This window comes from Carex rostrata, chromosome 9 (assembly GCF_964058835.1).
Source record: "Carex rostrata chromosome 9, lpCarRost1.2, whole genome shotgun sequence".
Lineage (NCBI taxonomy): Eukaryota > Viridiplantae > Streptophyta > Magnoliopsida > Poales > Cyperaceae > Carex > Carex rostrata.
In genome coordinates this window covers 10,869,814-10,941,902 of record NC_135926.1, presented here as the reverse complement: position 1 = coordinate 10,941,902, position 72,089 = coordinate 10,869,814, and the positions used below count along the sequence as shown (strand labels likewise).

Sequence of the window (72,089 nt, the reverse complement as noted above, 5' to 3'; positions counted from 1 at the left end):
TTATTTTATGTAAGATTTAAACGGAGTTGTTTCCAGTGTTTTAAAATGCGGCCGCATATGCGTATGCAGTTGGCAGCCGTGCTCAGAATGCCCATGCGGTTTTTCCATGCGGCCGCATATGCGGTCCGAATATGCAGTCATGCGGATTAAAAATGCGGCCATGTGGTCCGAATATGCGGTCATGCGATCTGAATATGCGGCCATGCAGTTTTTTCATGCGGTTGTTTTGATAATTTGATTGTATTTTAATTAAAATTTATATTAAAAAAATCAAAAAATTATTGTTAGTTATGTTAATATGTGAAAATAAATTCAAATATATGAATATGAATATATATATATATATATATATATATACGAGTTAGGCTGGGGTGCTATGGATAGCATAGTGGCCTCTATGCTACGGCTCAATATTCGAGTTTTCAAAATCCAAACGGTCGATCCGAACCGTTCATCTTATTCTCCATATTAATATCTGCTTGGAGACCAAATTTTACATTTTTCTGAATTTTTTTACTATTTATTAAGTATTTTACAAAATTGTTGATCCAACGGTGGCTGCACAAAACAGTAAAACCGTTGGATTAGCGATTTTCAAAGTGGCTTAATAAATAGTAAAAAAATTCATAAAATTATAAAATTTTGTCTCCAAGCAAATATTAATATGGAGAATAAGATAAACGGTTCGGATCGACCGTTTGGATTTTGAAAACTCGAATATTGAGCCGTAGCATAGAGGCCACTATGCTATCCATAGCACCCCAGTCTAACTCTATATATACATAAATTTTTATTTTAAAATCCGCATGAAAATTTACATATGCATCCGCATATCGCATATGCAGTATGTAGTGACCTTCTGCATGTATGAACAAAACCGCATTTTAAAACACTGGTTGTTTCAGGAGTATTAACCTAGATCTGAATTTCAATTTCAGGTTGATTTGACATGGTGGAAGAGGTCAAGCTCGGACTTATTATTTCGAATCAGACTTGTCAGGCTGCATTTAATATGATAGCCGATATGACATGCTATTTTTGTCGGTTCAGATCGATTTTGGTGGAATTTAAAAAGCGTCAACGACTTGTCAATAAAACCAACCCGGTCCGGTCTACTTCAAAAAGAAGAAGATCACTATTGTGAAGAAAATTGGTCATATCAAATCACGTTATATGTTTGATTCGTGTGTCATGTACATATTGTGTGACGTAATTATCTATATAACGTGATTGTCAATTTTCATATTAATTATATTACATTAGGTAAATAATTTGATCACGTGATCAGGTGATAAATTTTGTGATAAATTTTTTTAATATTATTTTTAATTATAATATATTTTTAGTAGTTATTTATTTTTTAGTTATATTTTGTTATGAGTGAGTCTATGGTACTATGCATATCACGAGTTGTTACCGTGCTATGGCTATATATTCGAGTTTTCAAATCCTAACAGTCGATCCGAACCGTTCATCTTATTCTCCATATTAATATGTGTTTGGATACCAAATTTTACATTTTTTGAAAAAAATTTACTATTTTTTTAGATATTTAGAAAATCACTTGATCTGAAAATTCTGGACCATCCAAAAACAGTGATTTTCAATAAATCTAAAAAAATAGTAAAAAAATTTCAAAAAAATGTAAAATTTGGTCTCCAAACACATATTAATATGGAGAACAAGATGAACGGTTTGGATCGACCGTTAAAATTTGAAAACTCGAATATAGAGCCGTAGCACGGTAACAAATCATAATATGCATACGTGTGATCAAATTACGACGTATTGGTCACGTCATATCACATTTTTCCTTCACTAACCACTAGCCAATGCTATTAATTAAACTTTAATGAAAATGATGTAAGATCTTTTAATGACACTTAATGTTATTTATTTCCTAGGCATAATAATTCTTACGTTAAATATTTGCTAATTCATTTTTACAAAGGTACATCAAAACTTTATTTATTTTTCTTTCATTTATTAAGTTATCATAGTACTTGAAAATTAAACTGATGTATACAAGTATAGTGTGTATTACTTTTTTTTTTTTTTTTGCAATAAAATGGAGGCCACGCCTCCTAAAAGTATATTAATTTTTTTTATTTTAACATGCAGTAAATATAACAGTTTTAAATTAGTTATTTGAGTTATGATTTATTACATGTTTTAAGTGGAATCTAGCTAACGTAAACTTTCACGTATATTGTAATTAATTTATTAAAAAAACATGTTTCATTAGATCTGTTGTAATTTTTTCCCCTGATAAAAAAGAGAAAATAAAATAATTTGTATGTATCTACGTATATTCCATTGCTTAATTAATTACTTTTCAACTTGTGTTATTTTTCCATGGTAATTTAATTAATCTCCTGTAAATCAGTAAATCACACCTTTCAGCTAACATCTCCCTCAGCAAATCCTATCTGCAGTAAATTACTCCTTTCCATTTTAGGTACTGTTCCACTGCCAGGCGGGAACGGGAACGGGAACGGGTCCAATTTGAATGGTCGAAGCACTATTCCCGTGGAAAAAAAATTCACTCAGGGCCTGTTAAGTTTCCAATTGAGAATGGACATGGGCACAGGAATTGAACTGAAAAGTACTGAACTGAATTTTTTTTTTTCCATGGAAACAGTAACGCGGCCGAACAGTGCCTCAGAGTGAATTTTTTTACCCACGAGAACAGTAAATGGCCGAACAGGGCCTTAAATTGTATGATTCGGGTTGAAAAGGAAGTAAGAGGATCCGGATAGAAAAATGAAGATTTTGTACGAATAATGATGCATTATTGGCTTGTTAAAAAGGACCATCTTTCACAAATTATGTAAAAAAATTCTAGATAGTAAAAATATGTATACTACAAGTTTAATATATAGCCAATTTAATGAGCAAATTAACATATTGAATATAAAAAATTTAAATTTTATCCGTAAGCATATGCCAATATAATTTAAAATTAATATATATTTGTAGTTTATTCAAAATAATTAGTAAACAAGTACATAATATAATCTTTAATTCATATTTAATATTATCTTACAAAAATACAAATAAATTGATAAGAAATATGCATTTTTTTTTTTGTATTTCAAAAGCCCCTAAGCACATTACAATACCAGTAAAAACCCCACTGACGTACTGGTACGCTGCATTTGATTACAAGGTATGTTCTAGGAACTTTTTTTTAGCAAACATGCATGCTAATTAACTCAAATAACCTCCCCAAATCCTGTCATAGTGTTAGTAACACCAAGTGATTAAACAGAGGGAAAGTATGACCTAGATGATCCCGGAGAGGGATTCGTATCCTTCCAGGTACTGTAGAGGATTTCTCTCATTTTACAGTTTGTGATTAGGAGTAACTTAGGGGACAGTATTATTGGATTTTGAGATTCATGCTAAGTTAAAAAGAACGGTTCATATCCACTAATTGTAAAATATTCCCTTGTCAGGTAATGAGAGGTTGTGAATTCCATGATCTCACTCATTCATCCGAATTCACATCCTCTCAAATACCTAGAGATAAGGGAATCTTTTACAATTACTAGATCTAAACTGTTCTTTTTAACTTGGCACGAATCTCAAAGTCCAAAAATAATGCCCCCTATTGTGGCCCGAATATCAAACCTGTTGAAATTTAATCTCAAACCATAAAGTGAGGGTGATCCTCTGCAATACCGGAGGGGATACAGATTCCATTCATCCTACCCAAGTACCCAACTTTGCCACTTGAAACTTCTGTTGATTTTTTACATACTCCATACTTGAAAACATTCTCTAAAGGCTGTCCAGCCAGGTTGTAATGGAGGGTGCAGAGCAGTGCACCAATTTACCAGAGATTTGCAATCCAATAAGAAGGCACATTCCACAATTCCCAGGGCTGCTGTGCGCTTCATGGATTCCAGCAGGGCAATGGCTTCGGTCTGAACCGCACTATATGCACCGCACGCATGGCAGCAGAGCGATACTCAACTAGAACACCATTTTTTAGGATGGCAAATAATTAAGGACCTTGTGTAATCTTACTGGCTAAAACATGTATCTAGCTCAAGGTTCTGAATAGCGATTATAATGTTATAGCTTTTAAAGTTTGAAAAAGTTATAGCGTAATCATAACTAGTTATTTAGAATCATTATAAAAGAAAAACGGTTAATAATAGCGTTATAATTTTTGAGTTCCGAAAAAACTATTGCGCAGCTATTGTGTAGCGATAGCTAGCTATTTAGAATCGTCATTTAGTTTAATTTCAATTATGCTATTTTTTTTGGCACAACATGGCATTTTGTTGTATCTTACTCTTGGTCTTGTTTTTTTTCTCGGTCATATCACACAAGAGATATGGGATCAATTGATTCTCATTTTTTTTAACTTTTAATATTTATATATATTTTTATATATTTTAAAGTAAAATATTATAGTACTGTGTAATTGATTTTTATTTTTTGAAGAAAAAATTTATATTTGATCTCATTCTCTAAAAGAAAATTTTATATAATTAATTATATTTGATTTTCATAGTTTGAAAGTCCGTTATATGCATATAATATATGACCGAGTAGAAAATGTGAAGTCTGAACATTTAAGCCCTCTCTCATTCTGACCTGGATCTAGATTCGATCCGATCCGACCCTATGAGCCTCCGAAATGAGTAAATTAATGTGGGTCGGCCAGGCCGTCAACTTTTTTGGTCGATCATCCATAATTAATATCACGTGCTTTGACTATTAACTATTCGCTTTTTTCTTGCTTCCTTTGTGTACCAATGTATATATGGGAGATATGGTACGTACAGTCATGAAAGATTGTAAAAAATGGCTTAAAATATTAATAATTTTTTTTTATTTTTAGGTCATTTTTCATAAATCATAAAAAATAATAGAAAATTTTCAAAAATAGTAAAAATTAGTACTCTACAAGTTTATTATATCTTCATTCTATTATTAAGCACGTTGGGTGTCCGATCCGCCAACAGCTATGATTGAAAGATGAAATTTCGGATTTGATCTCAGCTCTCCAATTACATAATTTGTCTTCTTTTAATTAAAGACATCTGTTTTATGTATTAAAGTCTAAATTTAGTTAAAAACATACTCACCACATGTGTTGCCACATGATGCGTTACAATTAAAATTGAAGAAACTCTGAAATTTAGCAATATATTTATCCGTTTCCTTATTTCTTTGTTTTCATATTTCTCATCTTCAATTAGGGGTGTCAATGGTACCTTTTTAGCCGTTTACCCGATTCGTATCGTATTCGATAAGGCGGGTATGGGTTAGGTTTTTTTTTCCTTAGCTTATTGGGTATGGGTATGGGTAAGAATTTTTTTTCGTTAAATAAATGGATAAGGGTATGAGTAATGACTATTTCGTACCCGTTATCCTATAGGGTAATTATAAAATCCAAATATATATTCAATTCAATTTTCAACCCACTTAAATGTATATTCAATTCAATTTCCAACCCACTTAAATGTATATTCGTGTTTTTGAATTTTTATTCTTTATAAAAAAATAATTTAGTTGGAATTGATTGCACATTTATTTTATTTTTTTATTAGAAATGAACTTATATATGTGTTAAAATGAATGAGTTTTTGATGTATAATTTGTAAAATATAATAAAACTAATTATTATATTAGTATTATCCATTATTAACCCGCTACCGTTTCGTTACCCGATAATATTAACAGGTAAGGGTAAGGTAGGGTAAGATCAATTTTTAATGGGTATGGGTAGGGTATGGGTAAGATCAATTTTAATGGGTATGGGTATGAAAATGTCCACACCCGACCCGTACCGTACCCATTGACATCCCAATCTTCAATTGAGAAGACTCCACCTTTCATTTTCTTATTTATTTGTTTCCTTACTTCTTCGTTTCTATACAGATCACAATGGAAATCAATTTTTTTTTATTTCCTTATTTCTCTATCTTTGTTTCTATACATATTATTGTGGGTAATTTAAAATATATTTTCAATATAGAATATATCAATGTGTGTGTGTGTGTATTCTAAATTGGAAATAAAGAAGAAGAAAAATATAAATTGGAAACAAAGAAGAATATAAATTAGAATGTGTGTGTGTATATATCCTATACATACAAACGATAACACTTTTTATTTATGTTTTTTGATATCATATTATATGTCGATATTGAATTGTTGTACAATATTTGATATTAGATTCAAATCGAGCTATTATTTGACATCATTGGTACTTAAAATAAAGAATCATCACATCATCAAATTGTTATGAGAGATCACGATTAAAGTTTATTAAAAATACAGAATCATATAAATTTTCTATTAACACGTGTCTTAATTTTTGAATAATTATTATTTTCGCTGATATTTTTTTTTATAATATGTCCTCATTGCAACGCATGGGTATGATACTAGTAACTAATTTTTTGAGCTACTTAAATCGAAGTTTGAAGTTTATACAATATGTTTTTGAGGCCGTAGCACGGATGACCTTATGCTATCCATAGCACCCAATCCTTACTCATATATATATATAGACTTATAGAGAGAGAGAGAGAGAGCCGACATTTTTATTTTTACCCCATTAAAAAATCATTTTAATAATAATAACCAAAGTTTAGCAACAATTTTAAAAATACCCCACCCGTGGAAATTTTTCACGGGCTGGAATTTTAATTCCTTTTTTTTTTTTATAAAACAAAAATTTGTTTTTATTTTTTGTATTGAAATATTAGAAATGTTGGATATATTTCTTTGAAAATAGACGGAATACAATATAATTTGATTTATTAGAAAGACTGTAACAAATAACCCGGATCAATATTTTTCAGGTCGGATTTTTCGCGGCTGTAAGAAAAATTAATATATTTCTGTATGTGTTATTGGAAAAAAATAAAAATGCTTAGATTCTGAGTTATTGATCCCGGTTCAAAAGTCACTTCTATGTAATCTAGAAAATATTGTGATCCTTCTAAGACATTTAATTTATGAAAAGTTGTATCTATTTTTGAAAAAAAAATAAAAACTTTAAGTTATTTAATAATTATTATTCAAAAAGAATTCTCAAAATAGATACAACTTTTTATAAATTAAATGTCCTAGAAGGATCACAATATTTTCTAGATTACATAGAAGTGACTTTTGAACCGGGATCAATAACTCATAATCTAAGCATTTTTATTTTTTTCCAATAACACATACATAAATATATTAATTTTTCTTACAGCCGCGAAAAATCTGACCTGAAAAATATTGATCCGGGTTATTTGTTACAGTCTTTCTAATAAATCAAATTATATTGTATTCCATCTATTTTCAAAGAAATATATCCAACATTTCTAATATTTCAATACAAAAAAAATAAAATAAAAAAAAATTTCTGTTTTATAAAAAAAAATGGAAATTAAAATTTCAGCCCGTGGAAAATTTTCACGGGCGGGGTATTTTTAAAATTGTTGCTAAAATTTGGTTGTTATTATTAAAATGATTTTTTAATGGGGTAAAAATAAAAATGTCGGGAGAGAGAGTGAGAGAGACATGGGAGTCTTTGTTCATGTGCACTTGTTGGTTGTTTTTTTTTTTAGTCAACACTTGTTGGTTGTTATGGAAACAAAGAAATGAGTGTATTTTAACTTGGAAGATGGTGCCGGCACAAATAATTGTTGACAGGGTCATTGTTGAAACAAAATTGTGGATGAAGTGTTGTAATCTGAGAACAAGGATGCGTGATTACACTCTAATTGAAGAGCAAGATTAAGGAAATTATAGAGTGCAGTCATAGAATGGATGTTGATGTGGTGTTTGTTTTAATTTTTATTGTTTATGTTGCCTTTTAATAGAAGTAGCCTCTGTTTTCTATTTTATCTTGAGGAGGTTGGAAACTATGATATAAGGAAACTTTTTAATCTTCAATAGAATTAATATCTGGTAGCCTCTCTCAGGTTCTTGAAAAAGAGAGAGAGAGGAAGAGTAAGGCTACCATGCTTTGTAAATTAAAGTGTGTATTTTAATTTGTGGTCATATCTCTAGTTTCGAAGTTCAAATAGCCGATTCAACCCGTTAGATGTTTAATCTATATTAAAATGTGTTTGGAGACCAAATTTTATATTGTTTGAATTCTTTTTACTATTTATTAAGATGGTTTGAAAATCGCTGATTTTATTAAAATTCTACATCATGGAAAAGCAGCGATTTTCAAACCATCTTAATAAATAGTAAAAAAATTCCAAAAAATATAAAATTTGGTCTCCAAGCACATTTTAATATAGTTTGGAGATCTAATGGTTTTGATCGACTATTTGGACTTTAAAAATCAGAAAACCGAATCGTTTGTTCTGGAGGCTAGGAACAAACGTTTTGAGCTTAGCCCACCTCTATATATAGAGAGGTTGGCTATTCTACTTCCATAAGCATATGTGAGTATATGCTTATAACTCGTTTTTGCATTTCCAATGTCCAAATGGTCGATCTGAAGCACTTAAGATGTTCTCCATATTAATATGTGCTTGGAAGCCGAATTTTATATTTGTTGGAATTTTTTTACTATTTTATTCAGAATTTTTTAAAACAGGGTTTCTCATAATTTTTTATTAATTTTTTTTAATATTTTTTATGACTGTTTTGAAAAGTTCTGAAAAAATAGTAAAAAAAATTTCAAAAAATGTAAAATTTGGTCTCTAAACACATTAATATAGAGAACATGTTGAGCGCTCAGATCGACCATTTGGATATTGAAAATGCAAAAACGAGTCATAAGCATATGCCATCATATGCTTTTGGAAGTAGAATAACCAACCTCTATATATAGATATATATATATATATATAGAGAGAGAGAGAGAGATGAGCTATGGTGAGTTGCGAAGTAAAGCGACTATTTTACTTCACACTCATATTTTATGATTTTAAAGTTCAAAACATCAATCTGAACCGCTCAACATGATCTCCATATTGAAATGTGCTTGGAGACCAAATTTTATATTTTTTATAATTTGTTTACTATTTATTAAGCCACTTTGAAAATCGCCGATCCGGTGGTCCAGAAATTTTTACTGTTTCCGATTTTTAAAGTGGCTTAATAAAATAGTAAAAAAATTACAAAAAAAATATAAAATTTGGTCTTCAAGCACATTTCAATATGGAGATCATGTTGAACGGTTCGGATCGACATTTTGAACTTTGAAAATAAAGATATTGCGTGAAGTATAAATGTGTTTTACTTCGCATTCACCGTAGCCCATAGCTCTCTCTCTCTCTCTCTATATATATATATATATGACGAAAGAGGTTGTATTTTGCTATAGATCAAATTAGAGTGTGACGTGCTTACTAAAAGGATTTCGTGAACACAACTTCAAAATTTTATTGGATTGGTCTCAAATAACGAATCTAAACGTTGAAATTCATTTACTCTATGAGTGATGCATGTACATAATTTTTTTTTGAATTTTCGAATTCATTTAGTACGACGATCAAGCGGTAAAAAAATGAACATTTTATATGTTAGTTTAAAAGTTATTTTATGTATTCATAGATTAAAGTCAATCTGATAGACTTTTGGAGTTGTGCTTACCAAATCCTCTTAATAAGTACATCACACTCTAGCTTTGCTCTTGCTATATATATATATATAAATTGTAAAAATATAACTTCCGATAACATCATAGTAATTTGATTCGGGTGAAGATCTATTAACATAAATTAGTTTTAACAATTTTGTTAATTTTGAAAATAAATTATAATTCTGAAATCCGACAAGTAAAATATAATTTATTTTTTATACACTTAATATACATAAAAATAATAAAATTTTATGCAAATTGCACCGTTTATTAAATGACATGAAATTGCAACGGTCCACATTTAACGACATCTGATGGGAACTAGGTGTGTTTCGATCACTCAAGAATAGAGCTATTCTTGGGTTAGCTCCACTATTCTCAAATCTTGGTGATCCAAACACAAATTTGGAAATAGGATTAGCTCAAGAATAGCTCTATTCTACTAATCCAAAGAAATGGTGGGTTAGCAAGAATAGCTCTAGTGGGGTTAGTGATATTAATAAAATATTTGATTCCTCTCAATTAAAATATGTTTAAATATTAAATTAGTACTAAATATAATATAATATAATATTAGATCAGTATTAAATAAAATATTTGTGTAAATATTAAATATAATATAATATCAATTTAAAATATAGATTAGTATTAAATAAATATAATATTAAATAAAATATTAGATTAAATATCATATCGTAGTCATTTAAATAATAAATATAATATAATATTAGTTTAAATATTATATTAATATTAAATAAATATAATACTATATTAGATTAGTATTAAATAAATATAATATAATATTTTTTTGAATATTAAATAAATATAATATAATATTTTTTGAATATTAAATGTAATATAATATAACTTTAATTATTAGATTGGTATTAAACTAAATATTAAATTAAATATTAAATTAAATATTAAATTAAAAATAAAATAATATTAGTTTAAATATTAGATTAGTATTAAATTTAATATTAAATTTAATATTAATTTAAAAATAAAATAATATTAGTTTAAATATTAATATAATATGATATTAATTTAAATATTAGATTGAAGTATTATTGAAAAATATGATGCTATATATATATTTAACAAGTCATTATAAATATAAAAGTTAGTTGAAAAAATAAAAACAAATAAATCATTATTATATTTCTTTCCTCCATTTGCTATTCCTAACATACAATCCAAACAACATTTCTACAAATTCGGAATAGCCAAAGTTAGTGCTATTCTTGAATCCCTTGGGTTAGCACTATTCTCAATCACTAATCCAAAAATCGCTATTCTTGAGCTATTCCTTGCACGATCCAAACGTACCAAGATTTTGAGAATTGTATGAAAATTGATGCACAATCAATCTATAAGGAAGACAACATGTTTTTAATATTTGTTTCTATTTTTCAAAATTTTCCTTGGCATAATTTGAAGTACTGTAAATTATCAAAAGAAGGGGGCGTCAATAAATTCTAACCCATTTAATTGTATAGGTAGTTCAAAGCTAGTGTTTGCTTGTTCAACAAATTATTAATCCTCATTATGCATTTGTCGTGAACTAAAAATAAAAAAATCATCGTAATAATTTGCAGAACACCAGTCAAATGATCCCTTTGATAATTAAGGACAATTAAAACCATATAGCAAAATTACAGTTGGTTAAATTTGGGATTGTGCTAGTTGTCTTGGGCAAAATTTACCCTACTCAAATTGATCTACGCAACAAAAAAAACAGTACCTTGGTTGTGACACGCAATAAATTCACGAATAATTTGCATTTTCTTCGTTTTTTTTGACATTTTCGAATCGAACTCCGGATAAAACGTGAATAAAAAAATATTCATCAGAAAAACACAAAAAAAAAACACGAATTTTTTTTTTTTTTACTTCTTTGTTGTACCGAATCTTTTCCGAATTATACCCGAATCATAAATTTTTGATACTGCCGAACCGAATTGAACCCCAACTATTTGTTTATCACTATGTAATGTGAGTGGTGACAAAATGCATCACATATTAAACCGCACAAGCAGGGAGATGAATCAAAACCCTTTTATACAGACATGGAAGTTGGAACCATTAATATAAGCTACTTCCAATGGATACTCCTATGTTTTAGCCTGTACCCGGAGGGACCATGATGCATTAATATAATAATATACATGTACTGTGAGGCATTGAGATTTGAGATTGGAGACGTGCATCAGTGCATGTATAACGAATACTGCACAATGTATGAATTAAATATTGAGGAGGGTTCAAATGCCTCTATTTTTTGTGTCTCCATCATGTCTTCATTTTTAAAAACTTTAATAACTCAAAATTTAAATCTTAAACGTCAAAATAAAACCGTTAAATGTGATCTATGTTATTTTCTCTATGTGTCCATAAAAATTTATCACATTTTGATTTTGCTTTTATATGAATCAATAAGATGAAAAATCAACGTCTAGAAATTATCCACATTGATATACATTTTTACAAGCTCAAGATGACAACCAAAACAAACTTGAAATGTCATCATTATTTACACTTGCATAGATAAAATGATGTAGTTCATATCCAACGGTTTTATTTTGAATTTTAAGATTTAAATTTTGAGTTATTAAAGTTTTTAAAAATGGAGGCATGATGGAGGCATTTGAACTCTCCTCTTAAATATTTATGGTATCTTAATATAATAATTGAATGGCTTAATTTTTAGTTGTTGCAGGAAATAAACCAACATAATTTTAGTTTGTAATATAGATAATTGTGAATACTAATTTATATTATGTTATGTTGATATTGAGAAACCATAAATATATATATATATATATATATATACTTGTAGTCGTAGAACTTGTTTTAAGAAGTTCAAGGTCAACCCCATATGTAGGTTATTAATTATGGAATTTACCATCCTGATTTTATAACCTCCGATGAAAATATTCTCTTTTTTTGCACGCTTAATCTATGAAGAGGAGGGTTCCAACATCTCATGTTTTTCATACCTCATCATGTCTTATATTTTATATCTTCATTTCTAAAGTTTAAACCAGTGTTGTAAAGAACGTCCGTTTAGGCCGATTATTCGTTCACGGCGACCAAACCATTATGAATTTTCTCGACTAATCGGCCGATTATTTCCGATTATGACCGATTATTCTCGATTATTTGCTTGGCGGTACCATGTCCGTCCGACGACCGCATAACCGTTATTTACAACACTGGTCTAAACTATCAATAATATCGATATTAAAATATATTTGGAGACCAAATTTTATAGTTTTTGAAATGTTTTTACTATTTTTTCAGATAGGTACAAAATCATTGTTTTTGAACGGTCCGAAAACAGTAATTTTGTACCTATCTTAAAAAAAAATTCCAAGAATTATAAAATTTCATCTCTAGACATATTTTAGTATGAATATCATGTTGAGCGGTTCGAACCGACAATTTGAAATTTGAAAAAGAAGATATTAAATATGAGATATGATGAGGTATGAAAGGCATGAGATATTGGACCCTCTTCATCAATGAATTGAATGTGTCCATCTTAATTATTACTTAAATGTTTGTGAAAATTAATTAATGATTTAACAAAAAAAAAGGTACTTGCACCTTCTATAAAATAAAACAACGTTATGAAAAACTAATTTTAATTTATTTCCAAATTTCACACATACAATAAGTCATATAAATATAACATAGTCGATCATATATATATATATATCATTTCACACAATATGACATGGTGAGATGAATGCATGCAAGATCACTTGCATGCATTCATGTATTACTATTCATTTGTCTTTAGGTAGTTGTGAGATAACATCATCTACCCTTGTTGCCATGCCTATAAGGCCAGCTTGCAACCGAGCAATCAATGCTTCCTTGGTTGTTCCCTTTATCGGCTCTCCCTCGAACGACCATTCGAGTTTGCATCCTTTGTCGACGTCATTTAAACCGGCCTCTTTTTTCCAGTCTAAAACCCTAAATGTAGCCGTAAATTGACCAAACCCCATATTGTTCTCCATCATTTTGTACCTAATTGTTTGTATGAACAACAAAAATTGCGGTTAATAAATTAATATGTGCAAGTTGTTTCTCATCAACATGACCGTAAGTTGTAAATCATACTGCAACTCAGAAATTTGAAAAAAAAAAAAAAGAAAAAAAAAAAAAGAAAAGGACAAGATAACAGAAGATGGTAAGGAAATTTAATAGTGGGGGCGTTATATAATTAAATGTTCATTTATGACAATTATCACCAAAAGAAAGAAAGAAAATTGTAAATATTTATTTTCTTTACTGGATAGTCCATGGAATATATATAGATCAGAGATGAAATCCCTGGTCAACATGCAATAAATAAATTATGGTTAAACTTAATCTTGGTTTTTAAACAATGCAGTTTTAGAATAAATAAATAAATAAAAGACCGTTGACAACAAAATATATTTTTTTACTGTTATTTTTCTTTCTTTTTTATTTTTGCAAGACAGAAGTATATATAATCAATTAAGTTACCTAAAAGTATGGACTATGGGATCAAAAGAGAGAAGCTCTTCATCGGCCCAATCAGCCGGAAAGCCGTCCTCCTTATCGAGGCCCTGGCAGTACCGGATACAACCCGGTACACCAACCGTCCCGCTTTTCTTGTAGCAAATTTTAACGCCCGGGTGCCAGCTGTGGAAGTCGCAGAAGTTCGATAGCAAGGCCCAAGCCTGATCGACAGTCGCCAGGTAGACGGTGGCGGTCACCTTCCCCTCCATTTTCTCCATTTGAGGTTGCTCCATTGAATATATTGTTGAGTTCTATAGAAATTGGTTTTTGACTGTTGGAAACTTGGAAGAGAGAGATGGCTAATTTGTGTTGAGGATGTCAAGTACATGCGGTCCTATTTATAGAGTTGCAATGAAGAGATGGAATGGGGCCTTTTATATTGGGCTTTTTTACAAAGCTTTTCCTTGAAAATGATTTCTTGAACTGATCTAATTAATCTGTGCTGCAGACTTTGTTATATTTTCTTTGAAGATATACCCCATCCAATTATTTTCTTTTCTGACCAACCAACCATAGAATAAGTACACATCCAATCAATTTCATTATTTTGTATATATTGTTTAGATTCATGTGATTATTTTTCTCAAATATTTGGATCAACAAATAAGCTGTGAAATAGTTTTTTTTTTATTAAAGAATTCCTGTATAATTCAGCATCTTTTTATATGTTATTTTTTAAAATTAAATATGTATTTTTTTTTAAAAAAGACAAGATTTTGTGTCAATGCACTAATCTCGTGTTCTTTAAGCAATGCAATAGTTAATTGGATAGGTTTTGATTGGACTGCTCGTGCAAACTTTTTTTAATTACAAACATATCTGTTAAAGTTCTCGCATTTTCAAATTCACTTATATAATTGAATTTATATCGTAATTTCCCATTTTAATTAGTTTCAATAATCATAAAATTTTAATAAATAAACATATCTATTTTATAATTACATTTTACCATTTTAAACTAATAAATAGAGAAATCTAATTAAATATTATATATTTCAATGAGTAATGACTAATTTGAAATTCTTGGTAAATTTTGAAAGATTGTGATTCATTGAATCATTGATAGTACATTAGCTTGACAATTTTAACCATGCATCATATTTTTTTGAATGTCCAATTGTCAATACTTTTTATAATTGATGTTTTATTTATTTGTTTGTTTTGTGTTCTTATTTTCTTCTTGGAAGTATATTGAGCACCTTTTCTTTGTTTTCATGTATATTTTTTTCTCTCTCGAGAACCGGCTAGTTTTTGGTCCACTGAGTAAAATAATATTTTCTATGCATGTGAGAGATTGTAGGTAAAAGCAAAATTAAGATTAAAATATATGGAAACCAAAACATCATCTTTAAAAGTTATTCTAAAAAAAAAATATGTATCACATAAGATAATAAGATAATAAGATTATTCACTATTTGATTTCATAAAAAGAAAGCTAAGGAAAAATAAAAAAATTAAATCAATGCACAGAGTACATATAAAAAATAAATAGAGAGGCTAATACATATACAAAAAAAGACATTCAATTAAGTTTCAATATATATGAGTAAATTTTTTAATATAACAGAGGAAGCTAAGCACTCTCTAAAAACATACTGTAAATCCGCTTCTACTTGACAGCTACTGTCAAGATTTCAAAAAAAAATTCGCTCTACTTGTAGGCTTGAATTCAGTTATAAAATCTCATTTAAATATTTAAAGTTGAAAGGCTTAACATCTATTTTGTCCAAGGTTCTAAATAGCGATTATAGCGCTATAGTTTTTAAGGTCCGAAAAAGTTATAGCGCAATCATAGCTAGTGTGTTTGGATGAAGACTTGGGTTAGTGAGAATAGTGAGTTAACTCTAATTTGAGATAGTGAGCTAATCTAAATTTTAGCTGAGTTAGTAGAATAGCATGCTAACCCACAAAAGACAAACAAATAATAGTTCTTTTTTCTAACCCGAACACATCCAAACGTAAAATAGTAGTTCATAATAGTAGCTAATTCGGATTAGCACTATTCTTTGCCTCATCCAAACGCACCAGAATCATTATAAAAAAAAAAAAAACGGTTAATAGTATTATAGCTTTTGAGGTCCGAAAAAGCTATAGCTACATAGCTAGCTATTTACAACTCTAATTTTGTCTAAAAAAATCATCTCTCTGTGTATTTTTTTTCTTTCTCCATCTCCTTTGCAAACAACATGCAGCAATAATAATTCATCAAAAAGTACTTCCACATGGTTCCACTGTATGCGATGTTGAATGCCACAGAAGAAAGTAGATAAATAACAAAATCAAATTAACTTCTAATTGTACCTCTTTTTAAATGTGGCTCTTAATTCAAACTCAATATGCAATTTAATAAGACTTTGAACACAGATGCGGAATCCAAATTGATAGATCTGCACTGTAGATTGTCAATTTGATTATTGATACGACTAGCAATAAATCGATAGATCTGCACTGTACGTAGATTGACAATTTGTAGATTGTCCTTTATAAATCAAAATAATATCTCATGCATGACATATGTAGTTCTACAAAATTATATCATGGCATCTCCAAGTTGCATTCCTTTCTCCGAAAGAGAGCGTTTCAAAATATCTATAACCAATGACGGATTTAAAGAAGTTCAAGGTAGTCACTGTTTATCTTTGAATTTAAAATTTTTATTAGATTTAGTTGTAAATTAAACTTGTGTCTATTTCTAGATGGACTTGTAACTATTCTTGGATCACGTGTCGTGCTATGATCAATTTATATTTTTACGTGTCATACTGTGTCGTAATCAAAATTATAAAGATGATTACGACACGTTAGTTACGCTTTGACCACATACACGAGATTGGATTGTTACGTTTAGTCATATTCTATTTTTTTTTTATAATTTATGTTAGTTTATTCAAGATTCACTATTTGATCAAGATTTAACGGTCCTAATTACACGTGACTCACGTGACGTGCCGCGATTAAATCTTTCGCATGACGTGTCATGTCAAATTTCCGTAAAATGCTCACGTCACGCGAATGGTCACGACACAGAATATGCAAATCACGACACGTGACTGACACACGTGTCGTGCCGTGACGTATCCGATCACGCCATAACTTTTTTAAATTCCTATTCGCTACTTCGCTCTTATTCACCAATAAAAAAATTACACTATATTATTTGTAGTTTGTGCCTACTCCTAAACGAAATCCTGAATCCGTGACTATCTATAACAATATAAATACTAATTTGAAGCCTTCTAAACTACATGCTGGATGCGGTTGAATAATTTGAAGCCTTCTAAAACTGCATGCTGCATGCGGTTGAATTTAACATGCTTTTGCCATCTTTACTACAATTTCACATTATGACCAAAATCTGCTGACGAAATTATTGAAAAAGTGCATATATAATTAGAGGAATCTACCAGTTAAATACAACACGTGGAAAAAAAGATAATATACCAAAGCCGCAAATAAAAATGAAAACAAAGACGGTCAAATAAATGTGCAACACTGTCTGAAATCCTAAAAAGGATTTAAATTGGGTCGTCACAACAAAAATCCAAATCGGCTCTCCTAGAGCTATCACAATCAAGTACAAGTTGGTGATCCTTTTCAGTTTCCTTTTGAACAGTTCTGAAAGCCACTTGTTAAACTTTCTCCGTCATTAGTTGGTTTTTCAAGGACAAGCCGCATTCGCTGCTCCAATTCCTACCACATACGTCACAATCACATGGAAAAAAAAATGAAAAAGAAAAAAACAGACAATATGAACCACCGTCAGTTGACAATCTACTTCTTAATAAGAAAGTACCAAAAATAGGTATGTTAAGATTGAAATATTGTATTTTAAAATACCAAAAGTATGTATGTTAAGATTAAAGTATCGAAAAATTGAGAACAATTCTCTATGAATTTATCATTTACTATAAAATTTGAAAACCAATTAAATACACATGTAGTTAAAATATATACATTGGTTTATATTTAATGATGTCATTCAATAATAAAATATGGTTCTATAGTTTGAAAGCAGAGAAGCATTTCCTGTGTTGAGTGCCTTGGGTTGGTGTTGGGCGATCCCCTGGAATTTTATTGCAATCATTTGGTTTAATTTCTTTTGGCAAGTGAATATTGGAAGGAAAATATAAAAGAACAATGCACGTTTAGGGCCTGTTCGGCTGCACGGTGGGAATGGGAATAGAAAAAGTTTGAACTGAAATTTACTGTTCACGTGAGAAAAAAAAAATTCAGTTTGAGTAAATTTTTTTTTTCTCACGTGAACAGTATTTTCGGAATTACATCTGAACAGGCCCTTAATATGCAAACTTGACAAGACAAATTATATTTTATTAAGTCTAGGCATGTCTTCTCTAAGTAAAGCTTGAACTTGACTTTGCAATATCTAAATTAAATATCCTAATCAACCCATATAGGTTCATCTTCAGCGTATCTAATTTTATATCTTATTTATATAGGCGGATCTTTTTTTATAAAGGTTGGAGTTCAAATAATAGAGTAGAGTTAAAATGCATCATTAATTTTGTGCTCTAATCACATTTCACGTTCTTTTTTTGTATTTAAAGTTCAATCAGTCAATCTGAACTGCTTAACATGATTTTCATGTTAAAATGTGTTTGGAGACTAAATTTTACATTTTTTGAAACTTTTTTTTTTAAATATATACACAAAATAACTATTTTTAGACAATTTTGAACCATCCAAAACTGTGATTTTGCACATATCTAAATAAACAATGAAAATTTTTCAAAAAATATAAAATTTGATCTCCAAGTATATTTTCGCTGGAAGATCATGTTGAGCGGTTTGGATGACTGTTTGAACTTTAAAAATGAAGATAAGAATATTAAGCATGATTGAAGCACAAAATCAATGGTGCATTTTATAAATTGGCTTGTTGACCTCAATTGCTCACGTATTAAACTTGAACTGAGTCAAACTCATTTGAAGCATTTTATAAATTGGGCCGGCCCATTTTTTATAAATTTTGAGGTTCAATTAAAACTTTGTCGGTGCAATCTATTTTTTTTTTTAATCTAATACAAAAGTATATTCTCAAATTTTAATTTTCTTTCTTTACTTCAATTTCCATTTTTTATTAATTCAACTACTCAATGCAACTCGAATCTGGGTCCAGATCCGCTAAAGTAACTCAATTTTTGAGTTTTGATTCAAATCGTCTGATCAGAATTCGTGCAAATCTGTCTCGAATAAAATGCACATAATCCCTCTAATATTTGTACCAGACCAGATCGGATGGTCCTGATCCAAACACAAAATTTGGGTGACTTTAGGGGTTCCGAATTCCTCGAGTCTATTGTCAATTTTTTTTTTTTTTGGAAACATTGTCAATGGCCTATTGTCAATTAAGGTTTAAATTGAAATCATTTCAAATGCTTAACAAATTAAACCCAAACTAACTTATCAATTCGATAAATTTACCTAATCAAACTCAAACTAGCTCAAGTTAGATTCGTTGACATTCCTATAAGATTCTACGATCTAATAAAAATATATTATTTTGCTATACATTATTGGATGATAGCGGCCAACGGGGAACCAAATCTTAAATTTGGTTGTATTATTTTAATATTTTTCCGTTCGAAACTGACAGTTTCGGCTAAAATTGACGAAACAAGGCCAAATTGAATCTTTCGGCAAAGACGACCGTAATTCCATCCATGTACAAACTATACAAAGTATTAAAGCACCTTTGATTAGGTAAGAAAAGACATCTACAACTACAACCAAATTTACATATTTCTCTGAGCGGTGATTAGTTATTTCGGTTCGGTTGATTCAGTTTTCAATTCGATTTAATTTAGTATCTTCTCGTCTACTGCTTCGTGCACAAGAGTTCGATATGGTGTCATCTATCAGAAGGGACATGATAAATATGCGCACAGAAGTAACAATCACTAAGTTTCTATTATTATAATCAAGGATAATCAAGTTTGTATCCACCGGATATACATTCTTTGTGTGTTTTTATTTGTTTACAGCTGAATGATTTCAAAAACATTCATTGTTTATATTATGTAACAGCTAGTTTGTAACTCTTTGAATCAATGCAACCGTCTACGGACTTTCAACCAAAAAAACAGCTACAACCAAAGCTTTTCGTTGATCACCTTTTGATATAGGCATGTTCAACATGACATCTATAGACAAAGGCGTATTACATATACACCTATATATGTTTGAATTTGGGAACTTGTATATATATAGAGAGAGAGAGTTGGACTATGATGCATTGTAATGTATAGTCTCTTTTGTACATTGAATTATAAATTATCGAATTCAAAGTCTAAATAACCGATCCAAACCATTCATCTTATTCTTCATATTAATATGTGTTTGGAGACCAAATTTTATATTTTTTGGAAATTTTTTACTATTTTTTTAAATTTATTGAAAATCGCTATTTTCAGACAAATCTGGACCATAAAAAATAGCGATTTTCAATAAATCTAAAAAAATAGTAAAAAATTTCCAAAAAATATAAAATTTAGTCTCCAAATACATATTAATATGAAAAACAAGATTACCGGTTTGGATCGGTTATATGGACTTTGAATCCGGTGATTTATAGTCCAATATACAAAAGAGGCTATATATTGCAATGCACCATAGCACATCTCTCTCTCTATATATATATATAGAGAGAGAGGGGTTGGCTACGCTACTTACATAAGCATATGAGGATATATGCTTATAACTCATTTTTTCATTTTCAAAATTCAAAAAGTCGATATGAACCGTTAGATGTGATCTCTGTATTGAAATGTACTTGGAGACCAAATTTTACATTTTTCTAAATTTTTTTTTACTATTTATTGAAATGTTCTTGGAGACCACTTTGAAAATCATTGTTCCAACAGTGGCTTAAAAAAATAATAAAAATTAAAAGCTACTTTAAAAATCACTGATAATGTTTTGCTAAGTCAATTAGTCGGCTTCTAAAGAAGACTTTTTAACATTGTTCATGACTGTAGCATTTTGAAATTAATATAAACGTGTATTGCTCTAAAATGACATTTCCGTACCATTTTGAAATTGGATGTGTTTTTTTTCATTAACCATGAGTATTGTGCTATAATGTCAGGATCCTTTTGAAATTTAAATGTGTTTTTTCTCCTTTAACCATGGAAATTGTCCTAACAAGATCGATGTTTCACACAAATGAGGAAGTTATATTGAGTTCACCAACCCTATCCAATCTAGTGCACATATTTATTTTTCTCACGATTTGTAAGAAATTTTACAAATTTAAAACTACGAACTTCTTTTACTTTATTTTTTCTTTAAAATGCGATCAATGATGAAGTATTTTTATAGTTATATTTGGGTCATTGTCTTTTTTTTATTATTTCTTGATGTGATATGTATAAAAATTTGAAATGTTAGGTTTAAAAACTTGTGCGCGCCACTAACGTCAGCTATAAATGCTCTAGCGACTTTCTAAAAAATGGCCATAATCAAAGGTAATTAAAATTTGGTCTCCAAGCATGTTTCAATATGAAGATTATATCAAATAATTCGGATTGCATGTTTAGACTTTGAAAACGAAAATAAAGATGTAAGATATAATTAAGGCACGAAAACAGTAAGACATTTAAGCCCTCGTCTATTCGAAATTTCCAATGACCCAATAATAAAATGGTTAAGTCGGACTCGTCAGGGCGGATCTACGTATATATTCTGGGGAGGGGGGGGGGGGGGGGGGGGTTTGTGGTAAGCCACCCTATGATTTTAAAATTCTTAATTATGTATATTAAAATTTAATTAAACTTTTGACTTTTTTGAACTTTTATATAATCTAGCCCCCTCCATAAAATAATAAATGTGTGTTAGTAGTCTAGTGGTTTGAGTTTTAGTTGGTATGAGTAAGGTCATGGATTCTTATAAGGATGTAGAGAAATTATTTCATGAGGATTGGGTTTTTGAGTTGTCCGATTTTTGTATGGAAGGGTATAAAATATGGATTCAAATCTTCTTATTTTTTTCAAAAAAAGGAGCATCCACTTTTTATTTCATCCAAATCGTTCAAAATTCATCACACAGTTTCAATTACTTTTTTTTTTATATCAGTCCAATCTATTGAAACGATTCAAATGTAATTAAAGTCGTGTGATAAATTTTGAACTATTCAGATTAAAAAAGAAAAAAAAAGCTACTCTTTTCTCAAGAACAAAAGAGCATATTTGAATCCATAAAATATAAACTGGATTAGGGCCTGTTCGGCAACCCCATTTCACATGGGTATTCTAGGGAAAAATAGAGGTAATGGTATTTTTATCTATACAATATTCGGTAGCTTGATAAAATATCCATTATTGTATCCATTTTGAAACCCACCATGCTCTTTACACTAGCTTTTGTTGAAAAAAAAAATTCACTCACACCTCCGTTTTTTTTCCCAAGTTGACTTGTGGCAGCACTCAAATTAAAAAGATGAAATTGTACTAATCAATGCATATTTAAAATTAACTTGTACAACGCATCACCATTGTAAATTGTGTATAATATTTTGTTATAAATTTTTTGTGAATTCTTATAAAATTGCGGCATCACTATTGTTATAAAAAATTTCGTTTCTAATAAGTCATGTTCACACAGAATATATGCTACAAAGTTTCGGTATAGCAAGTTATACCTTTTAAACCTTTGTTATACTCTGTCAAATCAGATAGCAAGTGTACTATCCTATCGATGAGTATGCTCAGGTATCGATCCACAGGGACGGAAGAAAACGACCGGACTTATCCTAAAATGACTCAAGATTCTAGAAGTGAGAGAAATTGGTTTGGTTTAGTTCTAACAATTTTACTGATTTATGACAAGTTTAAAAGACAATAAAAGAGAATTAAAGTTGTTTTCAATTGATAAAAAGGAGTTTCCAGGGTTCATATTTCATTTATGTTCAGTCCCAAGGCATACGGCCCGTACAGATTCCCGTACGGTCCGTATGGGACCCCAAGTTGATGTTGCAGCTACTGTTTTCTGCGTTGATACTAATGTTTAGGGTTTCTATTGACCGGATGTAGATACCTAACCTCAACTTTCGCATTTTGGCCTAGTACCCAATTACCGGACTCAAATACTTCCCTCTTAGATGCGTTAAACCTCAACTTTCGCATTTTGGCCTAATTTATATGAGTTACTTGTCAGTTTACTAAAAGTATCCAAGGACTTTCGCCTCAAGGAAAGTTTCACATTTCGGGTACTCATTGGTTTCACCCTACTTCATATACTTTATTCGGTTGGATTAAATGTCATAGACTTGGCTCCTAACACTTAGATGTGCATATTCATCTAACGGGATGACTAATTAATTCAAGCAAGCACAAATAAAGCAATCAAAATACTACACAACAAGATAAAAACAAAGCATTCAACACAATACCCAAGTAACATACAAACAAAGCCAAACTAGAAACTACATCTTAGCCCTAGAAACAAAGTAAATTAGCTACTCATGTTCACAAGATAACACAAATAACAAGGGATGAAAGAGTTCATGACAAAACAGTGGAAAATCCGAAGATCCGTTGCAAACTCGCGTTGTTCATTTCTCTTCCTCCTTTCTCTTCATATCTCACCTCCAGAAAAATCCTCTCTCCCCTTTCCTGCTGTGGAATATCTCTTTTAATGCCTCAGATCACGCCCCCAGAGGCTTCCTTTTTGGCCTCCTTAAATTATGCTCATTTCGGATTCCAGCTGGATTTTCTGAATTAGCGTCGTACGGACCGTATGCCTGTGCTTTGACTCGGAGACTTTGTGCCTCTGTTGTGTAACCTTCTATGTGGTTGGACAGATCTTGTACGGTCCGTACAAAATGTTATACGGACCGTATGAAAAGTAGTCAGATCCAGTTTTTCACCCTTTTTCCTGCAAAATACCAAACAAAGCATAACAGTACCACATTTCATCGAAATACAAGTAAAAAGTCCACATTTATAGGTTTTAAAACACAGGTTTCAGTGTAAATCAGGACCGTAATTTAGATATAATATGGAGATATCAAGTCACCAAATTTATATTTTTTATAAAATTACTTATTTCTAATATTTTGTAAATTGTAATTTTTTGCATGAAAATCTTATTGGTAAAATTTAATTTTATTAAATTGTAGGTTTTTAATTGGTTTAATAAAGAACATTATATATTTAATTTATCATTTTAATTAGCTAAAATTTGATTTATTTCGCAAAATTTAATTGGCTAAAATTTAATCTATCTTTTTAATTCTAAACGTGTCGCAAAATTTGTATTTCAAATTACGTAAACATTTAACATTATATGGTTACCCCTTATTTATCTCGGATCTAACGTCCCGATTTACTTTTCGGATTTAATTTAATAAATTTTAATTTTTTGTGTTAGTTTATTGTATGTCTTCATAATTTAATTCATTCTTTAATTAACTAAATGTTTTAATTAATTAGCAGTGATTTACAAATTGTTAGTTAATTAAAGATTTAAAATTGTTAGTTAATTAAATATTTAATTTTTTTAGAATATGATATATACAATTATATTGATCATAATCAGTGATTAGTATTAATACACTTAATATAGTTTAATTGTAGTATTACATCTTCTATAAAAATAAAAATAACAACGAACATCCTAATAAATTTCTCATGCATTCGTCAAACACCTATATTCTAAAATTTCTCATAAATTAAATATCTTTAGTTTTGACAAATTGAAATCCCATTTTCATATTAAAAATTCTCATTTTCACGAAATTTCTGTGTTGCTGAACAGCCCTCGAGTCTATCAGAAACTGCCGGTTTCCCAAGGAGCAACAGTCATCTCGGAAAAAAAATAAAAAGTAAATAAATAAATAAAGAGAAGCCAATTTTGTCCTTTACAGTCTTACAGAACGTGTTGTGCCGTGGACTCGTGGTTCTGGGTTGTCAATTTCTTATCCGCCGCGCGCGTATGGTGTTGAATTGACTAAAGAAGATTACGGGACACGATATCAATGTTTACTGGCACAAGAAATTATTAATCGGTTGGAGATTGTAGTTACTATTTCGTTTTCCTTGACTTTCTACTTCTAGAGGTTCCTTTCCTGCCCTCTTACAAGACTAGCTCCTAATTTTATGCATGTTTATTAAGTGACTCAGATCCTTTTTTAGATATACGTGTTTTAGACCTCATATTCAGGAACTGTTCGTTTCAAACTGCATGGATTGGGGTGGAAAAAAAATTTGTGGTTTGATTGTGACTCGTATCTAACTTGCTTGTTAACAATTCGTTTGTTATTGGATTGAACTGTTAATGAGTTAGTTATCTACTAGTTCAGTTCAAAATTAGCGAGTTTAAATTGGGACCTAACTTGCTCGCCAACTCACGAGTTAGCTTGATTAGACATCAATTTGTAAATTTGTACGAATTTGTGTGCATTTTATACTGTCTAACTTAGTTCAACTCGATCAAAAAGATTTGTAGAATTTATTTTCTTCTTAAAACAAGATTCAGCCAGACTCAACGAACCAGCTCGTCAGCTCATGAGTTAGCTCAGTCCAGCTCGTGACGATTTCATGTTGAAATTTCAGCTCAGACCCCTAAATTTATATAGAGGGGCTGAAAACTTAAAATACATAATTATTAAATTGTAGTTAGTGGATTTTGAACTCAAAATCTCCCAATTACAAAATAGATAACTACTAGATTACAATCACGCATTTGATATTTTATGAGGGGAGCTGAATTATATAAAAACTTTAAGAAAACAAAAAATTAATTAAAGCTTAGCACCGCCCCTGTCGGAGATACGGATCTCAAATCCTCACCTATTTTTCTCCTTGATTAGTCATCAATTTCCATCTTTGAAAATGAGAGAGCTGACCATATTATTCATTTATTTTCTTGCATGTTACTTTTTTGGCAGGCGAATTAAGGAATGAACAAAAAGTCGGTGCCATCTACAATTAAAAGTCATATTTTTTTGCAGATCTTGGTTGACATTTAAATTTTTAAAATTTCAAATTAATTTATTACAAAGTCAATCGGTCAAAAATTAATAAAAATTGAATGCATAAAAATAACATATAATACTTGAATTTTTCAAAAATTAATAAAAGAAATTTCTCCACATAATTTCGTACTAAATAAATTTGAATTTTTCAAAATTTATATATATTTGTATTACTTGTAAAATAAATCGGTTAATTTGAACACACTTTTATGAGTAAAATGTGGCCCAATCTGGCCCGTTGTCTCTAAAGCGCCTCCTAAGATCTGGTCCATTCAACTTCGGCCCTTTATTTCACCCGTTTTATTTCCATTTCATTTTCCGTTTTGGGTTATTGTGCTAGTAAAAAATTTCAAATAATTTTCGACTGTTTCATTCTTTTGGTACCCTTTGGACGAAAATTTTCCATACAATTAGACTTGACAGTCACTGTCAAGGTTTAAAAAAAAAAAAAAAAATTTCCATACAATTAGTAAGTTAATGACGGCCTACAATATGTTCGTACATTTTCAACATCATCATGATGACCATCATTGTACAATTCAATTACACATATTAAGTTGGTAGCTGCTACAAGTTTTCAATACATATTAAGTTGAAGTATGTGCTGTAGACATTTTCATCATTTCCTTTTATATCCCAGTCTTTTTCCATCTAAGTTGGAGGTACGCATTTCAAATTCTGGCATCTTTCCACCTTGATTAGTCTTTAATTTCCATCTCTGAAAATGAGAGAGCTGACCATTCTGAAAATGAGAGAGCTGACCATGCATATTATTCATTTATTTTCTTGCATATTATTATTTTTTGGCTGGTGTAGAAATGCACAAAATTAAAAGACGGTGATCGTCATCTATAACTAAAAGTCATGTTGTTTGTGGAACTTGGTTGACATTTGAAGCAGTAAGTGGGTTTGCCATTAGCCGCACTCGAATGACTATATGAATGGTCCAACCTGATGAAACATGATGGATAGACTCCAATAATAGGAAGAATAAAAAGCGGTGTCTAAGTCGACGCTGGGTACAGAAAGGTGACACGAGGCTATCAGTGAAGGAAAATGCCATGGTCTTTTATGTCATTTCTATTTTCTTTTGATGGGTGTTGGATTGAAGTAACGAATCAGTCACGAGTGTCTTCTCTTCTTCGGTGATGGAAGTGCGAGTACATGGTCTCCCGTCTGTGTACAATATGTACATCTTCTGTTTTTGGTTTGATGTTTGAGTGTTGCTTCCTGCTTCTTCTTCTGCCTCCTTTCTTCTCTTTAATACGTTTGGATGAGAGTTAGAATAGCTAGAATAGCGAAATTTGAGAATAGTAAATAAGAATAGAGAAAAAATAGTGATTCTTAGATTAGTGTGAAAATGGTGCTATTCGGATTAGTAAAAATGTTATTTGGATTGTACATTTGGAATAGTGAATAGTTGTAACCGATAAATAATAGTGTTAATAAAATGCTAATTAAGAGGAAATATATGCAAGTGGGATTTTAAACAAATTGTCACAACATGAAGATAACATAAAGTAGTGTCAATTTAATTTGACATTTTGGGAGTGTGTTGACAAAAATCCGAGAAATAATTATTTTTCCCTCTCTCTTCACATTTTTGAATAGTAGTTATTCCAACATTTACAAGGAATAGAGAATAGCAGCTATTCTAACTATTCCGAATAACAAAAATGTTGTTTGGATACACATTGCTATTCCGAATTGCCGCTATTCTAGAATAGCCTCTATTCTTGACACATCCAAACATACCAATTTAGAGGCGGTTGTCCTAGACTGGTTGATTCAGTTCTCAGTCTGATTTGATTCAGTGCCTTCTCGGCTGATAGATGATTGTCATGATTCGGTTGATTTTGTTCCCGGTCCGGATTGAATTCAGTGCCTCCTCAGCTGTAATATGCATATAGAGGAAACCATCACTAGACTCCTATCATCTCAATCAAGGAAAGATGATCAAATTATATCCACAGGATAGGCATATCTCTCTGTGTATTTAGTTTTATTTAGTTGTATGTTTTCACAGACAGTCGTTGTCTAATATTATGTAATAACTACTTTGTATCTTTTTTTTATCAATACAATTGCTAAGGACTTTAAAAAAAAAATGAAAATAATAATAATAATAATGACTATTTGAAAAATTAAGCCTTAATTAGTTCAAACATTACCTTTTCAATGCATGTGAAAAGCTACATATAGTTGCCAAAGAAATTTTATTTTCTTAAGATAAAATGATTTAGATTTTGAGAAATGTTCTGGTACCCCGAGCTATCATATCCGAGCGCGTCCCCCAAGTAGTTTAACAGAAAAAACTTTCAATGTTATCTAACTTCCATTTCCAGCGCGAATATCAAAACATTTAAATCTATGTTTATAACATTTTACAATACGACTCGCAAGTATGTAAACCTCTGACTGAAAGCATTAAAATTCTAAATCTGCATAGTTTTAACTCCTAATTACTTTTGTCTTCAAGCCAAAAACGGAAATATTCCTTTCACCAACTCTTTTTTTATTTTTTCTCTGATCATTATAATTTATTTTCCCGATGATCCGTGATAAATTTTACGAATCTAAAAATACGAACATTTTATATTCGATTTTATCTTTCAAACAAGATCCATGAAGAAATACTTTTGAGTAATTTTAAAGTCGTTTGTTTTTTTTAAAAGTAAAACTCATTAGCATTTTAAATTTTCAAGTTTTTAAATCTCAATCTACAACCATTAAAATTTTCAAGGCTTTACATGATATTTATATGCTTTGTAAATGCAATGTTATTGTTGAGGTTTATATGCTTTTAAATGTTATTGTTGAGGTTTTAATTCTTTGTACATGAGGTTTATATGCTTTGTAAATGCAGTGTTATTGTTGAGGTTTATATGCTTTGAAATGTTATTGTCAAGGTTTTAATTATTTGTACATGAGGTTTATATGCTTTGTAAATGCAGTGTTATTGTTGAGGGTTATATGTTTTGAAATGTTATTGTTGAGGTTTTAATTCTTTGTACATAAGGTTTATATGCTTTGTAAATGCAGTGTTATTGTTGAGGTTTATATGCTTTGAAATGTTATTGTTGAAGTTTTAATTCTTTGTACATGAGGTTTATATGTTTTATTCTAGAGATTTAAAGTGTTATTAATGATGTTTATATGCTTGTAAACATAGGTTTAAATTATTTTAAGTAAAATAAAAAAAAAACTAAAAATCACAAAGATTTAAAGTGGTAAAAAAATTACGACATAAATATAACTCGAAAGTTATTCTTCATGGATCTCATTTGAAAGAGAAAATCAGATAAAAAACATTCATATTTTTAGATTCGCAAAATTCATCACAGATCGTCGAGAAAATGGATGACAATGATCAGAAAAAAATTAAAAAAAATGGGTGAAAAGAATCTTTCCATTTTTGCTTGAAAACAAAAGTAGTTAGGAGTTAAAACTATACATATTTAAAATTTTAATGCTTGCAGACAGAGGTTTAAATGCTTGCGAGTAGCATTGTAAAATGTTATAAACAGCGCTTTAAATGCTTGGATATTAGCGCTGGAAATGGAAGTTAGATAACATTTGAAGTTTTTTCTGTTAAACTACTCGGGGAACATTCTTGGAGATTTTATTTGGGATACAATTATCAGGCTCCTTAGATTTTTATTTCTTTGCAATATATAAGCGCTTTTAATAGGAATATAATGGAGCACTCCAGTTCTACTTCAACTGGACAACAAGATGGCCAAAAACATCTCAGCCAGCCAACATTTGAAACTGTGTTTTACGATTCTGTTATTCTGGTATAGATTGTAATTAGGTATTTAGGTGTATTAGGCAGTACAATGAAACATTGACCAAAAGTCAAACTGTGTGTATCAGGATTAGTTTTAGCTTAACAATTTCTGTTATTCTGTTAGGCAGTTATATATAGCCAGCGCATAGAGCTGCTTGTAATTAGACAAGAGCACTAGTGGAAAAACATGAATCAGGATCGGCCTATCTGGATCGGTTATATGAAACAACCGATACTAATACCTATCTGGATCGGTTTTCTGAACAAAACCGATCCTAAAAACTAGTTAGATCGGGTTTTTTAGTCAACCGATCCTAATTTGTGAACTATCCGGATCGGTTTTTTATAAAACCGATCCTGATACTATCAGGATCGGTTGTTCTAAAAAACCGATCCTAATAGTTAAACTATTAGGATCGGTTGTTTAGAACAACTGATCCTGATACAATTTTTTTTTTTCAAAATTGGTTCTGCAAAAAAAAAAAAAAAAAAAAAAAAAAATCAGGGTCGGTTTTTTATAAAGAACCGATCCTGATACTATTAGGATCGGTTTTTTATAAAAAACCGACCCTGATTTTTTTTTTTTTTTTTTTTTTTTTACAGAACCAATTTTGAAAAAAAAAAATTGTATCAGGATCGGTTTTATTGCTAAAAACCGATCCTGATAGTATCTGGATCAGTTGTTCTAAAAAACCGATCCTAATAGTTAAACTATTAGGATCGGTTGTTTAGAACAACTGATCCTGATACAATTTTTTTTTTTCAAAATTGGTTCTGCAAAAAAAAAAAAAAAAAAAAAAAAAAAAATCAGGGTCGGTTTTTTATAAAGAACCGATCCTGATACAATTAGGATCGGTTTTTTATAAAAAACCGACCCTGATTTTTTTTTTTTTTTTTTTTTTTTTTACAGAACCAATTTTGAAAAAAAAAAATTGTATCAGGATCGGTTTTATTGCTAAAAACCGATCCTGATAGTATCTGGATCGGTTTTTAGCAATAAAACCGATCCTGATAGTTTTTTTCTTTTATTTGGAAAATCTTTTCATATGGTTATGTTTAAATAAATATAAAAAATTACATATTAGAAATATAAGTTAATTATTTAATAGAAATTTTATTTAATTTTCAAATTCTACTTAAATAATATTAAGATCCAACGTAAACTATTTACGGCCGTGCGATGTTGCTATATTGTTTTGCTTTGATGAACTAGTAAATGAATCCCGAATTGTATCAAATTTTATAATGGTGAAATTAATATGACATTCTTTCATTTTAACGGTTCCGATCGACCAAATGCTAATGTTCGTATTCGTTCCTTCACAACCCCACACAACAAGGGTTCAAGTCCTATGTATATTATTATATGGCACAAGTCATTGATGCATCATGCATGATTGTATAAAAAAATTCAATAGTCAAAATGACTTCAAAATGAAATATCAATGTCAAATAATTAATTATATTATCACATAAATTTTAATAATATAAATTACATTAATTTTCATCAAAATTACATTAATGAAATGTCAATGTCAAATAGTACCTATCTCCTGTTTAATATTATTTAAGTAGAATTTGAAAATTAAATAAAATTTCTATTAAATAATTAACTTATATTTCTAATATATAATTTTTTATATTTATTTAAACATAACCATATGAAAAGAGTTTCCAAATAAAAGAAAAAAACTATCTAGATCGGTTTTATTGCTAAAAACCGATCCAGATACTATCAGGATCGGTTTTTAGCAATAAAACCGATCCTGATACAATTTTTTTTTTCAAAATTGATTCTGTAAAAAAAAAAAAAAAAAAAAAAAAAAAAAAAAAAAAAAAAAAATCAGGGTCGGTTTTTTATAAAAAACCGACCCTGATTTTTTTTTTTTTTTTTTTTTTAATTTTTTTTTATTTTACAGAATCAATTTTGAAAAAAAAAATTGTATCACGATCGGTTTTTTATAATAAAAAACCGATCCTGATACTATTTTTATACAAAAAAATTAGTATCAGGATCGGTTTTTTTATTATAAAACCGATCCTGATACTATTAGGATCGGTTCTTTATAAACAACCGATCCTAATGATAATTCCTATATAACCAGCTTAGCTAGGGTTCTTCTTATTTTCATTTCGCGCCTCTCATTTTCAATTTAGCATCTCTGTCTCTGTCTCCGTATCTTCCTCTCAAATCCTCAGTACTCTGTCTCTCTCTCTCTGTCTCCGTCTCTCCCTCTCCTCCGTGTCTCTCTCTCTCTTTCTCTCCGTCTCTTCCTCTCAAATCCGAGCCTCTCGCACCTCCGACTCAATTGTGCCAGTTTTTAATTTGTTTTATTGTTTCAAAAATTAATTAATGGTGTTTGTATATTGTTTTACAGTTTTGAGGACATCTCTCTCAAGTTACTTAATCATCCGGCCGATCAACTATCATGGTATTAGCTTTATCTAATTTTCTCATTATTATACTTTTAAAACACATTTTTTTGTATTTTTTATTGGAAAATGTTTTTCCATCTAATTGTTACCTTTGTTTTTGTTTTTAGGGTCTTTTTTAATCTCAAGTGATGTGATTGCAAAAGAGGTAATTATTGATTTTTTTATTGTTGTGCTTTACATTAATTGCATAAATGTGTATATTGTATAAATGTGTGTTAATTGAAGAAATAGCCCAATTAGTCAATTGTATGTTTGTTAATTAATTTTTTTTTGGATTTAAATTTCTTGTTATAACATGTAATGCTTCACAAAACTTTTTATGAAGTACATGAATTTTTTGTAATAGTTTAAGATGTGTATGATAATTAATTTAGAATGTGTATATGATATTTAATTGATTATTGCTTCTTACTGTGCAACAAAAAAAAATTTAGGATGCTGGCCAGCAAAATATATATGGAAGCTGGTCAAATAAATAAAAATATTTTTTTTAGCTTCAATAAAACATCAGGATCGGTTATTTTAAACAACTGATCCAGATTACTACTATTAGGATCGGTTGTTTAAAATAACCGATCCTAATTCTAAAAAAAAAAAAAAAAAAAACTTTTAGGATCGGTTTTTAAATAAAAACCGATCCTAAAAGTTTTTTTTTTTTTTTTGGAATTATGATATGAAATACAATCAAGATCGGTTTTAATATAAAACCGATCTTGATAGTACGTATCAGGATCGGTTGTTATGTAATTTAAAAAAAAATTCGAAAATACTATCAAGATCGGTTCTTATATAAAAACCGATCTTGATAGTACGTATCGGGATCGGTTCTTAGTCAAAAACCGATCTAGATAACAACTATTAAGATCGGTTTTATTAAAAAACCGATCCTAATAGTTTCTATTTGGATCGGTTCTTGAAAAATATAAAACCGATCCTGATAGTATCAGTATCGCCTTCATCAGGATCGGTTGGATTCCGATACTGATATGTGTATATAACCGATCCTGATTCCTGTTTTTCCACTAGTGGAGGCCCAAAAATAGAGGATTGTATAGCTGATTATGTAACTTTAATCGGATACGGTAGAATCAATCAAAGAAACATTTCATTTCTCTCTCTCTACTCTCTAAGCTCTAAGCTGTTAGCTTTGTTTAGAAAATAGAAAGTTCATTTGAAATGAATTGTTGAAGTTTCTGTGGTAATGGTTGATTCCTTAAGCTGGAAGAAAATTATGTATGACACTAGAAAACTTGGTGTAAATACAAAATTCTTTTCAGAAATTTCATGCTCAAAAGTATGCATTTTTTACGTCATACTTCTATCAAAAAATAATTATTAGTTAAGAGCAAGCACTCGCACAAATTTGTTTGTCAGGCTGTAATGGGCTAATGGAGCTAAGTTAGTGTGTGCCAGTGTTGTAAATAACGGTATGCGGTTGTCGGACGGACAAGGTACCGCCAAACTATTAATCGGAATAATCGGCCATATTCGGAAATAATCATCCGATTAGTCGAGAAAATTCATAATAGTTTAGTCACCGCAACGACTAATCGGCAAATTAATCGGCCTAAACAGACGTTTTTTACAACACTGGTGTGTGCTATGGTAATCAAGAGAACTTGGTACGTGAGCATAACTTCAAAATATAGATTTCAAATGATGAATTCAAATTGTTGGAACTGATCTACTTTATGAGTAGTGCATGTACATGCAAATTATAAAATTTTTGAATTCATTTAGTACAAATTAAGCGGTAAAAAATTGATGACAAATTAACACTTTAAAAATACTTATAAAACTTCATCTTGACTTTATACTAAATAAATTTCAAACTTTGTATACACACATCACTAGTAAAGTAGATCGATTTCAACAGTTTGACTTTATTTTATAAAGTATATCCAATAAATTTTGATGTTATACTTATCAAGCTCTCCTAGTAAGCAAGTTACACACTAGCTTTGTTCCAGCTAATGGTACCAGCTTCACTTTTTTATAAATATTGGATCAATTACTATTTTTGGGCTCTTACCAATTTATGATATATGATATGTGACTCCACCAGGGAGTACTATTGTTGTTGGGCTCTTACCAATTTAGGTCCATACGTAACATCACAAGATTCCTCTGCTATAGATTTAGATGAGTGAGTCTATGGTACTATGCATATTACGGGTTGTTACCGTGCTACGGCTCTATATTCGAGTTTTAAAATTTTAACGGTCGATCTGAACCGTTCATCTTGTTCTCCATATTAATATGTGTTTGGAGACCAAATTTTACATTTTTTGAAATTTTTTTACTATATTTTTAGATATTTAGAAAATCACTTGATCTGAAAATTCTGGACCATCCAAAAACAGTGATTTTCAATAAATCTAAAAAAATAGTAGAAAAATTTCAAAAAATGTAAAATTTGGTCTCCAAACACATATTAATATGGAGAACAAGATGAACGGTTCGGATCGACCGTTAGAATTTGAAAACTCGAATATAGAGCCGTAGCACGGTGCCAAATCGTAATATGCATAGTACCATAGACTCACTCGATTTAGATTCATATTTCCATATGCTATGATAGATAATTTAAACACGCGAAAAATGAATAGTTAATCGTGCATAAAAACTATCTTTTTTTGAGATTCGAGTATAAGAGCAATGAATGGTTGGATTTGGAATTGCAGGCTCCGTTTCCTTGGAATCACAGCAGATTTGTACCCGATTTTTATCACGAAACAAAATCTCCGTTGACAGTCTAAATAAAAATACAGCCAGAATTCTCTGCATTAACTTTCCGTTTGAGTTTAGCTCCGGACTGTCCGATCAGTTTCCGGCCAATCAGGTCCACGTCTGATGCCATTTAATATTCGTGCAGATTTAAATCGGACGGTTCGGATTTAATTAGGAATTCCGCCAGTCCAGGACCCACCACAGGAGATGTGCACTAAATTTGTTTTATACAGTAGAGTACCTGACTCAAGCAAATTGAAACGGACAGTTCAGATTAACTCGAAAGGGTACCTATTCGGAGATGGCGGATTTTCAGCATTAATTGTGCTTTGCGATTCGTGCCAAGTTCAAAAAACGATCCTAAGGCGTCCGTTTCCAATTTGCTTGAGTCAGGTACCTGGGGTGATCCCAATTCCCCATATTCCCGTTGGGCGTTACAACTTCTGTCCAGCCTCGCATTGAATTCGTATCCTCTGCATTAACTCAAAAGGGAATCTTTTGAGTTAATCAATCTCAATCGTTCAATATATTTCAAGATTCGTGCGAACTAGATCTGCACTAATTTTGAAAGACCCCTATTTTATAAGCAGGATCCGGATTGGCTCCGTTTAAAATTAGACGGTTGAGATTGATTAACTCAAAAGATTTCTTTTGAGTTGATGCAGATGATACGCATTTCCTGGCATTGGCAGTCGTGACTCGTGAGTCGAAAGATAGATAGAACACCTCTCTCTCTCTCACTCTCGCGTTCTCTCCTTCCTAAAAAGGCTTAATCTAACCCTAATTTATGGAGACCCCCCACGCACGTGCACAGGCCGTTCCTCCGCCTGGAGGGACCCGGCGCAAGGCGGCAGCGGCGGCAACTCGTGAGTGGCTGGTCGTCTCGTCATCTGGCGGCGCATGCCTGGAAGATGTGGGAAAGCACCAAGTCATGGCCCGTACCGGTCTTCCCGCGCGTGACCTGCGCGTGCTCGACCCTAACCTCTCGTATCCTTCGTCTATACTGGGAAGAGAAAGAGCGATTGTGGTGAATTTGGAGAGATTCAGGGCTGTAATAACTGCACATGAGGTGTTAATCCCAAATTCTAAAGATCCAGTGGTGGCACCTTTTGTTCGTGAATTACAAGCCAGGATTTCGGATTCTGGTGGGGCAAATCAAACGGTAATTGTTATGCATTTATTCATGAGTTTCTCTTATCTTTTATTGTCTTATTATCACCAACTTAAATATATACTACTACCATTAGATCATCTCAATTGGGTTGTTACTCGTTGGTACAATGCCAGTGGGCATGTAGCATTTGTCTGCAGGCATGATTTGTCTAAAACACAATGGACACATGAATGAAATTCACCAAGGTTCAACTGGTGTATTTTTTTTTTCTATAGGATTACGTCTGACTCAATTCAGAAATATAATTGCTGGTTATTGGTCATTTTGTCCTGATATTGTAGATTACCTTCTGTTGTTGTTGTTAGACTGGTATGGGGTTATTACATTATTAGGGGAACCTTTTGCTTTCATGAATATTGTTAAGCCTCACGTAGGTGTTGTCCCTGTTTATAGTCTCATTAAGCACCAATTATATAACTTGCTTTTGCCCTTTCTTTTCTAGAGTGACTTAGATGGAGAAGCTCTGACAAAGGAAACATCTACCTCGCCCGGAATTGCTGTACCTGGTGCAAGACAGAGAGATGCACTTGAGGCATCCGAACAAAATAATAGCATTCCAGCTAGAGAGAACAGTAGTCTACCAGCACCACCACCTCTGGCATTACTCAAGGTTCAAAGCATGAAGAAAGTTCTTCCTTTTGAATTTAGAGCTCTGGAGGTGTGCCTGGAATCTGCTTGTAGGTGTCTAGAAGCTGAGGTGCTTTCCAAACTTTCAAGTTTTAGTGTACAACAAACTTTAATTTGAATAAGTTTGGACCAGGCTGAACCCTGCTTAGGCCAGTTGATTCCAGTGTTTCATTTTGGCCTTTCTTGGCTTCTTGGTGCATACCTTCCAATATTGAGCGACTAGTTGCAGCTGAAACAGGTTAAATATTGGACTGCTTAAGCTCGAGGGTTAAATTAGCGCATAGTTCATTTCAATCCACTAAACCATCTCTAAGAGTTTTTGAATGGTATTAGTCAAGCCTGATATCAGTTATTTATGACTAAATAAAAGTCTAAATTGCGCCAATTTGTTTGGTACAGGCAAGAACAATTTGAATTTTTCTCTTATTTGTTAGACTTTGACTCTGGAAAAAGAAGCATATCCAGCTTTAGATGAGTTGACTTCAAAAATCAGCACACTTAACCTAGAGCGCGTCAGACAAATCAAGAGTCGCTTGGTGGCTATCTCTGGTCGTGTCCAGAAGGTAATTTTTTTTTTTATTACTATTTGTAGCACTTTCTGGTAAGGAAAGATAAAAAAAATTGCCATATTGATGGTTATCTGGGTAACAATGCGATGCAAGTGTACAAGGATCGGATTGACAGATTGTAATTAAAGGGAATGGTAATTAGGACATTGGACATATAGAAACTAACATTAAACAAAAATTTATGTATAGGATTACTTGAGGTAGCTACCCTTACAATAATGATGACTGGCACAATGTAGGATTCCCTTTTTTTCATCCCTTGAATTAAGTTGCATGCTTGAGTTCTTTTGATTTTGATTTTGATTTATTGGGGTGGAAAGGTGAGGGATGAACTGGAGCACCTGTTGGATGATGACATGGATATGGCAGAGATGTATCTCACAGAGAAACTCATGAATCAACGCATTTTTGAGTCATCTCTGTCCCGTATTCATGAGAACGATCATAATCATGACGGAAAGGATCATCATGACATCGATAATGATGATGATGATGATGATGATGACGACGACGTAACTGAAGGGAACAGGTTAGGCCATCTCTATCTTGGGTAAAACATTTCAATTTGCATTCTCTTGTTGTCTTTGCGAAATGCCTCGATCTTTGTATTCACATGTAATGCCTGACAAGCTTGATAGAACTCGATATTTTTGTATAGCTTCAATATATAACATCTAGCTGTTTGAACCAAAGTCAATAGATGCATAAATTGCCCAAGTAGAAAATTAGAAACCAATTCATTAACTCAGAAGCTTATAATTGCTTCTGCAATGAAATGGTTACAGGTGATAATGAATATCACTGTTTTTTTCTGTAACAAAAACACACAGAAGGTTATTTGAATGCACCTTTCAATCAGACTTAAGAATATGTTGATTTTTTCAAGTACCTAAAATGGTGGTTGATGTTATTTGCTGATCAAAATGAGAAGCATGCTAAGATATTAGGTCTGTTTTAAAAGATTTATTTTTTATTAGGCTAATACATTACAGAATGCTTATAAGAATCTGTTATGTATATTTTAGGGGTGAAGACATACAATCAGATCCAGGTAGCAGCAACGGGGGCATTACTGCCATCAAGCCTAACATTGAAGAATTGGAGATGCTCTTAGAAGCTTATTTTGTGCAGATTGATGGAACTCTTAACAAATTATCCCATGTATGTGCTTCCTCTTTTTGCTAGAGTTTTGGAAAAGAATTATATTGTTTTTCATTCCATTACTGGAATTTCTTCATGCCATCTGTTGCCCTCAATTCATATGCAATTGCAATTAGATATCTTTAGAGGGCCGTGGATTGCTACATGAAGCAATTAATGAGTCTGGATGAGATAATATGTTAACAAGAACATGGTTTTCTCTGGATGAGAAACAAGGGTTTTAGCTTGATCATTTTCTGGGGAAAAAAAAAGAGGAAATGTGTTTAAGGTTCACCTTTTAGCAATACTTTTTCTTTCTGTTGGACTGCATTGGTTTGCAGATTGTCAGGTTTTATAGGAGCAAAGATTGAAACTAACTCCACTATTAATCTAGTACATGGAATTTTATTATTATAGTTGAGGGAGTACGTGGATGACACGGAGGACTATATCAACATAATGCTAGATGACAAGCAAAACCAGTTGCTACAAATGGGTGTAATGCTATCTACTGCAACTGTGGTCATTACTACAGGTGTAGTCGTCGTGGGTCTCTTTGGCATGAACATTGGCATCTCCCTCTACAACCCTCCTACCACTCCAGAAGAAGCTCAAATGTCTCATATGAAATTTTGGGGCACTACTTTTGGTACAATTGGAGGTTGTGTCATCTTATACATTCTGGCTATTGGTTGGGGGAAGAAGAGTGGATTGCTGCAATGATAAGTCGCTCTTCTTATGCCCACAACCAACTGGGCTTATTGTTTTTCTATTTCCATTTGCTCATTTTCTAGTCGAGCTCTATTCAAGCTAATGTGGCGCTGACTTAGTTTGTTTGACAAATAGGTATGTCCATGAATTTGAAATAAGGTACATAATAGAAGCATATCTTTAGTGTCAAGAAGGAAACAATTTGAAGTTGGAACTTATGGATTTGTCACGGACTATTGGATATTTGGATCCAATAGCATAACAATGTTGAGTCTAAAACCCAAAGCATATACATAGTGGTATTTTAACCTTTATTGCTCTTATTCCATGTACAAACATTACTGGAAATTGTTGTTATCTTCTATATCTATCAGCCTAAATGGAAAAAATTGGTGAGGTTACATCACCACAAGGACAGCTAGGTTTTCGCGAGGATAGTTTTTTGGTAATCACGAGGTTAATTCCTCTCAGAAAACTATTCGCGAGGATAGCTCCTTGCAAAATGTATTTGTTTGTACATTAATATTAATGATAGAGTTGATCATCTCAAGTACTCTTTGTACAATAAATCAAGTGCAATACATCAAGTGCAATAATTTGAGTTGAAGAAAGAACCATGTCAGCTGCGGTGAGTTTAATGGACTTGTTGCCCAAATGATGGACCACTTTCGACTTTCCCTGATTTTTTTTGTTTTGAGGGCACAAATCCTGCCAAATTTCTTCACTCCAAAGGGCAAGGTATTTATTCCAACGCTGTTGGTGGAGGCACCAAACCGGCGCATGGTTCTTCCAATTTGCTGGGTCTTCACTAGCAGTATCCTGAGCTAATTTCCTACGAAATGTGCTCATAAAATTAAACCACATCTTATTAACAGTGTCCTCCAGGATCCCGCGGGCTTTAGGAATGTCAGTCACTCATTCAGCCCACTGGTACCATGTCTGCTCAAAAAAAAAATAAACAAGTTCAAATTCAGATTGTGTCAAGAATTGTACTGATTAATTTAAATTAAACAAGAACATATTAATAAAGAGAATGTTTGTAATGAGACATTACCAAGAAATCTCGGTAAATCACGTTTTTTTTAGTGCGATCAATTCCATTAAAGGTTAATGTGGGTTGATCTTCCATGTGAGTATGTATTAGCAGTCGGTAGGTCGACATCAGATGGCCTTTATGTCCTGAAGTGTGGATTTCTTTGGGTCCACTAGGCCATATGAGTGGTTTCTCTTCATCATCCTTCGGGGGTTGTTTAGTTTTGGTAGGGCCTCGCCCTTTGGACTTGTCTCTTGGTACTGGTGCTTCCTCGACTACATCGAAGGGGATGACTTCAGCATCATCCTCTGGTACGCCAGCACTCGTACAGGCTTGGTAAGTAGTGCCACGTGACCTTGTCATCTTACCCTTTCCAGCCATGTAATCTATCAATGTACAGTCAATGATAATTAATATCTATATTGAAAGTCTTCAACATCCAATAAAACCAAGCTGTAATTGTATAGGCTCAGAAATTGTTAAGTTCAACATAGAAAGAAAGAATGAATGTATAGGCTCTCTAATTAGTTTTTGTTTTCCTGGTACAACTCTTAAAGCTTTTTGATACCTTGTAGTTGTAACAGATTATCGTTTTTTCTTATTGAATGCAAGTGCATTGAATTAACTAGTTGTACTTGAGCATGATTATGGTACTGAAAACCAAATATTACTAGGAAATTACATGTGTTTAACTGTTTAAGTCTACCCAGATGTGTTAACAACTCATGTCTTGCATGGTAGATTTTTGGCTTATGATGTGGTATGAGCAGTTCATATGGCTTAAACTTCTATTGCACTTGGGAGACATGCATGAAAAATTTGTAAAATATAATATACCTTCTGAAAAAAAAAAAAAGACTTGGTGTTATAAGCCCTTTGAATAAATTCCCAAATTTAGTAGTTTATCAGGCCCTCTAACATAATTCCAACAAATACTCTTCTTAACCAGAACTCTCTACGAAATAGAAGTGGGATGGAAACTTACTGTAAGGAATCAACTGCACGACCACGCTCCACCAAGAAGTCCCTCAGCTGTATTAATAGTAAAACAACATCAGAAATATCATTTCACTAGCTTGCTTCATCAGAAACAACATTTCAACATATTTTACTAATGCTCAAGTCAATAGAAAGATCAGAAACAAGATGTATGATGTACCACACTTTAACTATAACTAGGCTAGCAACTTCAATTAAAACACACTTCTACCCTTACAAAAAAGAATCAAAAATAAAACGAATTGAAATCAAATTGCTAATTAAAATGAGATTCTTTCTTGGATTGATGAATTAGATTATAACACACATTTATTTTCCAGCTAAAATGAGCAGAAAAAAATAAGTGAACTATTCGAGTGGAGGGATCCATATCTGTTGCTTTTCTAAGAGAAAAGTAGGAACCTACTCTACTTTCATACCAGCCATTCAAATTTTATCAACAGATTAGATTATTTTTAGTCATCTCTTATTTTCATTTATTGTATTATAATCTTTTTTTAGTCTGCCCACCTGCCCAGCACGCTACTCTTCTCTCTTCTCTCTTCTCCGACAAGCGTTTTTAATCAGGCGGGAGTCTCTTCGTCTCCCCTCATTTTCCTCTCTCGCTCCACTGCAGAAGGATAATGCCCACCTTCTCTTCGATCCCTACTGCCGTTCTACTCGAAACCCCCCCGAACCCACCAACCCCTTTTTGGTTCGATTCTAGGCTTCAAATTATTCAAAAACCTCCAATTTCGCAGCCTGCACATTTTTAGGAATAAAAATATTACCAATGATCAAAAGTTTTTGGGGTTGAATTGTTAAAAAAAAAAGATTACTTCTCCACCTATGATTCGACAGAGAATTGCTCTATTTCATTTATAGTTCTGAGTTTGACTTCTTGGGTTACCTTGTCTCTGTTTTGCTGTATACTATCTGGGGAAGTTGGCATGTTAACGCTAATGGAGAGATGCAATTATATTTATAGTATTAAGGAGTGCTTTTGAAATGTATGGGCAATATACAGATTACTACTTATATTCAATATCAATGGTGAATGCTGAGTACATAATAATTACGGTTTAGTGGTTGTTTAGGCCTAAATAACCCATTTAACACGTAAAAATATTTAGAATGGACAAACAAATTTATGGATTCATTTTTTGTTTTTAGTATCTTCTATTGTAAATTCACTTCAACAACAAGCTCCATGGTTAAAAAATAAACTATACGAGGTAATACTTCAATTTTACTGAGTTCACTTTGACAATTAACAGTTGTATTCGTTTCTGTTAAAAAAGTAAGTTACTGGGTGCAGTTACCAGTCGATACCAATGCATTTTGGTGAGTTAACGTCAACAAATCCAAAACATGTGAAACTGCCATTGAAACACAGATTTAAATGCAAGGGCATACTTGTCCTTTTAAATTCTTATTTCTATTAATCAGTATTTTCAATTGATTTAATCAAAAAATGGGGATATTAATAAATTAAGTGAGTTTAGATGGGGAAACTAAAAGCTGGTACCAGCATATGCCTTCCTACTCTGTTTGACAAACCCTAACAATGTCTGGAAAGAGGGAAAACAACAAATTAATAAAAACTTACCTGTAGGAAACGGATTTGTTCGATTAGCTAGATTTTCTTCGTGAATTTGAATGTCTTCCTTTGGGAATCAAGTAGAGAGGTTCGATTCTTTGGCCACCGTCTTCGCACCTTAACAAAATCAGCAAAAGATAATGGCTGAGAATCAAATGGGGACAACTTCAATTTTACTGAGTTCACTTTGACAATTAACAGTTGTATTCGTTTCTGTTAAAAAAGTAAGTTACTGGGTGCAGTTACCGGTCGATACCAATGCATTTTGGTGAGTTAACATGAACAAATCCAAAACATGTGAAACTGCCAATGAAACACAGATTTAAATGCAAGGGCATACTTGTCCTTTTAAATTTTTATTTCTATTAATCAATATTTTCAATTGATTTAATCAAAAAATGGGGATATTAATAAATTAAGTGAGTTTAGATGGGGAAACTAAAAACTGGTACCAGCATATGCCTTCCTACTCTGTTTGGCAAACCCTAACAATGTCTGGAAAGAGGAAAAACAACAAATTAATAAAAACTTACCTGTAGGAAACGGATTTTTTCGATTAGCTAGATTTTCTTCGTGAATTTGAATGTCTTCCCTTGAGAATCAAGTAGCGAGGTTCGATTCTTTGGCCACCGACTTCGCACCTTAACAAAATCAGCAAAAGATAATGGCTGAGAATCAAATGGGGACAACTTCAATTTTACGGAGTTCACTTTGACAATTAACAGTTGTATTCGTTTCTGTTAAAAAAGTAAGTTACTGGGTGCAGTTACCAGTCGATACCAATGCATTTTGGTGAGTTAACATGAACAATTCCAAAACATGTGAAACTGCCATTGAAACACAGATTTAAATGCAAGGGCATACTTGTCCTTCTAAATTCTTATTTCTATTAATCAATATTTTCAATTGATTTAATCAAAAAATGGGGATATTAATAAATTAAGTGAGTTTAGATGGGGAAACTAAAAGCTGGTACCAGCATATGCCTTCCTACTCTGTTTGACAAACCCTAACAATGTCTGGAAAGAGGAAAAACAACAAATTAATAAAAACTTACATGTAGGAAACGGATTTGTTCGATTAGCTAGATTTTCTTCGTGAATTTGAATGTCTTCCCTTGAGAATCAAGTAGCGAGGTTCGATTCTTTGGCCACCGACTTCGCACCTTAACAAAATCAGCAAAAGATAATGGCTGAGAATCAAATGGGGACAACTTCAATTTTACTGAGTTCACTTTGACAATTAACAGTTGTATTTGTTTCTGTTAAAAAAGTAAGTTACTGGGTGCAGTTACCAGTCGATACCAATGCATTTTGGTGAGTTAACATGAACAAATCCAAAACATGTGAAACTGCCATTGAAACACAGATTTAAATGCAAGGGCATACTTGTCCTTTTAAATTCTTATTTCTATTAATCAATATTTTCAATTGATTTAATCAAAAAATGGGGATATTAATAAATTAAGTGAGTTTAGATGGGGAAACTAAAAGATGGTACCAGCATATGCGTTCCTACTCTGTTTGACAAACCCTAACAATGTCTGGAAAGAGGGAAAACAACAAATTAATAAAAACTTACCTGTAGGAAACGGATTTGTTCGATTAGCTAGATTTTCTTCGTGAATTTGAATGTCTTCCTTTGAGAATCAAGTAGCGAGGTTCGATTCTTTGGCCACCGACTTCGCACCTTAACAAAATCAGCAAAAGATAATGGCTGAGAATCAAATGGGGACAACTTCAATTTTACGGAGTTCACTTTGACAATTAACAGTTGTATTCGTTTCTGTTAAAAAAGTAAGTTACTGGGTGCAGTTACCAGTCGATACCAATGCATTTTGGTGAGTTAACATGAACAATTCCAAAACATGTGAAACTGCCATTGAAACACAGATTTAAATGCAAGGGCATACTTGTCCTTTTAAATTCTTATTTCTATTAATCAATATTTTCAATTGATTTAATCAAAAAATGGGGATATTAATAAATGAAGTGAGTTTAGATGGGGAAACTAAAAGCTGGTACCAGCATATGCCTTCCTACTCTGTTTGACAAACCCTAACAATGTCTGGAAAGAGGAAAAACAACAAATTAATAAAAACTTACCTGTAGGAAACGGATTTGTTCGATTAGCTAGATTTTCTTCGTGAATTTGAATGTCTTCCCTTGAGAATCAAGTAGCGAGGTTCGATTCTTTGGCCACCGACTTCGCACCTTAACAAAATCAGCAAAAGATAATGGCTGAGAATCAAATGGGGACAACTTCAATTTTACTGAGTTCACTTTGACAATTAACAGTTGTATTCGTTTCTGTTAAAAAAGTAAGTTACTGGGTGCAGTTACCAGTCGATACCAATGCATTTTGGTGAGTTAACATGAACAAATCCAAAACATGTGAAACTGCCATTGAAACACAGATTTAAATGCAAGGGCATACTTGTCCTTTTAAATTCTTATTTCTATTAATCAATATTTTCAATTGATTTAGTCAAAAAATGGGGATATTAATAAATTAAGTGAGTTTAGATGGGGAAACTAAAAGCTGGTACCAGCATATGCCTTCCTACTCTGTTTGGCAAACCCTAACAATGTCTGGAAAGAGGGAAAACAACAAATTAATAAAAACTTACCTGTAGGAAACGGATTTTTTCGATTAGCTAGATTTTCTTCGTGAATTTGAATGTCTTCCTTTGAGAATCCATCGTCTTCGCACCTTAACAAAATCAGCAAAAGATAATGGCTGAGAATCAAATGGGGAGAAGGCTTTTTGTATTTGGGGAGAAGCAAGCTTTGATTGAAATTTGTAGTCTATCGTCATAATGGCGGAGTACGGTGGGTGAGCAACAGGAGTTTGACAAGATCGGCAATGGTTTCTAGGGCACAGAGCTACGATGGCGGAGTACCATGGCTTTGCATTCATTCCTTGCCCATGTAGGCAATGCGACAACTCAAAGTATTTGGTTAAAAACGATGTGAGTGAGCACTTGATGAAATACGGGTTTCGCACAAGTTATGAAAGATGGTTTCTTCATGGAGAACCTTATACTGCGGAGGAAACTGCGGAGCATACTTCCCAGTATTTTGCGGAGCCGGTTCAAGCCACCTCTCCAGCCTATGCTAGTCCCAATTTAATGGCAGATATGTTACATGATATCCAGATGCTAGATGCAGATAGGGAAAGTGATAGTATGGAGGAACCCCCTAATGCAACAGCACAGGCATTTTTTGACATGCTCAAGGCATCAGAACAGGCTCTATGGAATGTCGTGGAACCACAAGGAACCAATTTTAATGTTCTGTAAGCCATAACAGAATGTTTGGAATTAAAAGCGGCGTGTCATATGAGTGAGCACAACTTTGATCGGTGGTTGAAGTTGATAAAGGCTATGCTTCCTGGAGATGATAAATTGCCAGCAACTTTTTACGCAGCCAAAAGGTTGGTCCGAGGATTGGGGCTTCATCACCAACAAATTGATGTATGCCCGAACAACTGCATGCTCTATTACAAGGATAATGAAAAGAAGGATAAATGTGATGTTTGTGGCGAGCCAAGATATAAAAATAAAAAACCAGGCTACAAAGGAAAGCCTGTCGCGCAAAAATCTTTGAGGTACCTACCAATAGGTCCAAGGCTGTAAAGGATGTACCTGACAAAAGATACTGCAAAGTTAATGCAATGGCATGCAAAGCCCCGCACACAAAATGGAGTTATGGTGCACCCAGCTGATGGGAAGGAATGGAAAAACTTTAACACCAAACATTATGAATTTGCTAAAAATCCCAGGAATTGTTTTCTCGACATGTCCACTGATGGAATTCATCCGTACTTGAGCAATTCGACTCCTTACAGTTGCTGGCATGTTTATGTTTTCCCATACAATTTGCCTCCGAATAAGGTGTTGAAGGAAGATAGCATGTTCCTAACTCTCGTTATTCCCGGTCCCAAACATCCAGGTCGGGACATCGACATATTTCTTCAGCCATTGATCGATGAATTGAAGGTTCTTTGGAATAATGGGTTAGATATGTACGATTGCTTAACCAAGACAAATTTCAAAATGAAGGTGACCTTGTTATGGACAATTAATGACTTCCCCGCATATGGAGACTTAAGTGGCTGGTGCACCAAGGGCAAACTTGCTTGCCCACATTGTGGGGAAGATACAAAGTCATTTTATTTAAAACATGGCCGTAAGGTGGTTTGGTTTGACTGTACACGCTGTTTCTTTCCTTCTCACCATCATTTTCGGAGTCAGAAGAATAAGTTCATTAAGGACAAAAAAGAATTCGATCTACCACCGAAACGGTTATCGGGGGAGGAGGTGAAGATGATCGTTAATGGTTTAGGTGACATTAAATGGGGTAAAACCGGCAAACTCAACCAAATTCCTGGATATCGTATCACCTATAATTGGCAAAAGAAAAGTATTTTCTTTGATTTACCTTATTGGTCAAGCTTGGATCTTCGTCATAACCTAGATCTGATGCACATTGAAAAAAATTTTGGGGATAATATCATGAACACGGTTTTCGACTTTAAAAAGAAAACGAAAGACAAGGTCTAATCTCGTTTAGACTTGGCTGTTTATTGCAAACGCTCCGAACTCCATCTTACTCCTAGACCGAAACCGAAAAAACCAAAAGCAAGTTATGCTTTAAGCATCGCCAACAAAGAGAAAGTGTTGATCTGGCTTAAGGACAAAGTCAAGTTTCCAGATGGGTACGCATCGAATTGGTCTAGATGCATAAATTTGACTGAGAAAACAATTTTTGGGTTGAAAAGCCACGATGGTCATGTCTTTGTCGAGCGCCTCATGCCCGTTGCTTTCCGCGGCTTTGTTCCGGAGGCCGTATGGGAGGCATTGAATGAGGTTTCAATCTTCTTTAGGGAGATATGTGCCAAACAGTTGGATATAGCTATGCTGAACAAGTTAGAGAACAATATTATTGTTACTATGTGCAAACTCGAGAAAATCTTTCCGCCATCCTTTTTTGACGTTATGGAACACCTTGTAGTTCATGTTGCACACGAGGCGAGACTTGGTGGACCCGTCCAATTCCGATGGATGTTTGCTCCTGAACGGTTAGTACAACACACTTTTCTATCTACTTATTTTTTTTGGTCGCTTGAGTTATTGGTAGGTACTGTGCCAACCCCTATTTTTCTACAAATTAGCATAGCTACCTGTTACCAGTCGAGCACCGAATGAGCCTTGTATACTACGCTTTGCTTCCTCATCTTGCTTTAAGCCCAAACTTTAGCCAAGTTAGATAAAGACAGATAGAAATGGGTTGAGTCTGAACAGGGAATCAAAGTCTTCAGTGACTCACAACTGGGTGGAAAAACTTGCTTCTTGCTTGATTTCTAGTATGGTAAATGCTGCCATAAGTCTAAAATATTTGTATAAAGTTATTGCTCTATTTAGAAGTATTAAAGAGCCTTTATAAAAAAGAAAGAAAGTATAAACAACCAAAAAGGAGATAATGACAAAATAATAATAAAATCAAATGGGAGTGGAAAAGCTGTATTGCATAAAGTGAGTGAATTGAACTTTTTTTTTTTTTTTTTGCATAAGCTGTCAACCCCGTACATGTAATAAAATCAAATGGGAGTGGAAAAGCTGTATTCCAAAAGACCATGTTGTAGACTTGTAGTTAATTGGAGGAGATTCTTTAGCTTGTTGAGATATATGTTTTGGTCAGCCAAGCAATTCCAAAAGACCAGGTTGTAGACTTGTAGTTAATTGGAGAGATTATTTAGCTTGTTGAGAGATATGTTTTGCTCAGCCAAGCAATTCCAAAAGACCAGGTTGTAGACTTGTAGTTAATTGTGTTGGGGTTTCGGGGTGCTATAACCAAAAACCCGTTTAGGCTTAAGTTGCGGAATGATCGTAGAACAAAAATTTCTACGGCCAACTTAAGCTTAGGATTAAACGGGGTATGTCAGGAAACTTTCCAAGGCGGTCCACCTTCAGTATTCCTTTGGCATCAAAACCCAACTTAATCCTTTTACAGATCTACTCCATGATTGATTTCTAAAACTTTAATATACTTACCAATTAAATAGATTAATATAGCATATTTATACCTTGTTTCCAAATCACAGTTGGAATGCAGACCGAGCGAGTAGAGCCTCACCAAGGAAGGAATCGACTCGGAGTATCACACGTGTCATACCTCTATCGGTTATCCACCAGGACTAGCCGGAGAGCGGTTTATTTCTTCTGCCAGAAATACCCGTAAACACGAAATTTCGGTTGCTCAGTTTCATCAATATGCAAAACTGACATACCGCGAAATTCGGTAAAACACTATTCATCGATCCCGTAAATATACTTCACAACAACTCGCAAGATTATACGTCAACTACGTATAACTTTCTTTTCTCAACCGAAACACTATTTGGGAGAGAAACCGAGAAAGAGAGAAAATACCGATCCGTTTCGACACGAAACGGTATGAGTGAATTAGCGATTTTTCTCTCTATCCCTCCACCCCTATTTATAGGGTTTAGGGTCAGTTGCCAAAAGACCAAAATGCCCTCCAAGTTCGGCCTATTTACAAGATATGTCATTGAATGGATAAGGATGACATGTCATGTGGATAAGATCGATGACGTGTCATCTGGATAGGATCCATGACATGTCATGCGGATAAGGACGAATCTGAAAAGACCCGAATGCCCTCGGGCCGAACACAAATAATGCTCGTATAATTATTCTGAACAATTATATATATTTTTCTTGCGGTTGTTTGTTTCGGTATCGATGACATGTCATGCGGATAAGGACGAATCTGAAAAGACCCGAATGCCCTCGGCCCGAATACAAATAATATTCGTATAATTATTATGAACAATTATATATATTTTTCTTGCAGTTGTTGTTTTGGTAATTTATACAACGTGTCCTGCACATTTATAAATTAACCGGTTAACTTTTATACAACGTGTCACACACGTTTATAAATTAACCAATGTTTTTGCTTGTTATTTTTACATAACATTTATAATTTAATTATAACACGTATAATTAATTATAACCATCTTACTATTGATCATAACCAATTTATAATCAATCACAATAAGATTCTCCGATTAACTCCTATATGGTGTGACCCAATAGGATCTATGTTATGTTGGTAAATAGAGTTAAAACTGTTTTAACTTCTATAATCATGAGCGGCATCTGGCAACACATCATGACCATCCAATTACACAGATGATGATGTACTGTACAATATCACGATCCAGTAAACAATTTATTTGTGTCTGTTCTTCTGTCTCATAGCTATCAGATTAGTTTCAAGGTAGATGTGTGTCATCCTTGCTAACTGAATCTTTTCTTGATCTTGAGCAGATTATCAAATATAATTACTCTTGTAATTATACTGCTAGCAGATAATCTTAATCTATCAAGGGGCCCAGTGATGCTATAGCTCGTATAGAGATACGAGGGACAATAGTACTTTTGGTAAACCATCACTACCTCAGCTAAGCCATGTATACCGAAGAGCTACCGTTATAACTGCATTTTACCGACAGCGTTTGATAACAATCACACATATACATTTCTTAGTAGGAAAGATGAATACCTCATACTGTAGAACTTGACACTGAATGAAAACATAAATGACACGAACACAATTCTATTTAATGTTTCATTCGGGGTCTGTCAAATACCATGTTCCTAGAACATGTATCTATGTGATTAAAATGACATCTCGTGTCAGGTGGTTTGTAAAACTTAACCATCTTTTAATCCACATACTAACCTTATCGCGGTAATTAGTGTTCCTACTAATTACCTTGGTCAGTGACTTTTTAAGAGTATATATTATCTATATTATGGAGTTTCACAATTTCAGTCATGAACTCGAAATGATCCATAAATTCAATAATACTCAAGGCAACAAAATGATATTAATCATCCAATTCATGAACAAAGCTTTATGATAAATTATCGTATTATTGACTTCTAGATTATTACACTAACAAATTGGAGGAGATTCTTTAGAGATTTCAAGTTTCATGAGTGATTATAGTTCTCTGCTAATTGAATTTATTTTCTCCTCAGAGAGAGGGAATGATTGTAAAACATATTACATGAAGGTAACGGTTTCTGAATGTAATCTGGGCTTCAGTTGTATTTCTTTGTGTGTGGGATTCTCTTTAGTCTTTACATCCAGACACAGAAATTTGACATAACACGCCTCTTTTTGTGCTTTAATTTAGTTTAGAACTTTAGATAAGCTCATAACCTCATTGAATTAATCAATGGGGCTAAATATATTTTATTTTTGGGCCAGTTTATCTCTCTGACGTATAGCTTTAGTGGCCCAATTAATTATGGGCTGATTCCAGATACTCCAACATGCTATTGCGAAGAAGACATTCAATGTCTTTGCATCCATCTACAACCTGCTTGCTTTACTCCTTGACTTAATAGACATCTCCTGCACCGTTTCATCGCTTGAAGTTTGCTTACTTATAATTGTTGAATTTAATTATAACATAACCAAAACAGGCTAATCGATTTCGGGTTGAATAATAAAAAAAGTTAATTGAATGTTAAATGTTAAAAAAGTCATTGGTACCACAGAACATCAGTACTATCTTGTATTTAGTTTTGTTTTTCTTCCTTCCCATGCTTTTCCAACTCATTTAATTATTCTAAACTAGCTAATTAAGTATGTCAAATTATTTGTAGGCGTAACAAAGATGCAAGAATGATGATCAAGAATAAAGCACGAGTTAAGGGATCCATTGTTGAGGCGTACGTTTTAAAAGAGATATCGATCTTTTGTTCCCATTATTTCGATCCTAATCGGAGAAAATTTCAATTGAGCAAGGGAAGGCATGATGTTGGCCTAGAGATACCGTTAGATGGAAAGCCCGCGATCTTTAACTACCCGGCTAAGGGTAGTGGCATCCTCCTAAGGAATCTAAGTTTTGAATAAATGAATGCTGCACAAATCTATGTGTTGGATAATAGCGGATGTAAATTCATTGATGATCTGTCTGAGTAAGTTATCTTATCGAATCATACTAATTGAACTCATATTTGGTTCATTACAATCGACTTGCATATATAGATAATGATGAAGGAACTACTGCTACAAATGTATTAAATTTAACTTTTTTTAATGAACTTTTGCTACAAATTGAATGCTTTCTAACTACTGATATATATGCAAGTCAAATGTACAATTCAACAAGAATGCAAGTCAATGATGATTGAATACATTTAGTTAAAGATCATTAACAAATTGTACATATATAGATAATCATCATTAACTAATTGAATGCTTTCTAACTACAAATGTATTCAATCATCATTGACTTGCATATTTCCTTCATCAGCGTAGTATGTATTCAATCTAACTTTTTTTAATAAACTTTTGCTACAAATTGTACAGGGCATTCAATGCTAGCGCTAGAGCAGAAAATCCACGCCAAATTTTAGATGAAGCATCATTCACTACTACAGAATAAGTGATTGTACACGACATAAACAGGAGAGCTACACGGATTTCCTGCCGTGTGGACTGTGAGGGTGTAGAAATCCTTGAATATTTACACACGGATATTTACCCGTGTGCGATTATCGAGAGCTACACGGATTATTACATAAACAACCGTGTACAAACGCTTGCCAGCGTTGCTCTCAAAATAACCGAGCTACACGGATTATTACATAAACAGCCGTGTATGATTACTCTTTCTACACGGATATTTAGCTAAATGTCCGTGTAGCTCTCTTATTTTTTTTTTATGTTTAAATACCTTTCTACACCGACTTTAGTTAAATGTCCGTGTAGAATTGTTTTTTTTTCTAATTTTTTTTAATGTTTAAATACCTTTCTACACGGACTTTAGTTAAATGTCCGTGTAGAATTGTCCTTTTTTCCCATTTTTTTTTTTTGGTGGCTAGCTTCCAATTTTGTTAGCCATTTAAAATTAGAATTCCAAAACAGAGAAACATTAAACAGAGGTCTTTTAAACTCATAATTCCAAAACTATACAACAGTATAAATAATTTATGTACAATAAATATACAAAATTATACAAATCCATATTGAGCATTACAAAATTTAAATTGAAACCGTCTTGTCCACATACATCTGACATCGTCGATCTGCTCCTTGGTGTAACACTTTTGCTTTGGTTCATACTACAATTATAATTTGGTATTAGTTAGTAACAAGAAAAGGTAGAAGATTACAATTCATGCAACATATATATATACAAAGCCTTTTGTACATGCAATCTCATGTGATAAAACATAACATATACTCCTTAGGATCCAATACAATGTTTGTATAAAAGTTATATCCTTACCACTTAGTAACCACATGATCAAGCTTTGGCCCAAAATTCAGTAAGTTGGGCTCAAATTGCCAAAACTCTTGGTTATGATCTAGTTTGGACTGAAATTTCATACAAACTAAGGCGTATTAGATCCAACATACCAAAAAAGGAGCTCCCATGTGATCCATGACATGATGCCTCTTGGTTAAAGGTCTCCAACATATTGCATCTCCAATAAGAATCCATTGATTAACATATATGTGCATACATAATAGGGAATAAAAATTCTCCTTTAAAATTTTCATCCAAAATTATAAGAAAATATTTATATATAAAATTAGTTGAATCTGTCTAGCTTTTATACGAACCATTGAAAATCAATTTTGTAAAAAAAAAATTATTGCATCTTATATGAATTTACGATGGCTCTGATACCAAATGATAGTCTTAATAATTCATGACGTGTTTTGCAATTAAAAAAACACAAGCAATCCAGAATCCGTAAATTCAAAATAAAATAGCAAAGTAATTTAAATCTTATAGTTCTGAAGTGCAGACATCTTTAGGCGGAAGCGTTAGTACTGATCTTCAACGGTTTTCCTCAGATCTGATGATGGAGACCTTAAGCGTTTTCTTTACTTCTCACTTTCAAAAAATGGTCCACATTACACTAATTATTTACATTATCTTAACAAATCAAGCATGCATGCATTAATTAATAATTGACCTAAATAAGCAATAATAAGCTAGTAACAGAAAAGAGAAATATATATATATATATATATATATATACACACATGACTAAGCTTAGCAAGATAGAGAGGAGAAATACAAATTAACTTCAAAGATCTCAGATCCTAGCTCCTTGTGCACAGAAGTCAAAATGACACTGCTGGAATGAGAGAGAGAGAGTATTAATTGATCAAAACGGCGCTGCTGGAAGGAGAAGGTCTTTTATATAACCAAAACCCTAAAATAACCTTTCTACACTGATTTTTAAGTAAAAAATCCGTGTAGCTCTCTCAAGGCTTTCTATACTGTTATTTAAACAAAAAACCGTGTACAATTTTCACCTTTCTACACGGCTCTTTATTAAACGTCCGTGTTGCTCTCTCAAGCTTTCTATACTGCTATTTAAACAAACATCCGTGTACAATTCTTACCTTTCTACACGGTTCTTTAATAAATATCCGTGTAGCTCTCTCAAGGCTTTTTACACTGTTATTTAAATAATAATTTGTGTACAGTTCCTAATAAACGTCCGTGTAGCTCTCTCAAGGCTTTCTACACTGATTCTTTAATAAACATCCATGTAGAGATCCCACAGATATTTCGGGCTTCCAAAAAATTACAATTTATCCACGGTTTTTAGGTAAAATTATCAAATCCGTGTACAATGTGCAGTGTACAATGACCATTTTTGTAATAGTGATTGCAGAAAATTCGTGTTAACGATTTCTGTCCTTGGATTCGTTACAAAACACAGTATGATCCGAATTGTGACATACATATCAAAAGCTTGTGTTTCGGACCAAAATCTAGAGATAACATCTCTTACAAGGCATACAACATCAATGGCCTAAGATTTCACACACATGAATATGCCTTGCGCAAAGCAACTTGTAGCAGTAGGGTATGCATCGTTGCAGAGGATAGAGAGTACTACAGGTTATAAAAAATATAGTTGAGCTAGCTTACGAAGGATTCGACAAGATTGTGCTCTTTGAATGTTATTGGTTTGATCCAATAAGTGGAGTAAGGGTGGACAAGAAGCATGGCCTTGTTGAGGTCAAATACACGGGTCTTAGAGAACTACCTGATCCCTTTGTGTTAGCAGCTCAAGCAATTCAAGTCATCTACCTAAAATATGCATCAGATGATCTAAGTGAGTGGATGGTGGAGATAAAGACAGGACGAAAACCAAATTGGGATCATCAAACGGTTAGAACTGACTCAGACCTCGACATTTTTCAGGAACAGTGGACGGGTTGTGATTACGAGGTTACAGGTGGAGAGGAGTTAGATATACATACCATTTTGGTAGATCAAGGCATTCTAGAAGCAGTGGACCAGGTAGAACTCGCGAAATTAACCTCACATGTCCAGCCCACAGTAATAGATGATGAGACTGGGTATGAAACCGAAGTAGAAGCTGAACTTAATAATGATGAAGGAACTGATCAATTAGAGGAAGCTGATGAACCATACAGATGGTATGTGTATTCATCTTTTAATTTCAGCACCATTTAATTACATATGATAATTCGATTTGACTTTATTAATTTCAAGTGCATTAATTCTCGCTAAATAACATTTCTTTTTATCGATGCAAATGTGTAGCTGAGATTGGTACATTTAGCACTTATTAGGATCAGTACAGGTATATGTACCAGTTGACTAAAAATCATAGTATTGATTATAAAAGTATTTGGATTATTGGTCTGAATCTTAGTAGTTAGTAAGGGATCTCGAGTGCCGATACCAGAAGCAAGCGTCCCTATTCTATTACTAGAAAAAATTAGTAGAAACAGAAATGTGTTACATCAAATTAAGGGTTCCTGTGTCTAGAAACCCTAAACCCTAATAGTAGACTATATGTTGGATACTCAAAAAAGACCATAAAAACCTATTTTCTTGCATTATATACTTCGTGGCATACTACGTGAAACCAAAAATACTAACATATCATTTTTGTTATAATCTGATCCTATAGGTGATGACAATGAAGTTTACAAACATCTAGACTTCGAGCGCAAATGAATATTGTCATACTAGTATTGTATTTTATTTTGGCAACTATATAGCTTAATTATGGACTTAATTCCTTCCCAGTTTTTTTTTTATTTCTAGCTACTCCTTTAATTTGATATTTTGCTTAAATCTATATTTGTACTTGTTAAAATGCATTAAGCATAATGTGATTGTATATGGTACAATTTGTGACACTAATTGCTATGCATTTGTAGAACTCAATTAATATTTATGCTTGAATTAATTAAGCTTGGAATTATTCATTATAAGTTATTTTATTTATATTTAACTATTTATCAATTATTAAAATTTTAGTTTGTAATATATTATTTTTAAGAAACTGTGGTAATTAATTTGTTAGATTTCAGTTTAATTAGAAATATTTTTAATTGGGTAAAGTGAAAAATAAGATCTGCAGTTAGCCATCTTATTTCCGTGGACATACGCACGGACATGAAGGATATAACAGTGCATCGCTTATTCCCGTGGACATACGCACGGACATTATTCCTGTGGACATACGCACGGACATTATTCCTGTGGATATACGCACGGACATGAAGGTCATAACAGTGTCAACATAGATCGCTGGTCCCACGTAGTATTCGCGAGGCTATTTTAATCTTATCGCGAGGATATTTCAAAGCCTATTGCGAGGCTACTCTTATCACGAGGCTATTTGAAGACTCTCGCGAATTCATTATTGTTATCCTTGCGAAAACCTGTATGTTCTTGTGGTGCATCTCTTCGGTATAGTATGGACCTCCACGCAAACCTGTGTAGTAAATGGATTGCATTAATGTGGCCTATTTGTGTGAACTAATAAAATTGAGTATATAGTTGTGAACTTGCAATACTAGGGGTGCTCTTTTTTATTCATCCGGTTTCAAACCGGTCGAATCTGAAACTCATCTAGTGAGAAGCGGTAAAGCGTGATTTGAAATGTATCTAGTTATCATAGGTACGGTTATCCTGGCAGCCGGCTTTCAAAAAAAAAAAAAATCATAGGTACGGTTATAAAATTACATTTTTATGCTCTGATCAAATTTTCCTCAGACCTGACCGAATATGACATGATGTTAGTTTGTCTATTTTACTCAAAGAAATATACATAACAAAAATATGTATCGTTCATAGTAAAAAATTATAATGTTTATTAAAAATGACAAAAAGAAATATATTGCTTTTTCATCATAAATCTTTTTTCTTTTCTTTTTTTGAACAAAAACTACGAAATCAAGAGGGGAAATCAAACTTTTAATTTTTGGATAACCAATAATTCTAAGATTTTTTTTCTTAGCTAATTGTCATACCTCTCTTTTCTCATCATAAAATTAATTTTAAGTATGTTTAATAACAAAAAGAAATATATTGTTTTTTCATCATAAAATATTTTTTCTTTTAAATATTTGCAGAAATTACGAAGTCATGAGAAGAAATCAAACTGTTAATCTTTGAATAATCAACCATCTTAAGATTTTTTTTTCTTACGAACTGTGTTACTTTCTTTTCTCATCATAAAATCATGTTATCTTTCTTTTCTCATCATAAAATCAATTTTAAGTATGTGTTATTTTGAGTTATATTATCATTACAATAAAAAACTTTTCAACCCTAAAAAAAAAAGAGAAGGATTCAAATGCACCCAAATGCACCCTATCTTTTTTCTTCATTTTTAAAGTCCGAATAGTCAATCCGAACCGTTAGATGCGATCTACATATTAAGATGTGCTTGGAGACCAAATTTTACATTTTTTAGAATTTTATTACTATTTTTTAAGCCACTTTGAAAATCGCTGATCCAATGGTCCAGAAAATGTAAAATCAGCGATTTTCAAAGTGGCTTAATAAATAGTAAATAAATTTCAAAAAATATAAAATTTGGTCTCCAAACACATCTTAATATGTAGATCGCATCTAACGGTTCGGATTTACTATTCGAACTTTGAAAACGGAGAAAAAAAATTTGAAAAATAAAATACATTTGGGTGCATTTTAACCCTCCTCAAAAGAAAAAGGGTCTGATTTTGAATCTCAAGATTGCTACCGGATTGTCATCGTTTTCATCGCCTCTCTCTCTCTCCAGTTTTCATCACTCTCTCTATTAACACTGATTGGAAACGAGAGTTTATCGGGCAAACGCAAAACATAAATAGAAATGAAATTGACGCTGTTCGTCTGATCAGAAGAAGCAGAGCAAGTGGAAGGCGAAAAGGTGTTCTCTGCTCCTCTTCACTTACCTTCTTCTCTCCGACAAGGTGCTTGTTCTCCTCTCCTCTTTACGATTTTAATCTTCAGAGATTACCTCTATGTGAACTGTAATGGTGAAATCCTAATCAACATTTTTTATGACAATGGTGAAATCCTAAGCAAGTGGACCCAGGATTTTCATCGGGAGGGCAAAAAAAATAGCGAATCAGTTTAAATAACTTATCGGATTTAAAGTACTCGATAAAAAAAAAATACTTTTAACTTATAATTTCTGATATTTTTTAACTTATAATTCTAATTACTAATCATAATTCAAGAAATTTATTTTGATTTTAACACTAAATTTAATCTGAATTACAAATCAAAACATACAGAGGGGGCAAAGTCGATCGGTACCGATAGATCGCCACTAAAACTCAAAATCCAGAGGGGGCAGCTGCCGCCCTTGTTCTACTCTGGGTCCGCCCTTGAATTTCATATTTATGCAACCAAATTTTTTTCTCTCAATGTTGCCTCCGATCAAATAAAGTCAATTTGAACCAATTCACATTCTATTTTATTTTACTGAAACAACTAAATTCTAACAGGTTTAGCTTCTGATCATAACTAATGGAGGCTACAACCATGGCTAGGTCTCTCTTTCCCCATTCCTCAGTCTTCCAGCCCAGCTCTTCTTTCTCCTGTCCGAAACTTGCTGCTTCGCTTTCCATTAACTCAACTCTTCAAGCTCAAGAAGTGAGACCTGTATCCATTTCAAAAGCTAGGCCAGTCTCTCCATTAATGAAGTCGAGTCGCTATTTGGTCAAGTGTAGTCCAAGTGAAGAAGTTGAACCTGAAGCGGAGATTCCTATTGAGAAGAGTAAGCATTTTTTAAAGACTTTTTTTTTATAAAGATTTGCTTATTTCTATAAATTTTACTTTTATTTTAACTAAACATTTTTTTATTGGCATGATACTTTTACTAGAATTTTGACTGTGCTTTGATCTTTTGAAAATTTGTTGTAGAATTTGCTGCATTTCCAACCGTGATGGATATAGACCAAATCAGAGAGATTTTGCCTCACAGGTGAGATTCTTCAGTTTTAAACTATTTTCTTGGATATAAGATTAGAGAGAAAAGTTTTATCTTTCCTAATAGTTCTGCTCTGTGAATGCATTCATATAGGAACTCTACTAGCATTTGTTAAGGGTAATGCCTACAATTTACTTGCTTTTACAGTGCAAAGCGAACAATTTTTATTTATTTTCCATCTCCATCTCTTAAATAATTAGTTCTCCAATCCATTCCCCTGTATATTCAAAATTCTTGGGTCAAAAAGCTATCCTGAACCAGACTAAAACTTTTGTTGAACATATTCAATAGATACCTATTGTATAATATATGCATATGTTGGTTGCAATCGGGATTTAACTTATTAAACTTGCATTAGAGAACTTAGGAAATTCATCTTATATTTTTCAAACTTTGCGTGTTCAATTTAACACCAAATGATGCATTGGAATCCACCAATGCCCTGAACCCATATAAGAAAAGCCCAACCAAGTGCAACCTATTATGAACATTATGAACTTTTCAACATACCAAGTTTAAGCTGTTAAGGAAGTGTTCTCCTTGTAAATTCTGGGTTAGCATGCAAACTTGCAAGATTTGAGATCTGCAATAATAGCCATGTATCATACATTACCATTTTTTTCGGTTTAGTGTATTCAAAGTGCCAGTAGCGTAGCCAGGATATCTATCAGGGTAGGCCAAAAAAATTATTGGTGCGACTAACAAGTTGCAAACTTCCGTAATTAACCAATTCAGACTGAGGACTTTCCAGGGGTAGGCAAAATTTTCTACCGAGATAGACAACAACACAATTATGCATAGGCAGTGGCCTACTCCTGGTTCAATGTCACTCCGTCACTGAATAGTGCATAGCTAGAGGAACATCATCTTTGTCTTTCCCTTTTATATTTTTAATTTTTTAGGGTTCAATTTATAATTGAAACCCTTACCAGATCTAACAAGATATGTGTGAAATGGTTGGCCTTTGGGTTAAGTGAGGTAAAATATACTGTTATAAAAGAGAAAAGGATGTGCCTAATCTTAACTTCTGAGCATTTGAATGGTAGCAACATTAACAAAGTTCATATTTAAAGATCTAGGATTACAGCTGATAGCCACTATCAGTTTTTCAAAAAAAAAAGATCTAGGATTACTGGTTCCAGGTTTAAAGTATTCCTGTATTGGTCATATTCCTCACAGCAGCTTAGTATTATCATATTCATTTTTTTGTTTGTTATCTTTTGGACATAGGTTTCCATTCTTGCTAGTGGATAGAGTGATAGAATGCAAGCCAGGTGTAACAGCTGTTGGTATTAAAAATGTAACAATAAATGATAATTTCTTCCCTGGACATTTCCCTGAACGCCCAATCATGCCCGGGGTTCTCATGGTTGAGGTACTTAACTTATTATTGTTTAAATGATCTTTTTATATATGTGGCTATTAATTTACTTTTTCTTATTTCTCTGATTTCTTTATTTATATACGGCAAGTGATGTTTGTCTTGTATAAAATTAAGTATTATGGCTTCAAGAAACTGTCACAAGCACAAGAAATAATAGAAGTGCCAGAGTAGCTTGTTTTAATCTGAGTAGCAGGTCCATGACAGGGGTTTTTGTAATATTAATTTATTTTTATTTGAAGAAAAATAAGAAACATGGTTAGTGGAACCCTATACATCTTTATTGGTTTTACAGGCCATTCATTATTTAATAGGCGCGCACATCAAAATCTGAAAGATTCTTATTTTAACCTTGTTATTAACAAATGGTACCAGATGCAACATCAGTAATTGATATTTTGTTTTTGTTGGTGAAGGCAATGGCCCAAGTAGGAGGAATGGTGATGCTTCAACCTGAAGTTGGTGGGTCGCGCGAAAATTTCTTTTTTGCAGGAATTGACAAGGTTAGATTTCGGAAACCAGTTATTGCTGGAGACACACTTGTAATGCGCATGACACTAGTTAAACTCCAAAAGAGATTTGGTATTGCAAAGATGGAAGGTAAAGCCTATGTCGGGGGTGAAGTTGTTTGTGAAGGAGAATTTCTGATGGCCACCGGCAGCAGTGAATGATTTTTATCGTTTTTATTTTTGCAGTTCAGGGGTTTATCAAAACAAGATTTTTTTTTTTTTTTTTTTTTTACCAAAACACCTGCAGGCTAAAAATAAATTGTTTAGAGACCTTTACATTTCAAAGTATTTATTTTTATTTTGGTGTCAATATTTTTGTTTAGTTATGCTTTGTTGGAGGTCTGTGAACAACCTAGGGGTGAAAACGGATCGGATAGTGGTAAGACCATATTTGTATCCGTTTTTATTTTTTTCGGATATGGACACGGATCAGATATTAGATGGATACAAATATAATTCGAATATTATTCGAATACCAATATGAATGTAAATCTTGCTTCAATGATTTTATATAAATTTACTTTTTCTTATTTCTCTGATTTTTTTTTAATACTATTATTTATTAAAATACATGTAAATATTATTAATAGATATCCAAGATTATAATATTTATCTAATTATAACGATGAATAACATAGATTTTTTCATAATATATTAAACTATATGGTATATATCTACTATTCGGATATGAATAATTAAATATTTAAAATCATATATGTATCTGTATCTGTACAGATATATCCGTATCTAACTTTTTTAATACGGATTAGATATTATCCGCTCCGTTTTCACACCTAGAATAATCCCATCTGATGAAGCTGATTGTTTCCTGCTACATTGGCGTTGAATAAACAATAAGGTGAAATACGAAAGTAACAGCACTTAATTTGAAATGGGACCCTGTTCCATTTGACCAATTAGACAATCATAGAAAAATTTCGACTGGTACAGATCCTACATTTTCTCAACTGTTTGATCTCGATCTAACAGACAGGAAACATTCAAGAAAACCAGTCAGAAAGATGTATGAGTAACGATTAAAGAAAACCAGCACAGTTCTAATTACATGTGGAAATGAACGGTGCCTAATTCTGGCTTCTCCATTTTTGTTGTTTACGCATTAAAAATCTTAAAATTCACTCGCTTGTTTCTCAGCTTCTTAGTTAATTCTTCTAACAGAGTTCATCAGGCAGCTTGTTTTAACTTTTTGGCATGTGCCTCAATTCTGGCTGTCAGCAAAAATTCTTGTGGCTGATGCACTGAGACATCTTCTAAAATTTACACCTTTCGGTTGATCATTGTGCCAGACAGTGTGCACCTTTTAGGCCCAGTACCGTAACCGTGTAGTACAATCGTACCATGTTCTCTGGACCAAGAATTTTAAATTTGGGGTTCTTATTGATGCAGAAATTACATAAACTGTCAAAATTTGACCCTTTTTTTTAAAAAAAGGCACTGAGGTTCTTATTGATTGATAACCCTTGATGTGAATTTTTTTTTTTTTTTTCTGAAGAGTGTCAAACTACCCTTAGATATTTTATGGAAAGGGAGGGGTCATTTAGATATTTTCCATTTCTTAGGAGTTGATGTAGGTTTATTTATTTATTTGTAACTTCTTTTTGTTATGTAGTTAAATTCTTTTGGAAAGATGTTTGGTGTTGGCTATTTTATATTAATCTAGGAAAAGAATGCCTACAAAACAAGCTCATGATTCCCCTACTCAAGTTAGTGTTGCTTTTGCTTCCATTGCTAAATCATATTTTCCTTCTTCCATTTTTTAAATAGAAGTGACACTATTTCGCTGACCTGGTTCCATTTAGAACAAAATGGAGAGAAGTTTTTGTAAAATAGTGATCTCAAACTAGCTAACATGGATTCTTCTCCATACCAGTATTGCTAAAATCAAGCCAGTATCTAATATACAGACAATTTATCAGTCAACTTGCAAACCAAAACATCCTCAAGCCTACTAAAATTAAAGCCTCAAAAGTACTGGTAATACCCAGTAAAGTAATAATAAGACCCAGAAACTACCAGTGCAAAGAAATACATCAAAACAGAAGCATGTTACCTTTCATTTTTTGTAATATCTTGCCTTCCAAAAAAATGATTATTTTAGCATTGTCACATGATCATTTCAATTAATCAAGTTTGTACAACGTAAAGCAAATTAAGACCAGTAGATCATTAGGCTCTCAGAGCAAACCGGCACAACACACAGATACTGAAGCACCAAACCTCGTTCCAGAAACAGACCTGAAAGTTCTGATAGAAGCATTTAAGAAGAGAAATTGCATGGAGACCATCCAAGCCGGAAAAGGAAAATCCTAATTGTAAAAACCTGGTCACTGTTTTACTTGTTGAGGTTTTGGTTTGTGCTTATTTGAGCTTTATGCATAGAGATCTTATAGCAAATTAACTTATATAAATTAGTACGTATTCAACGATTGATAAAGTTCAATGGACAATGAAAGCTTCAAGAAATTCAAACTATTTAAACCAAGTGCATATATTATTCTCAACTCCTTTTTATGTTAACCTAAGAATTTTATATATTTATTTATATACCAGTAAAACTAGGCTCAGGTGAAGGACTTGTGGGCCAGAGAATCAATTCTAAAGTTCGGGATCCTTTTGCAACGTGGTAAAGGACTTTTGTCAAGAACAGTATATAACCCTGAAAAGATAACATAGAATCAGTATTAAATTCAAACAGAAGAACTATAGAAGGATAAAAAACATAAGCTCCTATTTTCATTGTGCAACAATGGTGAGCTAACCATTGAAATGATAATTTAATAAACGAATATCAAGGGCTTAAACCCTGAGAAATACAAAATGGGAAACTGACCTCTTAAACCCTGGCTCCATATTTCCTGATAGAACAATGGCTACTGGTAACTGATTTCCTGTCAGACACATCAAACTTTACCATATTATCAGTGCCAATGTCACAATCATCCCTGACAATTATTTAATTTCCCTGATCTGGTTTATGTTGACCACGGTGTAAAATGCAGCGAATTCTACAACAAATTATCAAAAATTCAAAGCACAGTCAAAATTCTAGTTCAAAATCATTACGTTTAGTTCAAATAAAAGTTAAATTTCCAGTAATATTTATAGAAATAAGCAAACCTTACCAAAAAAAAAAAAGTCTGAATTTAATAATTACTCTTCTCAATACTAGTGTCCGCTTCAGTTTCAACTTTCAACTGCCACACTTGGACAACAATCGATGAAACACCAGCTCGACTTCATTAATGGAGAGAATAGAGGTCTCACCTTTTGAGCTTGAAGGGTTGAGTTGATGAAAAGCGAAGAAGCAAGTTTCGGACTGGAGAGAGAAGGTCTGGGCTGGAAGATAGCGGAAGGGGAAAAGAGAGATCTAGCCATGGTTGTCGCTCCAGTACTGCTCCGATGGAGAGAGGTGAGTTGAGTGCGTATCGCGGGGATTCAAATCAGAATCTGCTGTAACTCAAACTTTGACTTAATGCATCTCGGCTGTCCGATCAGAATCTGGGCAAACGTAATATTCGTGGCAATACAGATCGGACGGTCTGGATTTATTTTGCATTAACTCAAAGTTTGAGTCAATGCAGAGTAACGAATTCGAGTAAAAGGGATCCGATACCCGGTAATTTTATAAAAATCGCGTCAGATTGAAACGAATGATTCGGATTTTCATTCTGACGCGCGCAATTTTATTGAATCTGAATTCGAGAGGAGTATATTTTAATTCGGACCGTCCGATTAAATCTGTACGAATTTCAAAGGATCTCTGAAATTCTACTTTAATTCGGATTAATCTGAATTTTCATCGGATGGTCTGAGTTTGAACTTAAATTTTGAGTTACTTTAGAGAATTCGGATCCATCGTTTGAGATCTTGATGTTGCCTCTGACGTAAGGGTGAAAACGAGGACAGTGGTAAAATTATATTCATGTCTTTTAAAATTTTTGGATACGAAATACGGATTGGATATTAATTGAATATAGGTACAGATATGAATCCATTTCGGATTGAATATTTATTTAAATAATATAAAAAATTACTTAAGTTCATAATATTTATCTAATTATAATGGTGAATAATATATTTTTTTAATAATATACAAGAGCGGACGTAGAATTTCTGCCAGAGATGGGTAGAAATCGGATTTAAATCCATTAGTTAATTGGGTACTAATAAAAAAATTAACATAATAAAAAATTATGGTTCTAAATCACGATGTTCCCAAAATTGAATTATGGTTGTAAATATGATTCTAATATGATTCATGACTTCTTGTGGTTTCTTTTGTTTTGTATTTTTTTTTTTAATTTGTACAAGTTTGACTTATATTTTGTTTAATAGGAGATCAAAAACATCAAATTTTGAATTGTATTTTGTTTAATAGGCCAACAGATCTTTATTTTTTGACAATAGATAAAGACAGTATTAAAGTAGAATTTCAATCAAAGAAGCTCGTTATGTATTTTTCAGGCCCATTACTTCATTTATTTCATGTTTGGGCTCAGCCTCCTCTTCTCTCTCTTTTAATATGACATATGGGGGTTCTAATGTCAACAAATCATTTAATGTGGCATATGGAGTCTCATCACTTAATCTCTTGGTTCATAAAACACCATGTCTATTCTTATTGAACCAATCTTCTTCTTCCTCCAAAATTTCCCCAAAATCAGAAACACTTGAAGAAAATTGAAAATGTGCAAGGAATAAAGGGTGGAGGTGAAATTGGCTTCAAAATAAAACAAAAATGTAGTTGGCAAACTAATTTTCAGGGAGGGCCAAAACCGGAATCAATCTATTTTTTTCACTATTTTCGAAAATCCAGGGGGGTAGTTGCTCCCCTGGACTACACTGGGTCCGCCCCTGATAATATATATTAAAATATATGATATATATTTATTATTCAGATATAGATAATTGAAACGTAAAACCATATCAGTATCCATATCCACACGGATATTCAGATATCGGATCTCCACATCTAATTTTCGAATACGTATCAAATTTTCCGAATACAGATAGAAAAATTCTTATTGAATGCTTTAAAAAAAAAAAAAAAAAACCATTAGCTGAGGATCAAAAGTTTAAAGTCACATACATATGCATGCATACAACAAAACAGTATCTCGAAAAGAAGCTGTTATACGATCCAATAATTTAGTTATTGGAAATACAATAATCTGACATTCTCACTAGAAAAAAGTAAGACAGAAAGAAGATCAGAAGATGGCCCTTATTCGAAATAATTTATTTAAAGTTTTAAAAGGACAATTAAAGTGTACGTTGTTACTTGTTAGTGCAGCCTGGCAATGATAGTACAGCTGCCATGGCCTTTATGAGACAGATTAGAGCCATCTAATACAAAATTATTTATCACTTTAATTACTATATTTACATGCATGTTGGGTTAAAAGGTCTCATACGAGCAATTATATACTTGCAATAATTTTGAACAGGAAACTTCCTTGAGAAAAAAGTAAGTTAAATAACTCGTCCAGTTAAATTAATTAAAGCAAGATGAAGAAGGATGAGTATTTGGATTAGCATTCATATCTGGCCTCTGAAAGTATAAATATTTTATACCTAAAAAAACATGATGTTTAGGGTATAGAGTTAATCGGTCCGCTATACAAAATCCTAAGCTAATTCACAACTCGCTCATAATTTGCCCTTCTAAATAACTCCTAAGCTGTTGTTTGAATTTTTTATTTTGTTAATTGTCTTGTTAATTATGTTTGAATTGTTTGTGTTTAGATAAACTCTTACTAAATCATTTGATTTGTTTTTGTTTATATAAACTCTTATTAGTGTATAACTATAACTAAAAAAATTAACTGGTCAAACGAGTTATAAAATAGTTGTGAGCTAACTCGAGTTAGTAATGAGTTGAACTCGAGTTGGCTTTATAGTTTGTTATTGACATCTCAAATCAAGTTGACTCGCTTATTTACTAAATGAGCTAAGCATGAGTTGGAAGTAACTCGCTCAAACTCGACTCATTTACAACCCTAGACCCCCAGTTCAAACTATGGGTCAGGATTCGCTAGTAATTCAAAATTTAAGTTTAAAACTGTACCGTTCGATCAAAATTTGAATCAACTCAGTTCAAATTAAAAATTCACAAAATTCTTTAATATTTGTACATATTCTGATTAGACGGTTCAAATTAAGATTAGTGATTTTAAATACTTACTAATAATTTTATCGATAAAAAAAACATATTTATAATGTTTAAATTATATATTTATAAAAATACAGAAAAATACAACGAATACCGTAAATTATTGAACTCCGCTCCCATTTTACACTAGCAATTACAGCATTAATTTTAATTTTAATGATAATTGAAATTATTTTAATGGATCTGCATAAGTCAACCTTTAATTTTAATGGAGGACTATTACATAAAGAGAAGTTTTCAATTGCATGCGTGCCTACTACCTCTTTTATCAAGCATGGAAAAGACATGGTTTTCAATCTCTCTTTTGAATACTTTGTACGAAAAGGCCATGTAATTATTGACACCACACAAAATCTTGTATGCAGTTCAATTGCACCAGTGTAACAGCCATAGTGATAAATAAATTATTCGAGTTCGGTTCGACGAGATCAAAAGTTTGTGATACGGAAATAATTCGGAAATAATTCAAAAATTATTCAGAATTATCCGGACCAGAGATCTTAATTCTGCAAGAGAGCAAAAAAAAAATGTTCTGAAAAAAATTTGGAGAAAATTCGTGAATAATTCGTAAAATTCGCGAATTATTCGGGTTTAATTCGGTCAAAGTTCGATCAACCAAATAATTCGGCGCTCGGTTCGACATCACTAAAAAAATGAATAATTCGGATATAATTTGCAAAATCTTGTGACTATGCTAACAGCCATCAACAATGTTTAACACAAAAGCTATTAGAATAGATGCAACAGAAGATCTGGATACAATAATAGTGAAGGCCTCCTTTGAGCTTTTTTCCTTTGATCGTAAGCAAACAAAAGAAGCACATGGATCAGGCCTAAATATAAAATATATAATAAAGCAATTGCGGGCTAGCTTGATTCAAACCATAAAAATCATGGCAAAAGAGAAAAGAAAAACAAAAGAATTATGGAAAACCCACCAAACAGGAAGCTTCCTAACCTTCTATTATATATTGGCTGTTAGGAACTAATAAGATCTTTACGAGGGGTATTTTCGGAATAGATTGTGTTTGAGTTTATAGTGTTGTGTATTAAAACAGGAAGCATGAAAACTGGATTTGAGTTCCGTTTATAGTTCTTGACTCAATTTCCTTTGTTTACCATTTTTTTAGTTTTGAAATGTGTATTAATTTTTATGATACATTTAATATATATTTAACAAATATCATTCAATTTATAAGATAAAAATGTAGAGTGTATTCAATTATTTTAATAAGATCTTTACGAGGGGTATTTTCGGAATAGATTGTGTTCGATTTTATAGTGGAGTATATTAAAACAGGAAGCATGAAAACTGGATTTGAGTTCTATTTATAGTTCTTGACTCAATTTCCTTTGTTTACCATTTTTTTAGTTTTGAAATGTGTATTAATTTTTATGATACATTTAATATATATTTAAAAAATATCATTCAATTTATAAGATAAAAATGTAGATGTGTATTCAATTATTTTAATAAGACATGTATAACCAAGTGTTGTAAAAAATGTCCGTTTAAGCCGATTAATCGGCTGATTAGTCATTGGCGTTGACCAAACCGTCATGAATTTTTCTGACTAATCAACTGATTATTCCTAATAATGAACGATTATTCTCGATTATTTCCGATTAATCGCTTGACGGTACTCTATTCATCCAACGACCGCATATTGTTATTTACACACTGGTATAACCTTTATGTCAATTTAAAGTTCGATTGGTCATTTATCATGAAATCACTAAATTTCACTAATTAAAAGTTAAATTATTTGATGGATACTAAATGTATTTAAAACGATCCAAATACATGTGCTATTTAAGAAATGAAGAACATTTCTACATCTTTTAAGAATAATATATTTATAGTTGAGCTATCATACTTCATGAAGTATATAGAGAGAAGATACAGTGGACATCCAGAAACAATAATTTTATATCTATCTAGAAAAAAAAAGTAAAATAGTTCCAATAAATATAAAATTTGATCTCCAGACACATTTTAATATGGAGATTGTGTTGAGCCGTACAGATCGTCTAAGTGGAGTTTGAAAAATAGAAATAAGAATGTGAGGCATAAATATGACACAAATTCAATGGAATATTTTACTCTATTCTTACATCTTGTTTGGATGAAGAGCAGAGGAAGGGAGGTAATGTAATGGAAAGAAAAATATATATCAAATCGTATTTGGTTGATAAATTATGACGAAGGTGAAGGGTATACGAGAGAAAAAATTTAACCTTGCATTATTTTAGACAATAGAACCAATTTCTCTCTTGATTTGAGGTGTAACTTATTGAAAAACGAAAAATATATATATATATATATACTTAAAATATTTGATTAGCTTTTTATAATTTTAATTAACCAAACAAAAAATAAGACAAAAAATATATTAAATTTATTTTTCCTCGTTACTCATAAAAACAAAAAGATAATAAATATATTAATCTTCATTTCTATTTCATTCAATTTTCTTCTATTCTTCACCTTCCCTCTCTTCCTCTACTCTCCATCCAAACAAAGTGTTATTATCATAAAAATTGAATGTACCATAAGAGTTTGATTTATATTAGAATCATTTTTTTTCAAAATATTTAATGATGTATATAAAAATTATATGTATATCAAAATTATTCCTGTCCTTTCTTCAGGAGTCAAAACAAATAAATGTTAAATAAAATTATTGTCAGACTTAATTTTATGTTACTTTCCAAAAAAATTATGCGTTTTTCATCTACGAGTGCACAAAAAGCTCGTAGCTAGTGATTCGATTGAGTTCGATTAAAAAAAATATCGGTTTAAAGCGAATAAAACAAGTTTGGTTCTGAAACGAATCAAATTCAGTTTGGTACAAAATTTGTTCGAATTGAATTCGAATGGAGTTTGACTCTGTTCGAAACTCTTCTTTTTAGTTCTAAATTATGCTTCAATTTCCAACTAGTTCGGTTCAAAATTAGTTCAAATCACACCGAATCAAATTCAAACTCTTCTTTTCAGTTCGAAATCCTATTTCAATTTCGAACCAATTCGGTTTGAAATTTGTTCAAACTCAAATTGGATTAAGTTGGTGGATTCGTTTGCAGCCCTACTTCCATCTCAGATGTAACGACTTTTAGCGTGGGTTCTGGCTTTGTCGGTTCGGTTTCTAAACTAAATTGACCTATTCCACTTCATCACGGCCGTTAAAATTTCAAGGATAATATCTTAGTCGTTGATAATCTTTCACATTTGTTAATACCTAATCAAATGAAGATATTTTGGATCTTTATTTGGGATCCAAAAGTTTTCGGCCGAATCTGGGTACGAAGTAGTACTTGTACAGTTGTACCCACTGATTAATAGCGGTTTCTTCCCCTCCATTTTTCCCCTAATGGACATATCCATTGACTCATCGCTATGAGTTTATGATTTTGCACAAACTACAAAGAGCCAATTTATTCGTTTCTTACAATAAATGGTCTCTTTTTTATGCAAATGTGTGGCAAGTAATGGGCTTGATAAGAATCAGTCATTAGTCTAGTGGTAAAGACACATGATTTCCATGTAAGAGATTATGGATTCGAAACTCGGATGAAATAAATTATCTGTTGCAATAACAGAGGTATTAAATAGTTGGGTGACCTGACCTTTAACCTTTACTCATGAAAAAGTAATGAGCTTGATCTTCCTTCTTCATGCTTTGTGTCGAACTATCAAGTTGGATACAACTGGAGAGGAGAAGTGGTTAATTTACATATGGGTCCAGGTGTGTTACTTTTGGGCTTAATGGAATTACTTTGCAATTAAACAAATAAAAAGAGACCCAAATGTTGAGTAGCATCAACCCACTTGGGCACTAAGCTAATAATTAATGCCACGCTCTTAAAAGCCAGAAAGCTGCAAAAATGTGATTTCTTTTTCCTTTTTCCAAATTAATTTCTACTTTTGTTAATTTGACCTGGTGAACCAAATTATTTTCCTCTAAATTTAGCAAATAATTCCAAAACAACCAAGTATGTCTTTGTTGGAATTTTACAGTATTCTCTTCAGAAGCATAGTCAAATTTTTGAATTATACATTACTCATAACACTTTACTCTAAATTATATAGAAAATTATACGTAAATACAAAAAAAAAAATCAATTGACCTCATTCTGATTGGATCCGTCCCTGACTCGCTTCGTTGTAATAAATTTCTTGTACAATAATCATTGCAAGGCATACGAATACGTTGTTATTTTTTGTTATGCAAAAATTACTTAATATATTATGGCAATTTGTGGAATTTTCACTAATTATATACGCCAGAATGGTTTGATTTTGTAAAACTGTATAAGATGAAAGCTTGTACCTTAATTGTTTTGTCAAAGATTAGGCAAATAATAGCACTGTGTCAATACGACATTAATAATTATTTAGTTACAGGAACTAATTTTTCGTGTAGTGGTAAAGGCATGTAGTTTTTTATGTGGGAAGTTATGGGTTCAAAATCGAATGAGAAGAATTTTTTGTTGTAATAATATAGATTAATAGTTGTGTGGCTCCGATTTTTTTATTTTTATCCAAAATTTAAATTAAATTTTAAAAATTAACCGAACCGGTTGGTAAATTATAAAACTACCCAAACCGCTAAACGGTTAACCGGACCCTAGGTTCGGTTAACGGTTTAGCGGACCAAGGGTTCGGTTAACTGTTTAGCGGACCAAGGGTTTGGGTCCGGTTAACGGTTAACCGGATTCGTTGGTTCGCTGAACCGTTAACCGAACCCAATTTTTTTTTTTTTTTTTTAAAACA

At 32.3% G+C, this 72,089-nt stretch overlaps 4 protein-coding genes and 1 long non-coding RNA gene across 5 annotated transcripts; 3 read left to right on the top strand and 2 right to left on the bottom strand.

Annotated features, from left to right (window-relative positions):
- Positions 1-13,186: 13,186 nt before the first annotated feature.
- Positions 13,187-14,417, bottom strand: LOC144559395 (lachrymatory-factor synthase-like). Its single transcript, XM_078308413.1, has 2 exons — positions 14,075-14,417; positions 13,187-13,591 (listed from the first exon to the last, which is right to left on the bottom strand). Exons 1-2 carry the CDS (start codon positions 14,341-14,343, stop codon positions 13,348-13,350), a joined length of 513 nt encoding a protein of 170 aa, XP_078164539.1. The 5' UTR covers positions 14,344-14,417; the 3' UTR covers positions 13,187-13,347.
- A 21,346-nt stretch (positions 14,418-35,763) lies between these two features.
- Positions 35,764-39,494, top strand: LOC144559470 (magnesium transporter MRS2-F-like). The gene is made up of 6 exons (XM_078308494.1): positions 35,764-36,220; positions 36,675-36,929; positions 37,294-37,422; positions 37,749-37,957; positions 38,454-38,589; positions 38,986-39,494. Exons 1-6 carry the CDS (start codon positions 35,846-35,848, stop codon positions 39,289-39,291), a joined length of 1,410 nt encoding a protein of 469 aa, XP_078164620.1. The 5' UTR covers positions 35,764-35,845; the 3' UTR covers positions 39,292-39,494.
- Positions 39,495-47,454: 7,960 nt separating this feature from the next.
- LOC144559630 (uncharacterized) lies at positions 47,455-52,366 on the top strand. The gene is made up of 3 exons (XM_078308702.1): positions 47,455-47,972; positions 51,598-51,912; positions 52,307-52,366. The coding sequence occupies exons 1-2, from the start codon at positions 47,704-47,706 to the stop codon at positions 51,845-51,847; spliced, it is 519 nt and encodes a 172-aa protein (XP_078164828.1). The 5' UTR covers positions 47,455-47,703; the 3' UTR covers positions 51,848-51,912; positions 52,307-52,366.
- Positions 52,367-58,769: 6,403 nt separating this feature from the next.
- Positions 58,770-61,415, top strand: LOC144559279 (uncharacterized). Its single transcript, XM_078308297.1, has 4 exons — positions 58,770-59,019; positions 59,166-59,226; positions 60,463-60,607; positions 61,030-61,415. The coding sequence occupies exons 1-4, from the start codon at positions 58,770-58,772 to the stop codon at positions 61,282-61,284; spliced, it is 711 nt and encodes a 236-aa protein (XP_078164423.1). The 3' UTR covers positions 61,285-61,415.
- A 1,254-nt stretch (positions 61,416-62,669) lies between these two features.
- Positions 62,670-64,560, bottom strand: LOC144559610 (uncharacterized). The gene is made up of 3 exons (XR_013513190.1): positions 64,408-64,560; positions 63,974-64,148; positions 62,670-63,799 (listed from the first exon to the last, which is right to left on the bottom strand). It is a non-coding gene; the product is annotated as an uncharacterized LOC144559610 (long non-coding RNA).
- Between the last annotated feature and the right edge of the window lie 7,529 nt (positions 64,561-72,089).

Bases quoted from the DNA above. Each gene is read 5' to 3' on its own strand.
- LOC144559395 (XM_078308413.1), bottom strand. From the start codon at position 14,343: ATGGAGCAACCTCAAATGGAGAAAATGGAGGGGAAGGTGACCGCCACC. The intron at 13,592-14,074 runs GTAACTTAATTG...ACAAACAATTAG, and splicing joins CCCATAGTCCATACTTTTAG to GTACAAAATGATGGAGAACA.
- LOC144559470 (XM_078308494.1), top strand. From the start codon at position 35,846: ATGGAGACCCCCCACGCACGTGCACAGGCCGTTCCTCCGCCTGGAGGG. The intron at 37,423-37,748 runs GTAATTTTTTTT...TGGGGTGGAAAG, and splicing joins TCTCTGGTCGTGTCCAGAAG to GTGAGGGATGAACTGGAGCA. The intron at 38,590-38,985 runs GTATGTGCTTCC...TTATTATTATAG, and splicing joins CTCTTAACAAATTATCCCAT to TTGAGGGAGTACGTGGATGA.
- LOC144559630 (XM_078308702.1), top strand. From the start codon at position 47,704: ATGCCCGTTGCTTTCCGCGGCTTTGTTCCGGAGGCCGTATGGGAGGCA. The intron at 47,973-51,597 runs GTTAGTACAACA...AATTATTTGTAG, and splicing joins TGGATGTTTGCTCCTGAACG to GCGTAACAAAGATGCAAGAA.
- LOC144559279 (XM_078308297.1), top strand. From the start codon at position 58,770: ATGGAGGCTACAACCATGGCTAGGTCTCTCTTTCCCCATTCCTCAGTC. The intron at 59,020-59,165 runs GTAAGCATTTTT...AATTTGTTGTAG, and splicing joins GGAGATTCCTATTGAGAAGA to AATTTGCTGCATTTCCAACC. The intron at 59,227-60,462 runs GTGAGATTCTTC...TTTTGGACATAG, and splicing joins AGAGAGATTTTGCCTCACAG to GTTTCCATTCTTGCTAGTGG.